This window comes from Gracilinanus agilis, chromosome 4, assembly GCF_016433145.1.
Source record: "Gracilinanus agilis isolate LMUSP501 chromosome 4, AgileGrace, whole genome shotgun sequence".
Classification (NCBI taxonomy): domain Eukaryota; kingdom Metazoa; phylum Chordata; class Mammalia; order Didelphimorphia; family Didelphidae; genus Gracilinanus; species Gracilinanus agilis.
In genome coordinates, this window is record NC_058133.1 from 322006180 (window position 1) to 322078268 (window position 72089).

Below are 72089 nucleotides of genomic sequence, written 5' to 3' on the forward strand. Positions count from 1 at the left end.
TATTTAGGAATCTATCTTCCAAGACAAACACAGGAATTATATGAACACAACTACAAAACACTTTTTATACAATTAAAACTGCATCTAAATAATTGGAAAAACATTAATTGCTCATGGGTAGGATGATCTAACACAATAAAAAGTACAATCCTACCCAAATTAATCTACTTATTCGGTGCCATAGCTATGAAATTACCAAAAAAACCTTTTTTACAAAAATTAGAAAAAATTATAACAAAGTTTATCTAGAAGAACAAAAGATCAAGAATATCAAGGGAAATAATGAAAAAAATGTGAAGGATGGGGGTCTAGCAGTACCAGATCTTAAACTGTACTATAAAGCAGTGGTCAACAAAACAATATGGTACTGCCCAAGAGACAGAAAGGTGGATCAATGGAATAGACTAGGGGTAAATGACCTCAGCAAGCTAGTGTTTGATAAAACCAAATATCCCAGCTTTTGGGCTAAGTACTCACTATTTGACAAAAACTGGGAAAATTGGGAAAACAGTATGGGAAAAATCAGGTTTAGATCAACATCTCAACCTACACCAAGATAAATTCAAAATGGGTAAATGACATATATAAAGAGGGAGATCATAAATAAATCAGGGCAACATAGAATAGTATACTTGTCAGATCTGTGGAAAAGGAATTTAAGACGAAGCAAGAGATAGAGAACATTACAAAATGTAAAATGAATGACTTTGATTGTATCAAATTAAAAAGGCTTTATACAGACAAAAACCAATGCAACCAAAACTAGAAGGAAAGCAAGAAACTGGGAAAACAACAAGATTCTCTGACAAAGGTTTAATTTCCCAAATATATAAGGAACTAAGTCAAATTTACAAGAAATCAAGCCATTCCCCAATTGATTTTTTTAAAATGAATATATGTATTCATTTTATATATATCATATATTTACATCAAATATATGTCAGAGAAATAAGTATATATAAAAGAAATAAGCAAGACATAGTGTATGTATACACTATGTCTTGCTTATTTCTTTTTATCAGTTCTTCCTTTGGAGTTAGCTGTAAACAATGAGGAGATTGCTTTCATTTCATTCTTGAAATTTCATTTAGGTCTTTCCATGTTTTTAAAACATTAACCTGCTAGTCTTTTCTTATGTCACACAATCCTGGTCACAATTTGTTTAGCCATTCCTCAATTGATGGTTATCCCCTCAATTTCCAGGTCTTTGCCACCAAAAAGAGGACTGCTATGAATATTTTAGAACATAGAGATCCTTTTCCTTTTTTCCCCCTTATCACCTTTTTGAAAGAACTTTATTGATACTCTTTTCCCCAAAATCTATCATTATCTCCTAACCCACTGCCTCTCCTTTGTAGCAAAGCAAAGTCAATAACAACACATTTTGTAACAAAGCAAAATAAATATCAGCCAGGTCTGAGAATGCATCTCTTATTCTGTGTACCTAATTAATCACCTCTCTGGCAAGAGGTGCGTGGTGTGCTTCATCTTTTATCTTTATAGTTATGCTTAGTCATTGCTTTTGTCTGAGTTCTGAGGTCTTTCAGAATTGCTTCCCCTCTTATTATTTTAGTCATCACATAGATTCTTCTTTTGACTCTGCTCATTTCATTCAACATCAGTTCAGTCATTTCTTTCCACAAATGTATAACACTTAAAACACTATATAAATGCTAGCTATGATGATGATGATGTTCTGAATCTACATATTTCTCATTTCTGCTGACACAAAATATTCCATTATATTCATATGCTACAATTTGTTCTGCCATGCCCCTAAAGGTTGGGTACTCACTTTGTTACTATTTCTTTGTTACAACAAAAATATGCTACTATAAATGATCATGTTAATATAGGTTCTTCTCTGTGCTTATCTTCCTAGGTCATATGACTAATAGTAACACTAGGTAAAAGAGTATGTACAATTTAGCAACTTTTGGGGAGTCTAGTTCCAAATGTTTTCTAGAATGATTTAAACAATCCAAATGTCTATTAATAATTCATTCGAATACATAATCTAATACTTATTCGAATTCATATCGAATACTTACAATTCTCCCAAAGTTTTTCCTACTATTTACTTCATCTTTCACTCATCTGTCAAATTGATCTAAAGTACAAACCTGACCATGCCACCCCCATTCAATAAACCTCTCTATTACTCCTACCCCATTCCCTGTATTCTCTAAGTATTTATGTTCAAGTGATATTGACTACCTTGCTGTTCTTCCCACAAAAAAAGTCCATCTCATATTTTCATTGGCTGGCACCCATTCCTTCAACACACTCCATCCTCACCTGTTTGTTTCCTGGATTTCTTAAAATCTCAGCTAAGGTGTTACCTTTTGTAAGAAACTTTTTTCCATCTCTCTTAATTCAGGTGCCTTCTCTCTGACAATTATTTCCAATTTATTTTGAACATATCTTGTTTGTACAGTGTTGCATGTGTGATATCTACCCCACTGGACTGTTAGCTCCTTGAAGTACTACCTCCCCCCCCCCTTATTTTGTATTCCCATTGCACATTGCATATAGTAGGCACCTGATAATGCTTGTTGACTTGACTGTTTTCTATTTTTGTCACCTTTGCCAGTCTTATGAGTGTGAGATAAAATTTCAGAATTGTTTCAGTTTGAATTAGTTATTTGTAGTATTTTTCATGTCGTAGTTGATAGTTTGTGTTTCTTCTTGGAAAATTGATATTTCATTTTCTTTGACCATTTATCAATTGGAGAATGATTCATATTCTTATATTTATATTAATTCTTTGTAGCTTGTATATTACTTTTTTAGCAGAGACATTTACCATTAAGATTTATCTCAATTATTTCCTTTCCAATTATAACTGCATTTATGGAGCAGCTAAGTCATTCAATGTACAGAGAGCCAGTTCTGGAGACAGAAGGTCCTAGGTTCAAATGTGGCCTCAGACAGTTCCTAACTGTATGACCCAGGGCAAGTCACTTAACCCCAGTGGCCTAGCCCTAGCCCATACTGCTCTTCTACCTTGGAACTGATGTATAGTATTCATTCTAAAACAAAAAATAAGGTGTTGTTTTTTTTAACTGTTTATATTACTTGTGTAAAAGCTTTTTAATTTTATGAAATCAAAACTGTTCATTTCCTTTGTTCAGATAAGAATTTTTCCCCAGGCCATAGTTGTGAAAGATCTCTATCACATTCCCTTCTCTTCTAATTTCTCAAAATGTTATCAGATTTTAAAGGAATTAGCATGGAACATTGGAGAGAGAGCTGACCTGGATTTATGTTCTGCCTCTGATGAATATTGGCTTTATGATCCTGGTCAAGTCATTTAACCTCTCAGTGTCCTAGGCAACTCGCCAAGACTAGTAAGTTGCAGAAAAAGTACTGATCTAGAGTAGAGTGAGTGTCCTCATCTGAGAATTCACTATGCTATGACAATTTAATTCATGGGTTGAGTCAAAATCTTATTAGTTTATGTAGCATACATTTTTGAATGCATTTCATTGGATAAAAGCTACTTTTATTTTTTTCTAATCATCTTTTTCTCTAATTTTTTGACTGATGCTAGATAATTTTTTAAAAGGAAAATTGGTTTGTAATATGTAAGTGGCTTAGAGATGGAGTTATTTTCCTCCCCAAGAAACCTAGTGCTTCCAAAGATGTATCTTGAATATGACAATTTTTAAAAATGAAAATCCATTGATCCATTGATCAACCTTTATCAAAGTACTTTCTATGTGCCTAGAGCCATGCTAAATAGAGGGGAAACAAAAAAAAGAGGCTAAATATATTCCCTGCCCTCAAGGAATTTACATTCTAATGGATTACAGCACAGTAATGAATTACAGAATTAGGGGACTGGTCATGGCAGAGGTGCCTCCAGATTACATCAAACTGTAAAAAAGTGCTGTTGAGTTCCGAGATATTAGAGAAGACACAGTCCTTGGTTTCAAAAGGTTTACATAATCAACCTTACTTTGGTCTCATTATTCATTCCTTGGTTTGGGATAACCTAGAAGTAGGGCATTTATATAACAACAAATCTTGAGGAGTAAGGGAAGCAGGGAAAACACATGTCTTTCTTGCTCTGCCTCTGAATCCTCAGTGTTTCTTCTCTAAAAGAGATTCTAAATAAAAGGGTTCTTAATCTTTTATGTGTAGTAGATCCCTTGGAGTCTGTGAATCCTATAAAGCTCTTCCCAGAATAATGTTTCTAAATTTCCAAAATAAAATGTATAGGATTACAAAAGAAAGCAATTATACTGAAATATAGTTATCAGAATACATATTAAATTAATAACAAGTCAACAGATTTTAGGTTAAGAATTACTGCTGTAAATAAACCCTAGGGTACCTTTTTACATGGCCCAACTTTTCCTATATCACTGACTTGAGGTCTTTCTTTCACTCTTTTCCTCCCTCTCTTTCCATTTTCTCTCTACTCTCCCACCCTGGGGCTTCCCACCTTGCTTTATGGCAATGATGTGGAATGGGTTGTGTCTCTGGTTCTATGTTGGAACTTCCAGTTTAGTTGTGGGTCCAGTAAAACTGTTTAGGTGAAACAAGGCTAAAGTTCACAAATTCTGCTGATCAGCCAAGTGGGTCAGGACAGCCTGCGAGAGTTAAGCAATCAGAGTTACCTAACACAAACTATATGTACCTGAAATACATTCTATGAAAGATGACCAATGAGTGGTCTCTTTAGGTATTTTCTCAAAGGCTTCTCAGTTTCCTCATTGGTAAAATGTTCTAGTAAGGCTCCACATTGTGACGTGGGGAATGGGACAGAACACTGCTGGAAAGTGTAGTTTTTCCAGCTGCAGTGAAAGAGTAAAGGATCAAGATTGGAGGTGGCTTCGGCCTTGTGAATTTTATCTCCTGTGATCCTTAGTTTCTTCTTCCACCTGGAAAAAAAATCCCCTATTACAAATCTGGAGTTACCTTGGCATTAGAAGAGATTGAGAAAGGCAAAGAGCATCAGGATCAGGGAATGAGCTTCAAAGTTGGAAAGGGAGATGGAGAGATATATCAGTCCCTCTCATACATCCACTGAATTTGCTAAGCTTTTCTGACTCTGAAGCCAATTTAAGAGATCCTTCACCTATAATGTAATGTGATGGTGATGAATCACACATGGCTGGAAAGGGAGCCTCCCCCTACCACGTAGTTTCTGATATCCATGATGTCGGATTGGATGACTCTATGGAGGGTGGGGGAGGAGAGGGAAGGAAGGGTCCCTGCTACACTGATTATTAGTTTTCACATATCTATATCTACAGATATGGTTATTCATATATCTATATCTAGTCCCAGTGTCTCCAAATGGATTGCAAGTTCTTTAAGGGCAGAGACCATGTAATATCCCTCTTTGCTCTTCCATAAAATATATTGAATTAAATGGGGTTAGTACTCAGTACTAATTGATAGTAAATAACTATCAATAGAAATGTGAAGAAGTTCTAACCTGTAGAGCAGTGATTCCCAAACTTTTTTGGCCTACCGCCCCGTCTCCAGAAAAAATATTACTTAGTGCCCCCTGGAAATTATGAAACTATTTATTGAACTCAGAATAGAATGTAATACAGAAAGTATGGCCATCACTGTCCCCCTGGATTGCTGCAGCACCCACAAGGGGGAGGTGGTGCCCACTTTGGGAATCACTGCTGTAGAGCAATACATCCTACACATGCTTGCTAATTGGGGATATAAAAAATTAAGTAGAAACTAACTCAGGAATAAAATGAAGGAGATAAGTAGGATCTATATATGTATATGTGGTGCTACTCAAATATACAGATGAAAGGGTTTCAAGGATCGGTTTGATCTATCTCATCTTGCCAGCCTATTTCCAGTGCTTGAAAGTAGTTGAAAGGATGTAGATCAGCAGCCTAAGTGGGATGGGGTAAGGTTGGGGAGAGAAGGAGGAGGAGCAAGCAGCTTCTAGGTCCCCGAGGTTGGGCAATCTCTCTTCCAGGCTCCTAAAGAGTTATCAGGCTAGAATTATATCTGTCATCTCTAAAATATCTCTAGTCTAGGAATATTGGTCTAGATTTTGAACAAAGTGGCTTCCTTATTGATGTCAAAGGATGAGGAGAGTCCTTCCTTTATACCCACAGACTTAACTGTTTACCCCTCAAAGTTTGCAACACAAAGAGCTATCACAATAATAAATAGGGAGAAAATCATTTATCCAAGTGAAAAAGTAAGTAGAAGTTGGGTAAATATAAAAAAATTAAAATTGACCAAAGACAATAGTAAATTAATTCTCTGTCTGGGAACAAGATAAAACTCAGTTCAAACCAAGAGTGAGGGAGAATGATCTCATAATGCAGAGGTCCACTCTAAAAATAGAAGGCTAGGTTCCCCTTACATGTCTGCTGCTCTGGAGCTCCAGTCTGCCATTTAAAAGTTAATAACATCCTTATCCTCACCCTTCTCTCTGTCTAAATCTGTATGTTTCTCTGTCTTTGTATGTCTCTGCCTTCCTTTCTCAAAATATCTCTACAACTAACTGAAATAAGTTCCTTTGCAGCATTGGTTTCAGCATTTTCTCAGTCAATTAGAAATCATTTTCCCCCTCTGAGTTCATTGTGTTATACCTCCCTATCTTGCTTAGGTGGCAATGTGTGGTTATAAACAAAGTGGAAGGCAAAGAATCAAAATAAGGGGTCCATTCTGCCTAGAGTCCTAATAACTTCCCTGAGGAAAAATCTTTCAAAAGAATATAAAAATCATATCAGAGTCACATCACAGCAGTGAGATAGGACTAGTGAGTAGGAATAAGGAAGTTCATCTTAATTGTATAAAAATTGAGTCTCTCTTTATGTGAATCCCCTAAGGTCAGGTGTATAATTATCACCTTGCTGAGCCAATAGATGTGTCATGAAAGTGAGCCAGAAATAAAATCTCCAAGAAGACAATAATAACCTGCTTTTAAAATCACATAATTCTAGCCAGGAATAGTGATATACTACTGTAATCCTTGCTACAGCAGAGTCTGAGGCTAGTGAATCAAGTTAATTAGAGAATTCTGAGCTGTAGCATGGCTAAAGCCAATTGGGCCTCAGCACTAAGTTCATTACCAATATGGTGAGTTCTGAGGAATGAAGGACAACGATGCTGACTAAGGAGAGGTGAGCTGGCCCAGGTCAGAAAAAAATGCAGCAAGTTAAGGCTTTTGTGCCAATCAGCAGTATGATTGGGTCTAAATGTACTTTAATGGCTAATGTACTTCCAGCCTGGGAAAAATAAGGAGACCTTATCTTAAAAAAAAAAAAATTGAATTTGAGAGCTGGAATACTTAAAAATCATTGAGTCCAGGAAACGGAGACCCAGAGTAAGGCTACATTATGTGCCTTAGGTCCCATAGGTAGTCTCTAGAAGAGCCAGGGTTAGAACATCCTAGTACTCATTTTTACTACATCACACTTTGTTTATTTTTCAGTGGTTTTAAAATATTCAGATTCAACATAATATACCAAATGCTATATCATACTTCTCCCAGTGCCAAAGGGACTATTCTTATTGTTAAAGCTTTTAGTACAGCCTATATGGCCTCCTGATAGGCTAGAGCAATGATTCCCAAAGTGGGCGCCACCTCCCCCTGGTGGGTGCTGCAGTGATCCAGGGAGGCGGTGATGGCCACACTTTTTTTGTATTACATTCTATTCTGAGTTCAATAAATAGTTTCATAATTTCCAGGGGGCGCTAAGTAATATTTTTTTCTGGAAAGGAGGAAGTAGGCCAAAAAAGTTTGGGAACCACTGGGCTAGAGGAACTAGACAACTTAAGTGGAACACTTTGGGCATTTACAATTTATCCGAAATAACTCTGCATTGAGACAGAATTCGATTTTTATTGTTACAAGGAGTATAGTGGGTGGAAGTTGCAAAGCAGAAAGTTTATGCTTTACTTCAAGAAAAAAATTTCCCATGGTTTAGGACTATCTAAAAGAGTAATTGACTTTCTTGAAAGAGAGTAAGTATAGAAGGACTCTTTCAAAATCCTAGAAATAGAAGCCATGCCTCTAGGAACTCAAAATATCAGTGCAAGCATGAATTGGATAAGAGACCCCCAAGGAGAGTATTAAATTTAAAAGAAAGTGACTTTTAGTAAAGATATTATCGATTTTATGCAGAAGCTACAGTATAATATATTCAAGGCTGTTGTAATGAAATTATAAAACAAAACATAAAGGCAAGTTCATAAATTTTCTATCATAATCCTTAGATGGAATAAAATATCCATAGAATCAGATGAGCTCTTACTACTCTATTTCCCTTAATCTTCAGTCAGGAGACTCAGTTCTTTAGGAAAAAGCATTTACTCAACATAGCAAGAACAGTGGTCACGAAACATTTCCCCAATCTCTTTCCCTACAAATATAACTAGAATAACTTTTTTTGGAAAAACACAGTGCTTCCATGAGATGGGCAGCTTAGCAGGGCTTATTCCTTATAGAATCTGGTGTTTTGACTGGACAAATCATTTCACTGCTGAGTTGTATAAAACAGGTCACTTAGTGGCTGTGTTGGCTCCTTATCCTTAACTACTGCTCAACTGGACAACTCAGGTTGTTCTTTTGCTGGCTGGTGCTAAGCTGTCTGCTCTGCCTCCCAATAGTAGGTTGCTTGGTCATTGGGCACTTCTCCAGTTGTGCCACCTCTGTTCAGTACATTAGTCTTCTATACTTCTTGCTCTCACTCTTTGACAGAAGCTGTAGGCTTTTCTTTTAAAAGCAGCTAGGTGGTACAGCGGATAGGATGAGGAGCCCGAAATCAAGAAGATCTGACTTCATATCCAGCCTCAGTGACTCATTAGCTGTAAAACCCCGGGAAAGGCACCTCTTTGCCTCAATTTCCTCAGTTATAAAATAGAGATAATACCAGCACCCACTTCTCAGGGTTGTTGTGAGGATCTAATGAAATTATATTTGTAAAGTACTTAGCAGAATGCCTGGCACATAGAGGTACCATGTAAATGCTTTTTCCTTTCTCCTTTTCTACCTTTTGCCACTAAATCACCTGGATGGTATTGTGTTCTCTTAAGCTGGAATGTTATAGGGCTTTTTCAGCTAGGGCACTTAGTGTAGGATTGTTAGAAACCTCTTCCTTTTGCCTGTCTCAGGGCCCCAGCTCCATTTGTCACCATTGGGTAGGTGGTCTCTGCAGTTTCAGTATCTCTGTACTTTTGCCCTCTAGATCTTTGCTGAAGCCTCATCAGGGCACCCTCTCACATTTCTATCACTATCACTTCTCACTGATCTCTTACTCCAACAGAACATTTTCTTATAACAAACATATATTTAAGCATAATAAGCCAATGCTTTGAACATGATAGTCACTTTCCAAAATGGTATCCCCTGTCTCATACTGTGCTACAGTCGAACTTGACATTCATCCTAAGGAATACACAATTTATAGGTTTAGACCTATAGTTATGAAACAGTCACAGAATCTAAGGGTTGGAAAGATCTCAGAGCACATGTAGTCTATTGCATAGTTAAACGAGAATCTCCTGTGGCAATATCTCTAAAAGCAGAGGAGGGTTTGACCTTTTCCTTGAAAAATTCAAGTGAAAAATGAACTTACTATCTTCTAAGAAGATCAGTTCCACTTTTAGGTAGTCCTAAGCCATAGGAAGTTTTGCCCCCTGAAATAAAGCACAGACTTTTTTGCTTTGTAATGTCTACCCAGTATACTCCATATAATAATAGAAATCTAACTCTTTCTCGACACAGTGAAATTTCAGATAAATTGCAGATGCCCAAAGTATTTCACTTAAGTTGTCTAGTTCCTCCATCTTATCAGAAGGGCATAGGCTATATTAAAAGCTTTGGCATTGGGGGAGGAAGTATGATATAGCTTATATCTTTTGGGTCAATGATATATTCTCCTGTGCTCTTCACTTATTAAATGCCTAGAACCCAGTCTAGAAAACCCAGACCTCAATTCTGTGCACCATTGAGAATTCCTAGTGGTAAATAGTATATTTATAAAAACTACAATACCTAAAAGTCATACTACCCTTGCGAGGTTAGGGTAACCATCTATGTTTGCTTATTCCTCTTCAGATTAGCACAGTGATTTCTCTGCAAAGTGGACTATTTCTTGAATTGAACTGAACTAGAGTCATTATAGTATATGCTTCATTCTTTAGAGAGAAAAACCATCTTGTCCCATGTCTTTGGAAGCTCATTGATACACAAATCTAGCCAGAGGTGGCTTCTACTCTATAAAAAACTGGTATTCATATCTTTTGTTTTAATGTTACTTTAATTTCTCAATGTTCTTTCCTCCTACCCCAAAATCCATCACCTTTACAAAGAATAAAAAAAGGAAATGGAGAAAATAATTTAGAAAAATTAACCATGTTAACTGAGCCAATAGTTTCCCCGTCTCTACAAAGAAGAGAGGATCATTTTTATGCTTTAATTTTAGATTTGAAGGAATAGAGGATCAGTAGAGGTGGCTTACTGCTATTATATATATATATGCATATATATATATATTACTAATATATACTGCTATTAATCGGTATTGCAAAGTCATGACTAAAACTCGTCTTCTATCCTTTTTGCCCATTGTACCAAACTGCCTCCAGAAGAACCACCTGAGATCATAGCATCATGGATTTAGAGCTCCTAAGGAACTTAAAAGTTAATGAGTACAATCTCTTTGTTTTGCAAATGAGAAAGCTGAGCCTCAGAGAGGTTAAGTGAATTGTCTATGGTCACATTGCCAATGAGTGTCTGAAGTGGGATTCAAACCTGGATCCCCATGACTTGAAGCCTAACCTAATGACTTAAAGACATATCAGTACGTCACATGTGCCTGGGATTAAGAAAAACTGAACTCGCCTCACTGGATAGTTTGGAAGAACACTCTCTACAAACTTGAAAATGCAGTATAAATGAATTATTATTTTTTAACCAGAGGTAGATACTTGCTTTTCACAATTATTACTTCTGAAGTAAAAAGGGCTTTTTTAGAAGGTTGAAGGAGAACAAAGATAATTAGAGTTGTTTTTTTAAAAACCCTTACCTTCTGTCTTAGAATCAATACAGCGTTTTGGTTCCAAGGCAGAAGAGGGATAAGGGCTAGGCAATGGGGTTTAAGTGGCTTGCTCAGGGTCAAACAGCTAGGAAGTGTGTGAGGTCAGATTTGAACCCAGGACCTCCCCTCTCTGAGCCTGGCTCTCAATCCACTGAGCCTCCAGTAAAGTTTTAAGAGTGAGAAAAGACTTAGTAGAGACTTGACTCATTTGCTCCAAGTTCTTACAGTCTGTGGAATCTACCTCCAAGCAGGAGTGAGCTGGAGACAGCACATACTGACTGATGAGGGCTGAAATGTTAAAATTTCAATATGAGTATTTCCAGGATGGAAATTCTTAAATGCTTCAATTTGCGGACTTCCTAGACATTAGAGAGGGATGTTAATTATGGAAATTAAAGTTCTGTATGTGGTTTTGTTTTTTTCCTGGAGAATAAAGCAGTTAAATACATTTACCAGCATGACCCTGGTAAAGTCTTGCAATGATGAACAACCTATGAATGTCCCATTCTTTTGTCTTATTTGAGGCTTATCTTGAACAAAAAGGTAATCCAGAGAACTCTTGTCAGGGCTTCTCTTTGATCTCTTGAAATAAGCCAATAATGATTATGAAATAGGGCACTATGTAACCCACAGCTGTGGGGAGGAGAAGATCACAATGTCTTACTCCAGAGACAAAACAGATGGATCACTAAGGTAACAAGTAGAGAGGCCAGGATACAACTGGTCCTGATTATGAATCAAACTAAGTGTGTGGCCTTGGCCAGCTTGTTCCATTTCTTAGTATCTATTTCTCCATCTGAAGAGGAAAAATAAGCACTCATTCCATTGTTGTAATTTTATGAGGTAACAAATGAGACAACATGTAAGAATGTACCATGACAAAGTTAAAAGGGCTATCAATAGTATATGTAATCAAAATAGCATTTGTCTCTAAGTCATTTTGTCTCATCTTTTTTTTTTTTTTTTTTAATAACTCTTACCTTCCTCCTTAGAATCAATGCTATGTATTGATTCCAAGGCAGAAGAGCAATAAGAGCTAGGCAATGGAGGTCAAGTGACTTGCCCAGGGCCACACAGCTAGGAAGTGTCTGAGGCCAGATTTGAACCTAGGACCTCCCATCTCTAGGCCTGGCTGTCAATCCACTGAGCCACCCAGAGGCTCCCTGTCTCATATTTTTAATGGAGATCATTCAAGTTAGAGGAAGGAGGGAAGGCATTCAGGAAAGTGCTGTTGGGGGGCTTGGGGGAATAAATCTACTCACAAAAGAGAGTAACCATCTCACAGGATCACTGAATACTCCAACTCATCCTGGTAAGCCACTTAATGAACATTCGAAGCTCAAATCAGCTCTTGCAATATGAGTTTAACAGGATTTGTCCTTAAACAGAGAAAGGAGTATCTATATGCATATCCCCAAACTGAGTATTTTTGGCATCGGCACCATTGCCAATATTGTCATCCTTTCATCCACCCATTTCACTCAAATCCCACCTCGAGACAAAAAAATTACTTTCTTGGTGGAGTGAACACATCGATACTTACAACCTTTGATGCAGGAATCATCTCGTAAATCTAAAAACATTGTTTTTTTGATAGGGAAAAGGGGAAAAAAAAGCCAAGATAGGAAGTCTGAGAGCAAAGGCTGAACCTGTTAAATCTCTTTAAAGAGGTTTTCTGCTACCAAGTTGCAAGAAATAGTAATTCAAGATAGGTTTAGTGGTACCTACACTGAGCAGATTAATCCCTGAATTTAACAGGAAACCTTCTCCCCAGTCTGTTCAAAGTCTGCTTCTGCCACTTAACCACCTACATGACCTTAAGTAAGTCACCTCACCTCTGTGAACACCAATTTCCCCAACTTTAAAATGAGGAGGTTGAGTTAGAATACCAGTGATTCCCAAAGTGGGCGCTACCGCCCCCTGGTGGGTGCTGCAGCGATCCAGGGAAGCGGTGATGATGGCCACACTTTTTTTGTATTACCTTCTATTCTGAGTTCAATAAATAGTTTCAAAATTTCCAGGGGGCGCTAAGTAATATTTTTTCTGGAAAGGGGGCGGTAGGCCAAAAAAGTTTGGGAACCACTGAGTTAGATGATATCTAAGTTTTCTTCTACCTCTAAATCTATAATCCTATGATGACCATGAATCAAAGTGAGTTTATGGCCCTTTCCAATGAAATACAAATCATCTTTCTCTCACCCTCATAAATTAATCTATTATTTCTAGTTATAGCAGGGATTCTTGACTCAGGGTCTGGAACTTGTTTTATTTTTAACTTATTTATTTATTTTTTTAGAATTTTTTTTCCATGGTTCCATGACTTATGTTCTTTCCCTCTCCCCAAACCATCCCCCTCCAGCCTTCACACAATTCCACTGGATTTTACATGTATCATTGATCAAGACCTATTTACCATATTACTGAATCGTTGCACTAGCCCGAACTTGTTTTTAAAAACAAGTTGATAATTTCATTTTGGTTTAATTAATTTCCTTTAAAATCTTATGTATTTCAATGATCTAAGACAATTCCAAAGGACTCATGATAGAAAACACTACATACCTCCAGAGAAAGAACTGAACTCTGGATTGCAGATTGAAGCACATTGTTTTTCTTGCTTTTTCTGCAACATGAGATAATATGGAAATATGTTTTTCATGACTTCATATATATAATGGGTATCATATTGCTTGCCTTCTCACTTGATGGGGGCAGGGATGGAGAGAGGGAGAAAATTTAAAACTAAAAAATTGTTTAAATGAATATTAAAGATGAATAAATAAAAATCCTCTAATTTAAAAAACATTTTTCTAAGAAGAGATTCATAGATGTCACCAGTCTGACAAAGAGATCCATGACACACAAAAAGGTTAAAAACCTCTGTTGTAAACCTAGTGATTTCTATCCTCTTCCTTTGATGATGAAATGCATTTTATATATTTTTTAGCATTTTAAAATAAAAATATTATTCCGTATGCTTCTTACAGATTTAGAGATGGAAGGTGCCTTAAAGGCTACAATTAGAACCCCTTTCTTTTATAGATGATTGAACTAAACCCCAGAGAAATTGTCACATGGCTAGAAGCACACAACTAATAAGCATCTGAAGCAGGATTTGAACCTAGGTTTTTATAGTTTTCTATTCACCTCTCTTTGTACTATACCATTTTGCCTCTTACTGTTTTGAGAACTTAGCACTATTATTATATTACATATGTACATATAATATATTAACACTTATTCCTTAGCACAATTCTCTAGAAAATAAATATCAATTTTTTGTTCTATACGATCAAGAAGGATCTTTCCCAGTCTTTAGTGATGGGGATTGCCACACCAAGACTGTGTAGTTATAACACCAAATATTGATGGAGGGAAAAGAGCATTGGGTCTGGGAGTAAGAAAACCTGGGTTCTGGTCTCTAATTCATGACGTTATTTCTGTGACCTTTGGTAAGTCTTTCCAATTCTAAAAATCTCTTCTAGGAAGGAATTAATGAATATATACTATTGTAGGTGGATTTGACTTTATATTTCACAATTATTTTGTCAACTTTTTTCCTTCAAATCTAAATTTTGTTAAAAATGTCTTTTCTTTCATGATCATTGAACGTATATGTGTGTGTGTGTGTGTATATATATGTATATATATATTCACATACCCTTCTCCCCCACTTTTTTTTACTTGCCCAGAAATTTTCTTTTGGGATGGGATAGATCAGAGAGAACTATTTTCCTGTGCAGGAATGTACTGATGCTGCCTTAGTACTAAGCTCCCAGACTCAAGATACGGATAATGGATATTTACATTCCAAGACACTTGTGGAAGAGTAAAGGACTTTTATATAGTACCTCAGAGCTCAAATTTTAGGTTTGTGTGCAGATTGAGGTGTATCTTGCATAAGTAGTTGTTTAATGATGCTTGTATTGTAGTCATTATGTATATTGTTTTCCTGATTCTGATTACTTCACTGCTTTGGTTTGTATGTCTTCCTGTTCTTCTCTGATTTCCTCATGGTCATTATTTATCATGGCACAGTGATATTCCATTACATTCACAGAGCACAATTTCTGTAATCTTTGGGTACCTGGGGGTGCTGAATTAATGGGATTTCAGATTTGGAGTTAGCAGAGACTTCAGAAACTATTTAATTTACCTTCATATAACAGGTCAGGGAACATATGCTCACAGATGTAAAGTAACTTTCCCAAGGTCACATAGGTAGTAAGTGTTTGAGTTGGAATTTGAAGCCAAATTATTTTTTATTTTATTTTTAAACTTTTTTAATAGAATGGGGGAGGGCAGAAAGGACAGGGAAGAATTCGTTTTTCAAAAATCACTCCTCACCCCAACATCACAGATTTTTATTTTATTTTTTTACTTTTTAGGTTTTTCTTAAGCCAGATTTTTCTGGTTCCAAAATCTAGTACTTAAACTAATGTAAAGCAAAATGAATCTTTCTTAAAGCTATAAACTGATATGCAGAAAGTATGGTTAAAATAGTTCACATCCTCTTGTAGTTTAGTTAGTAGAATATTTTTTGTTATGTAGCTTTGCTCTATTTAGGTACCCCTTGTATCGTGATTTCAAATTTCCCATCCTGCTGTCCACAGTAACTTGTCCATGGTCCTCTAGCTAGTTGGTGCAGGACACTGATGTAGAACTCTGGTTGTTTGATTACTGATTGTTCTTTCTTTTAAAAATATTTTATTATTTCCAAATTACAGGGAAACAAAATTTTTTTTAACATTTTATATTTAAAACTGTGGGTTCTAACTTCTCTCCCTTCTCTCCTCTCCATGGGAAGGCAAACAATTTGATATAGACTATACATGGACAGTATATTAACCACGTTGCAAAAAAATGCAAACCCCAAAAAATGATAATAAAGAAAGTTTTTTTTAAAGTATGCTTCAATTTGCATTTGGACTTCATCAGTTCTTTCTCTGGAGGAGGATAGAATTTCTCATGATATGTCTTTCAGAATTGTCTTGGATCATTCAGAAAATAGATGTCATTCACAGATGATTATTGTATAATTGCTGTTTTTGTATATAAAGATTACTTGACTCTGCTCACTTCACTTTACATCACTTCATGTAAGTCTTTCCAGGGTTTTCTGAAAGTATACTTTTTTTTAAAGCCTTACCTTCCATCTTGGAGTCAATACTGTATATTGGTTCCAAGGCAGAAGAGTGGTAAGGGTTAGGCAATGGGGGTTAAGTGATTTGCCCAGGGTCACACAGCTAGGAAGTGTCTGAGACCAGATTTGAACCTAGGACCTCCCATCTCTAGGCTCTCAATCCTCTGAGATACCCAGCTGCCCCCCTGAAAGTATCCTGCTTGTCTTTTCTCATAGTGCAATAGTATTCCATCAGTCAAATGCCACAACTCGAGCAGTCATTCCTCAATCAATGGGCGTTCCCTGTATTCCCAATTTTTTGCCACAACAAAAAGAGCTGCTCTAAACCTGTAGGTCATTTTTGTTTTTCTTTTATCTATTTGGTGCAAAAATCTAGTAGTGATATTGCTGGGTGGAAGGGTATGTACTGTCTTATAGCTCTTTGGGCATAGTTCCAAAATTTGAAATTTGGAATGGAACATTACCCTCTAGAATGGTTGTATTAGTTCACAACTCCACCCAGCAGTGAATAAGTATCTGTTTTTCCACATTCTTTCCAACATTTGTTGCTTTTTTTTTCTGTCATGTTAGCCAATCTTATAGGTGTGAGATAGTACCTCAGAATTATTTTAATTTGTATTTCTCTAATCAGTAGTGATTTAAAGCATTTTTTCATATGTTTATGGATAACTTTGATTTCTTCATCTGAAAACTGCCTGCTCATATACTTTGACCACTTATCAATTGGAGAATGATTAGAATTCTATAAATTTGACTTAGTTCTCTATGTATTTGCAAAATTAGGTCTTTATTAGAGAAAGTTTCTATAAAATTTTTTCCCCTGGCATCTAGCTTTCCTTCTAATCTTGGTTGCATAGGTATTGTTTGTGCAAAAACCTTTTAATTTGATAATATAATTTGATTACATCTTGTAATGCTCTCTATATCTTGTTTGTTCTAAAGTTCTTCCCTTATTCATAAATTTAACTGGTAAACTATTCCATATATGATAACATCCTTTGTGTCTAAATCATATACCCATTTTGATTTTGTCTTGATGTACAATGTATAATGTTAGTCTATACTTAGTTTAAGTCAAGCTGCTTTCCAGTTTTTCCAGGAATTTAAAAAATTAAATAATGATTTTTAGTCTCTAAATCTTGGATCTTTGGGTTTGTCAAACATTAGATTAATATGGTCAATTACTACTGTGTTTTCTCCTTAATCTAGTCCACTGATCCACTACTCTATTTCTTAGCCAGTGGTAAGTGCTCTTTCTAATATACTTTGCCACCCCATGGAAACCCTATGCCATGGAAATGTGGAAAGATAGGAAACCCTAAGGACATGGAAAGAAACTGGAAAAACTCTTGTTAGGATACAATTGGATTCACTTGTATCCTCCATTCTCATACTTTCAGAGAAAAAGTAGGATTTAACTTCTTTAGTCCTGAGTTTCTTCTGCAAAATGAGGGAGATAGACTAGAAGACTTCAAAGTATCCTTTCCCTCTAACTCCATGATTCCCATTGACTGAGTACTTTTGTCTAGTTCCTTTTTGGCTGTCCTAATTATTGGATGCACTTACATGTTTATTTAGTTTGATTATTAAGATGGTCATATAGATATCACTCCTCCAAACTCGCCCAGTGTTTACAGCAAAGAAGTAGGAGTTAGAAGTTTTGAAATATAATTTCAGGTCAATTTGTATGAAGGTTTTTGTCAAGTGATAGCACTGTATTTCAGTTCAATCAAGCTTTTCTCTGCAACTTCATTTCTTTCTCTGTTCTTTCTTACTCTCTCTCAGAAAAAAAAGATGCTTGCAGAGAGTTAAAAATGTAAGGATACTAGAATGGGAATAAGGGACATCCTAACTTTCTAGCCTTGAAAAGGGCTAGAATTACCATCATTTCAACAACTGATATGGCTTTACAATTGGCAACAGACAATTTTGAATACTTATTCCAATTGATGAATTTTGTTTTTATATCACATTCATTTCTGAATATATAGTTCTTTACCTTCCCTACTGACTGAGCCATCCCTTATAACAAAGAATTTTTAAAAGAGAGCACCTTCTTCATACATATATATAAGACTAAATAATATGCTTACCATATCTAATAATACATAAATAGTTCCCTACTTCTGCCATGAAATAAAGAACAGATATTTTCTTAACTCTTCCCCAAGGACAAGCTTAGTCATTATAATTACATAGTGTTCAATTTCATTTCATTGCTCTTTCTGTTTACACTATATTAGTTATGTACATTGATTTCCTGATAATGATTACTTCATTCTACATAAGTTTCCATATGTCTTCCCATGCTTCTCTTATTTCTTCCTATTTAGAATGTTACGGTACAGTAATATTTTGTTATATTCATGGCCTACAATTTGTTTAGACATTCTCTAGTCTTTGGGTACCTACTCCCCTCCCCTCCTCAGTTCTTTGATACTATAAAAAGGTGGAATGCACTCCATCCTCACCCCTGCCTAATAGAATACTGTTATGAAAAAGTTGGGTAATCTTGGCAGGTCTCAGGCAATTTGGGTAGTGAGAATGGATAAAAGGGATATAGGTGATTTGGAAGGGAAATGAAGGGGATAGCTGAGTGTAGGGAAGGGATGAATGAGGTGGTATATAGGAAGGTAAGGGAATGACAGAGAGTATACAGGAGGGCAGCTTAAACAGGTTTATTCACAGAGGCTAAATACAGAGGATATTGGGGAGATAGGCTGAGGTTCTTCAATCAGGGAAGGTATCTCTAAGGTACCGATAGGAGTTGGGCCAGTCAGAAATGTTTTATATCTGGCTGGAGGACTTCACTTGTTAATTTCTAAGTCCCTTGAGGGATGAGCAAAAGGGCTCCTCACTGCCAGTGAAACTGATGGCTGCAGGAAATCTCAGATAGGTACTTCCTGCCAAGATGGATGCTTGCAGTTCCCTCAAGAAATAAAAAGAAAATAATTCCTTCCCTCTTTAGCCCTTGCCTTAATCTTTGATACAATGATTCCCCAGAGACTTGTATAGGTAACAAAGGGGATTTATTAAAGTCAGGAATAACCAGAGGGAAAGAGGTTTTAGGTTTTCTAACTGCTGCTAGGGAGAAAGCTGGTGTTGGGGGACGGGTCTCAGGAGAAGGTTAGACTGAGAGAGTCTGGCTCTCCCAGTTAGGAAGGTTTGACTGCCTTTGAAGTAAAGTATTTATCAAATCACTAAATTAGGGGTAACTAGTTTTAGGATGCCCCACTTGCCTACAGAATCTAAACCCACAATGTCCAATCACCAAGCCACCCTTCTTCCCAGGGCCCAAAGGGAAATTCAGGGAGATAGCAGGGGTGTAATGGAGAAATCAGGGAGAGGTCCAGAGAAATCAGATAAGTCCAAATTTCCCAAGACAAAATAAGCACAGGCCAATGCTGAAGCCAAAAGGCCAAAGCCAAGCCAAAAGGCTGAAGCCAAGCTGAAAGGCCAAAGCCAACTGGCTAAGCCCAAGCCCAAAAAGCAGAAGCCCCCAGGCAAAGTGAGAACCAGAAGGCAAAAGCCATGTCAGTTGGACTTCAGCCCTATTTATAGCCTCAGGCTCCAACTGACTTTCTGAAGATTCTAAAACCTCCAATTGCCTTTTTGTGACAGTTTGAAATTGCAGAAGGAAAAGGCTTCTGCTGGCAATCTTGCATTATAATATCTAGTTTCCTTCGAAGAAAGCATTGCTCAGCTCCTACCTGCTATGTGAATTGTTTCCTGACTTTTCCAGTTATTAATATTCTTTATCTATTGAAATTAATTTGTACAACTTCACATGTACTTGTTGAGGCAACTGGTGGCAAAGTGGATAGAATTGTAAGGAAGACTTGATTTCAAATAAAGCTTTAGACACATTACTTGTGAGATTCTAAGTAAATCTCTTAACTTTTGGTAAAATGTTCTACATTCTACAATCTATACTTTAGGCAAAGTAGATTTATTAGTCATTCTTTGATGCTATCCTGAACTCTCAAGCTAAATAAATTAGTTAACTGAATCCATATCTTCCCCACCTCCCATTACTCTATGCCTGGCATGTACTTATTCCTCATTAATTATTGAAATTCTCTAGAGCCCAGATTAAGTACCAACTCCTTCATGAAGCCTTCCCTCATCTACCCACCTACTTACCTCTCCTCATCACATTTTAAAAAGAACATTATCTGACTTTCTCCTTTGCTTCTATCACATTCTTCCTTCTTTCACATTTATTTATGTACATGCTGACAACCTTGTTTTATGAAACCCTCAAACATTCCTGGATCACCCAAGACAGGATTAATAGGTTTGTCCCAGACTGAATAATAAACCTTCAAGTACTCATTGATCATCTTAAATAGGATTAGTGCATATAATATAATCTTAAGTACTCTTTTTGTCTTCTTATTTTCTCTTATTGTGTCTAGACTGCTCCCAGATATTCTAGCTTCTGGCCACATCTTCTTTCCCTAGCTTCTAGATAAGCTAGTCAGTTGTCCTTTTTGTTTACTCCCTTAAGTATACATAAGATCCTGAGTTCTCCAGTTCAGTGAAAATTCCTATTATTGCTGTCTTTGTGACCTAATTTTTGGTCACAATCTGTTGTTAGTCTTGATATGATAGCCATGAAAACATTAAGAAATGGAAAGAGAACTTAATACAGTGAAAGAAAAGGCAAAATTAATACAATAATGAATATCAACATTAACTAACATCAAATCCTTTGCATTTCAGTGATCCATCTGCAATGTACACAAATTTCTTCTTGGATATCAGATGTCCTGTATGATTGTTTGATTTTTAAAAACATCTTCTCTTGGACTTCTAGCAATAGGTTGCTTCTCTAGATTTGCTTCTTTGTTTCCAAGTCACCTATAGAGATTCCTTAGATGTTCCTACTAAAATTGTTTACAAAGCAGATCACAATATAAATTACTATAACTTTTCAAATTTTGCTTCTTTAATAACTTGTTGAGGTGATTAAAACAAACTTTCAAATCCTTGTGGTTCTGACTTTATTAGGAATAGGATTATAAGGAACTCATGATTCAGTTTAAAGTTCAGAAATTTGGGGGGTTTTATATGTCTATTAGAATCATTTACATTTGACATGCAGGATTATTGAACCTGTTGCTTCTCAAAACTTTCCATTCCAAATTAATTCCAGTTCCTTTAGGAGGATCAGATAGTATTAGAGATTTAATCCTTTATGTAAATATATAAATAACACTTTTACTACATAAATTTCTCTACCCTTGGGTTCAATGATTATACAAATGAATTGACTTATAATAAATAGCTGACTATACTCCAATTGAAACAAAAACTTAAGGTGGGGTACAGATACACTTAAGTAATTCCCAATATTGTATACATAGAATAGTGTATATCAAATGGATTACCAGTAGTAAAACACATTCAGCTATTAACCACATTCAAATAAATAGATATTATACTTGTCTATGTAAGTATTAACAGGCAGATGATAAGTTCAAGTATTAATTCACTTTAGTTGTTTGAGATAAGGAATAACTTACACATTTAGATTCAAAAGAGTAATAGTTAACATATAAGTATTGTGCTCATATCTTCCATTGATCACTAGTTCTGATAACAGAAATTTGCTACAAAAGAAAAAAGCAGGGACAGATTTATAACAGCATCACAACTGGTCCTTTTAGACATAAGTCTGATTCATCACATGTCTATCAGCATCCTTAACTTTGAATTCAGGTAATAGTCACAGTTGTCAATCAATTGTTCAGTAACAATTCTGCCTCATAGCTAAGCTCAGGAATAGTCAGATGGGAAACACTCCTTTTCAAAAGGAAGTAGTCCAAGGAAAACCTACCTTCAGGTGTGCTTAATGTCCCTTTGGCTTTTCCCAGTTAAAGGCTTCTACCTATCACAATTCAGGATCATACTCTGATAGATTGGGGCTGAGTACTGGTGGATTACTGGCCTAATGTTCCATCACACAACTATATCTGAATTCAAAACTTAAAATAATATTAGTTGCAGTCGTAAACACTTTTATCTTGAATATCAAGTTTGCTAACCATAGTTTAGGGCTGAAATGCAATTAATTTTAATATTGTGGAGCTGCAATTAAACAATAAAAGTTTACCAGGGATCCTACACATATAAGAGATTTTGCTCGATTCTCTTCTCTTCTTCTAAAATTATAAATTCATTCTGTCACAAAAATGAATCATAAGAATTCATTTCTATATTATAAACAGACTTGTACATTGTTAGTAATTTAATTTTATTGTTTAGAAATTCTATTATTCAAGCAAGTTCTTTTCACAAGACTGATGAACTTGTGAACAAAGATGATTTCAAGAAGTGTAACAAGCTTACAAATAAAGGGAATTGTGCAAGATTTTTCCTTTTAGCTTTCTTTTTTCCCTTTAGAATATTTTCCATGGTTATATGATTTATGACCCCCCTCCACAGCTGACAAGCAATTCTACTGGGTTATTCATGTATCATTGTTCAATACCTATTTCCATGTTATTCATATTTGCAGTAGTGATCTTTCAACATCAAAACCCTAATCATATCCTCATTGAACCACATGATCAATCATATGTTTTTCTTCTGCATTTCTGCTCCCACATTCTGTCTCTGCATATGTATAGCATTCTTTTCTGTAAGTTCCTCTGAATTGTGTTGGGTCATTGCATTTCTGCTAGTAGAAAAGTCTATTACATTCGATTTTAGAGATTATCAGTCTCTGTATAATGTTCTGGTTCTGCTCCTTTTGCTCTATATCAATTCCTGGAGGTCTTTCCAGTTCACATGGAATTTCTCCAGTTCATCATTCCTACTATGATGCACAATAGTATTCCATCACCATCAGATACCACAATTTGTTAAGCCATTCCCCAATCGATGGGCACCACCCCATTTTTCGCCACTACAAAGAGTGCAGCTAAAAATATTTTTGTACAAGTATTTTTCCTTATTATCTCTTTGGAGTACAAACTCAGCAGTGATTTGGCAGTGATTTGGCTGGATCAAAGGGCAGGTAATCTTTTAAAGCCCTTTGGGCATAATTCCAAATTGCCCACCAAAATGGTTAGACCAATTCACAACTCCACCAGCAGCATATTAGTGTTCCAATTTTGCCACATCCCCTCCAACTTTTATCACTTTCCTTTGCTGTCATGTCTGCTAGGTGTAAGGTGGAACCTCAGAGTTGTTTTGATTTGCATTTCTCTAATCAGGAGGGACTTAGAACATTTTTCTTGTGCTTATTGATAGTTTTGATTTCTTCATGTGAAAACTGCATATTCATGTCCCTTTACCATTTGTCAATTGGGGAATGGCTTGATTTTTTGTAAATTTGACTTAGTTCCTTATATATTTGTCAGAGAATTTTGTTATAAAATGTTTTCCCTGTTTGTTGTTTTCCTTCTAATCTTGGTTGCATTGGTTTTGTTTGTATGAAACTTTTTTAATTTGATATAATCAAAGTCATTCATTTCACATTTTTAATGTTCTCTATCTCTTGGTTGGTCTTAAATTACATTGTTTTCCACAGATCTGACAGGTATGCTATTCTTTGTTCACCTAACTTATTTATGATTTCAGTTTTTATATTTAAGTCATTTACCCATTTTGAATTTATCTTGGGTGTAAGATGTTGACTTAAACCTGATTTTTCCCATATTGTTTTCCAATTTTCCTAGCAGTTTTTGTCAAATAGTGAGTTCTTGTTCCAAAAACTGGGATCTTTGGTTTTATCAAACACAAGCTTGCTGAGGTCATTTATTCATGGTCTATTCCATGGATCCACCCTTCTGTCTCTTAGCCAGTACCATATTGTTTTGATGACCACTGCTTTATACTACATTTTAAGATCTGGTACTTCTAGGCCCCAATCTTTCACATTTTTTTCATTATTTTCCTTGATATTCTTGATCTTTTGTTCTTCCAGATGAACCTTGTTATAATTTTTTCTAATTCTATAAAAAAGTTTTTTGGTAGTTTGATAGGTATGGCACTAAACAAGTACATTAATTTGGGTGGAATTGTAATTTTTGTGTTAGCTCATCCTACCCATGACTAATTAATGTTTTCCCAATTATTTAGATCTAGCTCTAATTGTGTGGAAAGTGTTTTGTAGTTGTATTCGTTTAAGTCCTGTGTTTGTCTTGGTAGATAGATTCCTAAATATTTTATATTGTCTAGAATGATTTTAAATGGAGTTACTCTTTCTAACTCCTGCTGCTGAATTTTGTTGGATGCTGATGATTTATGTGTGTTTATCTTGTACCCTGCAACTTTGCTAAAGTTCTTAATTAGTTCTATTAGCCTTTTAATTGATTTTCTATAATTCTTTAAGTAGACCATCATATCATCTGCAAAGAGTGATAGTTTAGTTTCCTCATTGTCTACTTTAATCCCTTCAATTTCTTTATCTTCTCTAATTGCTACTGCTATTGTCTCTAGTACAATATTAAATAATAGAGGTGAAATTGGGCATCTTTGCTTCACTCCTGATCTTCTTGGGAAGGCTTCTAACTTATTCCCATTGTAGATGATACTTCCTGATGGTTTTAAATATATACTGTTTGTAATTTTGAGGAAGAGTCCTTCTATTCCTATGCTTTCCAATGTTTTCAATAGGAATGGGTGCTTTATTTTGTCAAAGGCTTTTTCTGCATCTATTAAGATAATCATGTGATTTCTGTTGCTTTGATTATTGATATGGTCAAATATGTAAAATAGTTTTCCTTATATGAAACCATCCTTACATTCCTGGTATAAATCACATCTGGTCATAGTGGATAATCCTTGTGATAACTTGCTATATTCTTTTTGCTAGTACTTTATTTAAGATTTTTCCATTTATGTTCATTAAGAAGATTGGTCTGTAGTTTTCTTTCTCTGTTTTTGGACTGTCTGGTTTTGGAATCAATACCATCTTTGTGTCAAAAAAAATTTGGCAAGATTCCTTCTTTGCTTATTTTGTCAAATAATTTGTATAATATTAGGATTAGTTGTTTTTTAAATGTTTGATAGAATTAACTTGTGAATCCATCTGGCCCTGAGGATTTTTTCTTAGTGAGTTCTTTGATGACTTGTTCAATTTCATTTTCCAAGATGGGATTATTTCAGTATTCTATTTCCTCTTTTGTTAATCTAGGCCAATGATAGGCAAACTACTGCCAATGGGCCAGATTTGGCCCCCTGAAATATTCTATCCAGTCACATGGCATTATTCCTAATCTGATGAATACAATGAGTAGGATACAATACAATGAAACTTCAAAAGAGTTGCCTTAGAAACAAACTGACAGATGAGCATTTCCTTTCCTTTGGCCTCCTCTTTGAAAAGTTTGCCCATCACTGATCTAGGCAATTTATACTTTTGTAAATATTCACCCATTTCACCTAGATTTTCATGTTTATTGCCATATAATTGGGCAAAATAATTCCTAATAATTACCTTAATTTCCTCTTTATTAGAGGTGAGATCTCCCTTTTTTTTTAATCTTTGATACTGTTAATCTACTTCTCATTTCTTTTTTATTATATTAACCAGTACTTTATCTTTTTTCAAAGTACCAGCCCCTAGTCTTATTTATTAGTTCAATAGTTCTTTTACTTTCAATTTTCTTAATTTTTCCTTTAATTTTTAGGATTTCCAATTTCATTTTTGTCTGGTGATTTAAAATTTCTTCTTTTTCTAGTTTTTTTAAGTTATAAGCCCAATCCATTCATGTCCTCTCTCTCAATTTTGTTGCTATAGGCATTCGGAGATATAAAATTTCCCCTGAGTACTGCTTTGGCTGTATCCCATAGGTTTTGATATATTATCTCCTCATTGTTATTTGCTTTAATGAAGTCCATAATCATTTCTATGATTTCTTTTTTGACCCACCAGTTTTGAAGAATTAGATTAGTTTCCAATTAATTTTAAATTTGTCTTTCCATGGGCCCTTGTCCATTGTAATTTTTATCACTTTATGATCTGAAAAAGTTGCATTTATTATTTCTTCCATTCTGCATTTGTTTGCAATATTTCTGTGCCCCAGTACATGGTCAATCTTTGTATATGTACCATGTACTGCTGAGAAGAAGGTATATTCCTTTTTATCCCTGTTCAGTTTTCTCCAGATATCTATTAACTCTAATTTTTCTAGTATTTCATTCACTTCCCTTACTTCTTTCTTATTTATTTTTTTGTTTTGATTTCTTTAGTTCTGAAAGGGGAAGGTTAAGAACCCCCACTAGTGTGGTCTTACTAGTTCCTCCTTGAGTTGCTTTAATTTTTCCTTTAGAAATCTAGATGCCATACCATTTAGTGCATAAGTGTTTAGTAATAATATTGTTTCACTGTTTATAGTACCCTTTAGCAAAATGTAATTTCCTTCCTTATCTCTTTTAATCAGATCATTTTCTACTTTAACTTTGTCTGGTATCATGATTTTTACTCCTGCTTTTTGTACTTTAGATGAAGCATAATAAATTCTGCTCTGGCCTTTTACCTTTAATCTGTGTGTTACCCTGCCTCAAATGTGTTTCTTGTAACAACATATGGTAGGATTCTGGTTTTTAATACACTCTGCTATCTTCTTCTGTTTTATGGATGAGTTGATCCCATTCACATTCAGCATTATGATAACTGTGTATTGTTCTCCATCATATTATCCCCTTTAGATCCTGCTTTATTCCCTTTAACTCTGTTCCTCTTCATCAATATTTTGCTTTTTGTCACCCCCCATCAATTCCCCCTCTCTTCAATGACTTCCCCCTTCCTTTGTCTCATTTCCCTTCTACTTCTCAATAGGATGATAGAATTCTATACCCTGCTGAGTATACTTGTTTTTCCTTTTTGAGTCAGTTATAATGAGAGTCAAGTTTAAGCATTGCCTGTCACCACCCTTATCCTCCCATTTCTGTAATGATTTTTCATACCTCTTTATGTCATATAATTTATCCAATTCTTTTTCTCCCTTGCCTTTTCTCTCAGTGCAACCCTCTCTTTCACCCCTTGTTTTTTTACATATCATTAATATGCATATATAATATATACATATTATTTCATGTCATCACATTGATATGCATATCATATCATATTATCATATACATCATATCATCATAATCAGTTTTCTTCTCTACCCTATTTCTGAGTAAATTCCTTCTATCTTCTCTACTACTAAGAGTAATTTTTGAGAATTATAGCAATCCTTTTTCCATGTAGACACATAAACATTTTGACCTTAATGAATTCCTTAAATTTTCTCTTTCTTATTGTTACAATTAAAAATAATAAAGGCTAGGGGGCAGCTGGGTAGCTCAGTGGATTGAGAGCCAGGCCTAGAGACAGGAGGTCCTAGGTTCAAATCTGGCCTCAAACACTTCCCAGCTGTATGACCCTGGGCAAGTCACTTGACCCCCATTGCCCACCCTTACCACTCTTCCACCAAGGAACCAATACACAGAAGTTAAGGGTTTAAAAAAAATTAAAAAAAATAATAAAGGCTGCTATAAATATAGAAATTAGTATTTTAATTAAAGCCATGCCAGGTATGGGTTGGCTTGTACCACTATTTGTCCAGGCAGGACCTCAGGGTCTGGATGTTGGCTTGGCCATAGGTTCCTGAACCTCAGTCAACAGATGTGGGGTGTGGGAGTGTGGCTTTCCCTTGGCTTGCTCTTCCCTCCTTGCTACAGCTTCTTGCTGGCTCTGTTCTCCTCTCACCCCAGTGACCCAGATATTCTTTGCCTATCTTTTGGGTTTTTCTTTTCTTGAAAGTTGTTTTACTCTGCCTCCTTGTTGGTTCTTTCACTCCTGTATTCATTTTGTGGTGATATTTTAATCATGTTCAGAGAGTATTCTCATGGTGGCACAGAGCTGCTCTGGATTACTCTGCCATCTTCTAAAGCCAAATCTGAACTAAGATCTTGCTAACTCCAAGTCCTTTGCTCTGTCCATTGTACCATCTAGCTGCCACTAAATAGTCAATTCAAACAGATTATAGATGATGGAGAACTATCAAAAAGCAGAGAAAAAGGGGGCAGCTGGGTAGCTCAGTGGATTGAGAGCCAGGCCTAGAGACGGGAGGTCCTAGGTTCAAATCCGGCCTCAGACACTTCCCAGCTGTGTGACCCTGGGCAAGTCACTTGACCCCCATTGCCTACCCTTACCACTCTTCCACCTATAAGTCAATATACAGAAGTTAAGGGTTTAAAAATTAAAAAAAAGCAGAGAAAAAATGGAAAATTTTATTTAGTTGCATAACAGTAATAGAAGATGTTTACATAGTGCTTTATTGCTTCTAAAATACTTTACAAATATTAGCTAATTTGTCCTCAATAAAATCATGGGAGGTCAGTAGTACAATTATTATTATTCCAATTTTACAGATCCAATTCATGTCAACCAAGATCATTTAAAGTATTTGCTATGTGGCACTATGCTAATTAAGCACTAAGAATATAAAATGAGAAATAATACAGCCTCCATTCTCAAAGAGATTATTACTAAGGGGGAGAAGCAATGAAGGGTGATGAAGGGGAAAGGTATGTATACAAATAAGTATGATAGAAGTTATAATGTAATAGAAGCAAAGAAGAGAGCCAAAGTTTTTTTTAAATGTGAGGAAGGAGTTAGGTGGATGCACAGAGAAAGGAAGACTTCATGAAGGAGTTGGAACTTGTTTGTTGAAATTTAGAGAATTTCAATTAATAATGAGGTATGAGTTTGTGCAGAGCAAAAAGTAGTACAAAATGGGGGTGGAGATGACTTCAGTTAATTATTTTATACAACTGGAAGAATTTGGAGATAATATTAAAAATGACAAGTACATTTCTATCAGTTAAAATATCGATTGCAGAATGAAGAGCCATATGAAAAGTAGATTGATTGTGTTCAGGATGGAAATTCCAAATGGACAAAGATTTTAACTATGGATAGCACACTTTTTATTTTGTTTGACTTTCTGAGTCAGGCTAGTCATTTCTTTATGCTCTTATAACAAAGAGATCACCCATGACCTACAAATCAGTCAGGTCTGAATCTCAAAATTAAGTCCAGTAAGCCTCCATTGCAATTCATCCCAGGCCCAGAGCAGTTCATAAAGGATATAAAATAAGGCAAGAGTCTTCCAGGGTACCCAAGTGTTTTTAATTCTTCTGGAGGTTATTTGAGAGCTTGAGGAAGGAGCCTCAGTTCAATTGTTGATTGAATTCCTCAGCAGGATAAATGTGAAAATTATTTTCTCATACTCTCCTCTTTTTCTTTTCTTTGTCTAGTCTGTTAAATTCAAAATTAAAAAAAAATCTATCTTAAATAGTTAAAATTAAAAGTTTTTGTGATTAAAAAGTATAATCTTCCATTTTCCAGAAAATTCACTATTACCAAACTTCTGTTTTCCTGGTATCAAAGAAATGAGTTGCCACTGAACCTACTCTGACTTGTTTATTATAAGATGTATTAAAATAAAAACAACACTGTAACTGATTTTTTTTAAACCCTTGTACTTCGGTGTATTGTCTCATAGGTGGAAGATTGGTAAGGGTGGGCAATGGGGGTCAAGTGACTTTCCCAGGGTCACACAGCTGGGAAGTGTCTGAGGCTGGGTTTGAACCTAGGACCTCCCGTCTCTAGGCCTTACTCTCACTCCACTGAGCTACCCAGCTGCCCCCTACTGTAACTGATTTTTAAAAATTTATCTTTTTTTTCACATTGCCTACATTTTCACCTGTATGCTTCCTTTTTTCCTCTCTCCCCTCCCAGAGCGTCATACCATATAATAATTTACTTTTATTTATTTATTTATTTATTGATTGATTGATTGATTGATTGATTTAGCCACTCAGTCATTTATCTATTTATTTGTTTGTTTGTTTATTCATTCATTCATTGATTTGTTTGTTTGTTTGTTTTTAAAAACCCTTACCTCTGGTGTTGGAGTCAATACTATAGAGTCAATACAAAGGAGTGGTAAGGGCTAGGCAATGAGGGTTAAGTGACTTGCCCAGGGTCACACAGCTAGGAAGTGTCTGAGGCCAGATTTGAACCTAGGACCTCCCATCTCTAGGCCTGGCTCACAATCCACTGAGCCACCCAGATGCCCCCCATAGTTTACTTTTAAAGAGTAATTTTGTTTCTAAAAAATGAGTTTTTTTATATTGAATATTTCCCAAAATAGCCATTTAATCTCTATGTTTAAAAAACAACCCCCGCCAAAAAACAGTATTAAGTGACCAGGCAAATGGGAGAGGAAAAGACTAGTTTGTTTTTGGAATCAAGTTACTATTGGAGCAAGAGTTGTCAGATTGGAGAGTCTTCCCCATTTTCATTGTTCCTCGTTGGACATTTTGCATTTCTAAAAGACTAATGGTAAAATACTTTCTGTCTGGATAAGTTTTCTGTACTGAGATAGAACAGTGATCCTTGTACAATTTCATACTCCATGTAGTGCCATACATGTTAGTTAGGTGCTCATGAAGCATGAATTCATTCATTGAATGAATGATTATCACTATCCAAAGGAGGGGAACTTGAGGAGCTCTAAGGTCCTTTCTGACTCTCAAGATGTAATCTCTAATTTTCTCCTGTAAAAGAGAAGTTGGCATAGATGGCCTATCATCATGACACAATAAGATTATCTTTCCTGCCTGTCTCTTCCACCTATATTTCTTGACCTTTTTCCTACCTCACAACATATATAGACACAATTGGCATTGGGATTTCTTTTGCAAGAGAAAACAGCTGTGTTCACTTGTTACATCATTGTAGAAACCTAATCTGACCAGCTGTTGGGCTTTGGCTGTGAACTTGAACCTGGGAAAGGAAGTAGTAGGTAAACAGTCATGTGGCAAAGATAAATATGGAGCACAACTCAATTTTTCTGAGTCCAAAGCCTTTACTAAATTGAATTGTTGAATTATACAGTCTCATCTGAGTGTAGGGAATGTGTCTGTTGAAATATAATGTTTTTATAGATACTAAAGTTGTCACTCCTGGGGTTACATGTGTGGCCAGGCAGGTAGAAGGTCCCCCAAGAAGGAGGAATGGGCTGAGATATTTAAGTTCCACCCCCAAAGAGTTAAAGTCCTCTTCTGGGTTTCTGGATTGTCTTTTCTCTGTGTATTTATCTAATTGTCCTGTCCAGTTGATGGGTTTTCTTTCTTATAGGCTTAGGAGAAGGGAGAGGATCCAATCCAGAAGGGCTTAGTCAACCAAATTATGCCCAATTTGCAAATACTCAGTACTCAAATTGATCTGTGATCTCATCAAATTGAATTTGCTTCCAGTGATACCCTCTGATGTGATACAATTATGTCTATCCATATTTCTTCCACATTTTTTTTGGTGTGGGAGTGGATTACACCTAAGGTGCTAGGTACATACCTCAATTTCTCTTGATATCACTAGGATGCCAAATAAAGGATGTCCATCAGTTTTCCCTCACTCTGACCAGTGTCCAGCCTATCTTATTTTTCATTCATGTATTTCTTTGGTAATATACTTTATGCCACATTATAAGTCATTGTTTACAAGGTGATGCAGTGGTTCACTCCCACAAGAGATCTTTCTGTTGCCTTTTGGTAATCCTCTATTTCATTCTTTAGAGATTATTTTATTCCATGACTCAGCATCCCAAACCCTGAGACATAATCACTCCTCCCCAAGAAGATATCATTGGCATCAACATTCAACAAGGAATCAACAATAACCAGGCTCAGAATACTCAGATATGAATTATTGTCAAGGAGATTTCAATAAGTACTGTCCTTAGCCATTGAGAGAAACAACCTAAGACCTTATACCTACTTAATTAATCCATGGCATTATGAGACATTACTTTGTGGAGATGTTCCTTCTGATTTAGGAAACATAATCATAATATTTTGTATATAATTAAAGCCCTAAACAATGGCCTCGTTTCTTAAATCTCATCAAATGGACCACATTTTCCCAGAATATAACCATCTGTAGTGCAAGGATTCTAAACTACTTTTTAATCATAGATTCTTTTGGCAGTCTGATGAAGCTTATGGTACCCTTCTCAGAATAATATTTTTAAATTCATAAATTAAAAACACATATAATTATCAAGGAAACCATTTATGTTGAAATAGTTCAAAAATACTTTAAAACAAGCTCATGAGTCCTAGATTAAGAACTTCTGCTTTATATCCTCCCTTCCAGTTGACATTCCTGACTCTCAGATGGGCACCAATATATTTCATTTTCATCTAAATCATCTTTTGAGTTATCAGCCAGCTCTTAGAGCCTATCTGTAACTCATCCTTCTTTTTTGGACACAACAGATTGATTCAATTTTTCTTTTCAGCCTCCTCCTTCAGGAGTTGGACAAACTCTCGGAAGGGATGAAGGTGTTGTTGATGTGTTATCTTTTTAGGTTTCTGGCTACATTCTGAGACTATTTTGTAGAGTGGCAAGTTACCAGATATTTCAGTTACTTGGCATGAAATGGCTTTCTCTCCCTCCATTGTATTGTCTGTTCTTTTTCTACCAAGATCACATAATAGAACTCATCACCTTTCTGGAATTCTTGAAGGAAAACTAAAGCATAATAGAATCACATGTTCCCATAAGAATCTTCTGAACTGAGACCATAACTAAATGATACACTTCTTGTAGCTTGTCTTTCAACTGAAAGACATCCTGATTGTGAGTCTCTGCATTTCTCTCATTTATTGAAATCCATAGGACCAATTAATAGATAAGTTATGTGTTCATTCCATTGAGCCTTCCACTTAGGCCTCAGGGTTGGTAGCATTTCAGAAGGGTACAGTTAAAATACTCAAACGGTGGATCTTTCAGGTGGTAAGGTACAATTCCAGATTCATGGGTTCTTGCCAAAATCAACATCTTCTTAAAAGTGCACATATCTTGGAGAAGAAGAAGGAGTCAATTGAGGAAAAAATTCTTTGTATCAAATACTTCTGATTAAAGTCTGATACCCCAAGATACATGGGCATCTTACACAAATTATATGACCTAAAACCAATGCCTGATAGGTAAGTAATGTAGGAAAATATGGGGTCACCAGGGATATTAAAAATCAACTATGGGGTTTGTGGGAATACTCTCTGGGATGTAAGAGAGACTAAAACTGATCACTGAAGTCTTGTACAGCTACACCACTCCCAAATGGAAAATAACAGTCAACTGTCACTCTGGCCAGAGGCCTTGAATTAACTGACAAGGTAACAAGGTGAAATTGGGTTTTAATTAGAAACAACTAAAAGGAGGGATAGGAATGACTACTCTAAAATCTTAACACCTAATAACAAAACCCAAAGGGACAGGGAAGGACTTATTCACTACACTAATTTAAGCTATCTAACTAACAGGGCCCAAGGAGCTATACTGGAGTCTCTGGGTTTCTGCCTCAAACCTGGAACCTGCCAGGCTTGAGTACAGCTGGGGCTTTTGTGGCTTTGGGATTTCTCACTGCAATCCACTGATGATGTCTGGATGCCAGGAGCTATAGTTGTCTCAGGAACCAAGCAGTAAGGGGTTTGCTTGAAGCACTGTCCTCTTTTCTTGGCTCTGTAGATCTTGTTCTTTCCTTAAATGCCACACCACACAGGATCCAGGGGAAAACAGGATGCAAGGTGTCCTTTGCTCTGAGGTCTCCCAGGCTGGCAACAGTTTTTGCCTACCACTAATGGAGTCCACACACAGAACACAGATAGACTTCCTCCTCCTTCATTCCAACCTGGAATTCCCAGCTCCAGCTCCTTCCTGCTAGGTACTTCCTAATCAATATATAATCAATATCTAATAACCAGCTAATCTAATCTTACTCACAACAGTAAGCAATCAAGAGTTAACAAGTAGTTCTCAAAAGAATTATAAGCTATTTACAACCATATGAAAGAGTGCTCTAAATTGTTAAAAACGAGAAAATTCACATCAAAACAACCCTCAATCTTTACATCAGAGCCAAAAAGATGATAGAGAAGATAAAAGATTATCAGAGTCAATGTTGGTTTTGCGGAGGGAAATGAGAACATTAATAATGTACTCTTGGTAGAGTTGTTAATTAATACCATAATTCTGGAAAGCAATTTGGAATTATGTGAATAAAGGGACTAGACTATTTATATTCTTTGACCCACACAGTTCACAATTTTGCATTTATTCCAAGGACCAAAAAAAAAAAAAAAAAAAAGCCACACACGTACCAGAATACTTATTGTAGCAAAGAACTAGAAACAAGGTATATGCTGTTCAGCTGAATGTTTTTGGACCTGAATGTAGTGGCATATTACATTTATTTAGAAACAATGAATATGAAGAATTCAAAGAAGTATAGTATGACATAAGAACCCAAGCAGAGTGAAATATCAGAACCAGTAATACAGAGGGGCAGCTGGGTAGCTCAGTGGATTGAGAGCCAGGCCTAGGTTCAAATCCGGCCTCAGACACTTCCCAGCTGTGTGATCCTGGGCAAGTCACTTGACCCCCATTGCCTACCCTTACCACTCTTCCACCTATAAGTCAATACACAGAAGTTAAGGGTTTAAAATAAAAAAAAAAGGAAAAAAAAAGAAAGAACCAGTAATACAATATTCACAATGTAAATGTAAATGGAAAGAAAAACAAAATGACTAGAATTGAGTGACCAACTTTGTTCATAGAAAGCGAAAGGAAAAGGTTCTCTTCCTAGTTCTTTGCAGAGATGGGAGACTTTGAGTGTGAAACACTGCATACAATGTCAGTGCTTTTTTGATATGTAAATTTGCCAGACTGCTTTCCCATCCTCCTTTTTTTTTGTTCTATTTTTTTATATGGGATTACTATTTGCAAGAGAAGAGGGATTCCCTAGGAAAATATAGGTGGTATAAAAGCAAAAAATAGCAATCAAATTGATTTTTAAAGAAAATCTATGCACACAAACCCCAACAATGTTTTTCTTGTATCTGTACTGTCTGTATATCCAGCAGAATATAGGAACATTTTCTTTTGAATGCACTAAGCGGAAGCCTCATTTGATCTTTCATCACATATATCTTTCTTGGCTGGTAGCTGTTCCATAGAGTCATTAGGGTCCTCTCTTGATTCAAGTGTCAATGCTTTCACCACAGGCAGCTGATGGCATGGTGGATAGAGTCCTGGGCTTGGAATCAGAAGACCTGATTTCAAATGAGATCTCAGACACTTACCAAGATATGTGACCCTTAGAAAGTCACTTAACCTCTGTCTTCCTTAGTTTCTTCATTTGTAAAATGGGGGTAATAATAGCATCTACCTCACAAAATTGTCATGAAGATAAAACGAGGTAATATTTTGTTAAACATGCTTAGCATAGTGCCTAGAAAAGAGTAGGTATTATATAAATACCAATTCTCTTCCCTTTTCTTCATTAAGATAGAATGAAATGACCAGAAAAGCAGCAAATGCTTCATAGCACTATATGAGGGACCAGTTGTAATCTGGCATAGGACTCAAATATAAAGCTTCACCTTTTGAAATTATTTCAATAATGTTCCTTAACTCATTGTTGCCCTTGTTGAAGTCAATGTAAAATGCTTTCCGCTGTGGCTGAATAGACCAATATGAGTGTGGAAGGTTTAACAGAAGTTGAGCACAAATAGCTCATGAATATTTGGAGTGAAGATGTTTCTAAATTTGCATATCTCACATTTTTTTTGAGCTATCGCAATTCTGTTTTGCTCATAAAGCACATTGCCTTTTTTAACGTGGACATGCCATGCTGGACAGTTCTGTACTAGTGCCTCTCATGTCTCACAACTGATGCCAAAGTTCTTCAGCAAGACCTTAAGCGTGTCTGTCCTTGTATTGCTTCTTCTGACCTCTGTGTGAGCATTTGCATTGTGGGAATTCTCTGTTAAATAGTCTTTTAGGCAAACGTGTCTGGTACTCTGGTTATGTGGCCAGCCCATCAAAGTTGTTCTTTCTGTAGTAGGGTTTGAATGCTTGGCAGTTCAACTTGTGAAAGGACCTCAACAATGTATTCTCTGAAGAGAAAAGCTTTAGTCCCAGGGAGCCATATCCTTCCTTTATGCCCAGTATCACAGCAATCATTTCCTATAGCTCTGTGCTTCATACAGCTGCTCCTATTGTTAGCTATTCAAAAACTACTGAGGCAGAGAAGTTCAATCCAGCAATTATTTTTGGTACTAAGCCTATCTTGGTTGCCTTTTGGAAAATGTATTCCAAAATTTCATAATTTTAGTAGAAACTTTCAGGTCTTATGTGATCCTAATGTAGTTCTTCTATATCTGAACCACTTTTTTTTCCCTGGATGCTTGAAGGATTTTTTCTGTAGTTCTGAATTTTGGCTATGACATTCCTGAGACCTTCTCTTTTAAGGATTCTTTTGTGAGATGATCACTGGAGTTTTTCTGTCTTTATTTTGCTTCAGGTTCTAATATATCAAGGTATTTTTCACTTATAATTTCTTAAAATATGTTGGGGGGTTTTTAGCCATGATTTTTGGGAAGTCCAATAATTCTTAAATTATATATTCTTAATCCTTTTTCCAGGTCAACTCTTTAAAAAATATCAGATATCTTATAGCTTCTATATTTTTTTAGTCTTTTGATTGTATTTTTCTTGTTGTCTCATGGAGTCATTGATTCTTGCTTGGTCTATTCTGGTTTTCAGGGAGTCTATTTCTTAGGTAAAGTATAATTAGATTTTTCTCCCCCAGACTCTAAATCCCAGCTTCCCATGTTCCTTCTCCCATTATGTGCTATAGAGGATATAAGTTTTGTGTAGCTCCCCCCTCACGCACTCTTTTCCCCTAATTGAAGCAAGGAAAGCAGGCTTTATGAGAGCCAGGAGAATCTAAACACGTGGGTTTACTTTTTGTTAGATAATTAGGATTGAACTTTTACTTCTCTTAGTTTATTTTCTTTCTACTTCAAGTGATTATTAATAAACTTTATAAAATATAATACTTCAAGTTATTGGATATTAATTTAAATCTTACATTGTGGCAACCAGAAGTCTGGAGTTTAGAACCCTTGCTCCTTTTCTAAGTTGGTAGAGCAATTTTTTTAATAGACAAAAAGACAGATTAGTTCTAAAAGCCTCTGCTGCCCTCATTGCTCCTCCTCTCCCACCCACCACTGCCACCACTACTGCTGCCATTGCCTCTGCCGCTGCCTCCCAGGTTTGTCCAAACACTGTCTGAGGGTCCTTGCCAAGTCTGCTGCCAGGAACCTGCTGCTACGAGTCAGACACTGTGTCTCTTGAATACACTAGCTGGGGGTCCTTGCAAGCCACTTTCTGAACAGTTGGTAAAGTACTCACTAATTGCTGCCTTGGAAGCCTGGGAGTTTTTCTTAGGCAACAATTAGCTTCCTTTTACCTGGGGGCAAGCTTCCACTCTCTTAAATCCCTGCCCACATAGCCGGGTAGAGCAATCAAGCGAGCAGCAGTCTCCTGCCCACTTGACAGTAGAAGCAAGCAGCTCCCTGGTATTTTTACCCTGGGAGGAGGGAAAGAAGGCTATTCTTCCAAACCTCTTATCTTTACTCAGTACATACTAGGGTAGTGCTGCCTACAGACAGGAAGTAGAGATTGCAAACATGGCCCAGTTTCCTGCCTATCTCAAACAGCTCTCATTTCCAGAAAGTCTTACCAAACTCGCGCAGTTTACAGCTTTAGAATGTCTTCCTTTGCTGCTGTTTCTGGGTGTACTGATTGAATGCCTTGCTGTTAGTTTAAGTAATCTCAAGATTCAGAGGGGAGATTCACCTCTCTATACCCTCTTGCCATTTTGGCCTGACCAGTCTCTGCAACACATCCAATATGGGGTTTGTATACACCATGCCCAGGGCAGGTATGGGGAACCCCAGAAGTGCGACCAAAGGAATCTAGATGGATGATGATACTGGGGAGGGGAAGGAACCTTGAAAGAGTCTGGAGGTGATTTTTCGACTCCATTTGCCTTATCAATGTTAACTGTTTTAGTTTGTTCCCCTCCAAATAGTGAAGAAGTCTCTGTAACACAGTTATCAGAATTGGAGAAAAGGACTCTTGAATTCAATGCCTGTATCCTGTCACATATATTGTATTTTCTGATTGTTTTCTGATTTAATTTTGTTTTTTAAGTTCACATATTGATCTAATCTATAATATTCTGTTATACTATGCCATTTTCAGCTACTGTGTTTTGGCTATTTAGCTATATATTCTGTTACATTGTCTTTATTTGTACCTCCCCTATGACTGGACTGGAGAAAATACCATTATAAAAGTCCATAAACAACTTGGACAAACCCTTTTCCATGGCAAAACCATAGGTCCTTATGGATACTGGGTTTTTCACCTGATCCATCAAGGTCACATGTTGCCTTAATAACTTTTTGCACCTTTTTGCCTTTGTTAATTGTCACATAGATGATGAATGTACTCCATCAAACTGGTTACAACCTATATACAATCTTTGGAGAATTTAATGAGCTAAAAATCTCAATTGATTTTAAGGAGTCTTCAGAAGTGATTTTTCAGGCTATCTAGGGGTTACCTCTGACTGATCATTTGCCTGCCTTTGAGTTATTTGTAATAAGAAGTAAGGGTCCATTTAGTAGTTGAAGTGAAGTGCTATAGCACTATAGTATTCCTCACCTCTACATTTATAATAATGTAATGGATAAGACATATAAAGACATGCCTTTTATGGCTATAAAACTCTCATAAGGTAGGTTTTCCTAGAGGGAGTGATAACCCCTGGATGGCTACTGAGAGAGAGCATTTCCCATGGAGCCTAGTTTTCTTCTATGTTTTTACTCCCATACTTCTTTCTCTGGATGTGGATAGAGTTCTTTCTCATAAGTGTCTCAGAATTGCCCTGAATCATTGCATTGCTGATAGTAGAGAAGTTCATTACATTTGATTGTGCCACTGACCTCATCTTCTTGACATAAGGTCAAGAAGGAATACTCCAAGATATTTGTTGTTCTTTTTTTTTTTTTTTTTTTACTCTCTCAAATAATACTCTGAGAGCAGATTTTCACCAAATAGTTCCTTTTTGAGTCCCCACACATATCCAGCTATATGTAACCTCTGACTATTTAATAATTCAGGACTAAAATCATGGAATCTTAATAGCTTGTTTCCTAAGTGCCTTTGGAAGGAATTACAAAAAGAAAACAACACCTAAAATTTCCATAGTTGCAAGTCCTCTCAGAAAAGTTTGGGGGTAAGGTAGGGAGAGTTGTGCAGAGAAAGGAAAAGAGAATGGAGAAGTTTGTTTGCATTTGAGGACTTTAATTTTACTCCATTTAAGATCAAGTCCTTATGCTTATTTTCTTCTTTCCTTTTCCTCTTCCTTAATCTGAATGGGGAAGGAGGGGAACAAGGATGAGCAGGAATTTCAGGAAAAGAGCAATACCTATTTTTTCACTTCAAACCCTCTAAAGTAAATAGTGAAATCTTTGAAGGAACAAGTTTCAACGAATTATTCACTTCAGGTAGATAAAGTGTTATTTTGCTTTTTTTGTTTTTTAATTCAGATTTATTGACCTAAGAGCAAATTAAAAAGTGGAAGAAAATGAGAGTCGTCTTGCTTCATTGACCTCCAATGTAGCTGGTCAAAATGAGTTTTATATACAATTTGACTAAAAGTAATACTTTTTAAAAAAATCCTCATCTTCCATCTTAGACTCAATCCTATGTATTGGTTCTAAGGCAGAAGAGTGGTAAGGGCTAGGCAATGGGGGTCAAGTCACTTTCCCAGGATCACACAGCTAGGAAGTGTTTGAGGCCAGATTTGAAACTTCTGTCTCTGGACCTGGCTCTCAATTCATTGAGCCACCCAGCTGCCCCCTAAAAGTAAAACAGTTTTTATAAATTTTGAAATCTCTTAAATTTAGTAAAATAATAAAATCCTTTGGGGGAAGGAGGACATAAGACAGGGGATAATCACTTTAGATAAAGCTCCTCCAACCACCTTGCTCCTTCACCAAGATTTCATGAACAGCCCTCAAAAAAGGAGTAGGCCAATGCAAAGAGCCTGCTCTTCGTTTAGGGGGTCTCTGGAGGTGGGATGGCGTGATGAAATGAAATGAAAATGAGCCAGAGTGCAAGTGAAATTGCTGAGGCTGATCTTTCTCTTGCCATCTGCTGATTTTTATTTTTATACCCTTTTTTCTTTATGATCTCATACAGGTTTTGATTTTCCCATACATCAAAAATCACACATTAACTTTTGAAATATCATATGATTGGTGTTTACTAATTATCCTACTGTGATTAAACAAAGAATCAAGCTTGTCAAAAATCATTCATTACAGTATGGCTTAGTTGGAACTTTATTATTTTCAGCCATCCATAAGGTACAAGAACATCATTTCCTAACTAAGCATAATGGTTGATTATATTTTAACTAATTAAATCATTTATATTCCTACTTTATGCTATACAGACCTATCTTTAATCAAGAAGATAGTTATGGTTGTTGATTATATCAAACAAGATACAATAATATCAGTTTGATCCAAATATTGTTTCAATTATATTCTTTCATTTTTCTACAGGGTCAATAAGAATGCAGTTCTGGAAGGGTGATTCTGTGTTAATTTGTCATTCCCCTGTTCTCCCAGTAACTCACTGTTTCCTTGATCAGTGGGAGTTTAGGAGCAAGTCCAGGCCAGGTACATTCTTGCTTGGGACTTTAGAAACTTGCATTAACTCACTAACTGCTGGTTTTTGTGGGGATAATTCTAGAGGAAGTTTCTGTATTATGGGAGTTTATTTAGGGGTTTATTTTGGGATAGTATATAGTCTGTGACTATGGTTGTTCTTGCCATGAACCTGTATTGTTTTTCTGTGTTTCCCTGGTGCTGAATAGGGATACTGATTGAAATAGTTTCAATACAAGTGAATGCTAGTGAAAAAAGAGTCACATAGGGGAAATTGAGTGAGAAATATCCATCCTTCTGACACCTGCTTTGTGGGTTCCAGAACTCATGTGGAGCTGTGCGAATGCCATGAACTTTGATGGCCTCCTGCAGGCCAAAAGTACCCACAAGCTTTGTACCCTGGCTGAGCTCATCCTCTTTTCTTCCAACATTTAAATCAAAATAGGAAATGGTGATTCTAACTTTACTTGCTAATTCTGAGTTTAAAAAAATAGTACAGTAAGAAGGACTCTTTGGAGTCAAAGGACCAGAATTCAAATCCTGCATCTGATATTTTATTACTTGTATGATCCTGGAAAAGTATACTGCTGAGGTAAGTGAACTTTCCCACAACATTCAAATTTTCTCCATTTACTGTGATTAGTGGTTCCACCTATAAATGACATAATCCAGCTGAGTGGAGGATCTCTGTTTTCTTGGTGTTGACTATTAGGCCAAAATTAGCACAAGAGGCAGAGAATCAGTTCTTACATTACTGCATCTCAGTCTCAGAAGAAGTCTTTCTTTCTTTCTTTCTTCTCTCTTATTTCATGTCAGTTGCTCCTTCTAGTCAAAGAACTTGCCCAGTCTCCTCATCTGTGCAATGAAAGTCGTAGAATAGATGACTTCTGAGGTCCCTTCCACTCCAAAATTTATGACCCTGTGAAGGTTTCCTTGAATCTTAGTCACCTAATGGGTCTCCATTCCCAAATGACTTACTATCTACTCTGTATATAACTTGTATGTATATCATTGTTTATATGTTGTCCCCCTTCTAGAATGTGAGTTCCTTAAAGGCAGAAACTGTTTTTCCCCTCTTTTCTTTGTATCTTCAGCTCTATGTATGGCATCTATATTGAGTGTGGTGTCTGTCTTGAGCATGGTGGCTTAGTAAATATTAAAATATTGTCATATTTTAATAAATATAATTTAGTAATTATATAAATTACTTAATAAGTAAAAAAAAAATACTATTGACCGAGGATGCCAGCAGGACTGAAATTATTCAGTATGAGACTGCTAACCCAGTGAAGGGAGGAGCCTAGTATTCACCTTGGATGGCCTTCATGGAAAGGAACATAATCAAGCTTTAACCTTTTGATGTGGGAATTTTCTCCTGGAGGGCAAAAGTAATTGGCTGGGTACACGCTGTCCCTTTTTGGCCTATATATGACATAGCAAATGTATGATATAAAAAAGAAAAGCAAAATAAGTCATGTTCTAGGTGTAAAATTCAAGTTATGATCTCTGAAGACAAGGCTCATGCCTTAATTATCTTCAGGATCCTAGCCCAGAACTTCTCATACAGCATGAATTTCAAATACATGGCTATTGACTAATGAATAAGTGATCTTCAAGGAATATTGTAAAAATCATTTTTAAAAAATTCCAACAGAATTAATGTCTTTAATTTCAAAAACAAATGCTTGCTATTTGATATTTATAGGAAAAATTCCAAAAGAAATTCCTCAAAGGGTGATTTTATGTGTCAAAAATGGGAAATAGTTTTGCGCAAAGAGGAAACTGTATACAGAGGCAAAATTAAGGTAGACCAAAAGAATTTTATCTTCTGGGAATTTATAAACTAATTGAGAAAATAAGGCATGTATACAAATGCATCCAATGAATCAGGACCTTCAAAAGTCTGTTTAGGGAACTTTCCAGAAAACTCAGCAAGAAGCAAAGGGTAGCAGCTACCGCTGCCTGAGATCTGGACCTGAGACCTCATTCCCTCTCCCTCTCCCCCCATCTACTCTTTCTTCTACTTGCTCCCCAAATATCTCAACTGACTCCTGGGCAGTCCCCTTTTGCCCCACCCCAAAAGTGGGCATTTTGACATGCAGTGGACTGCAACTGTTGTTCCCTGGCTATAGAAAATGGTGAAGGAAACAGCTTATTATGATGTTTTGGGAGCAAAACCTCATGCTTCCCAGGAAGAACTAAAAAAGGCATATAGAAAACTAGTCTTGAACTATCACCCAGATAAGAATCCAAATGAAGGAGAAAAGTTCAAACAGATTTCTCAAGATTATGAAGTGCTTTCTGATGCAAAGAAGAGAAACTTATATGACAAAGGTGGAGAACAAGCCATAAAAGAGGGTGGTTCTGGTGTTGGCTTTGGTTCTCCAATGGATATCTTTGATATGTTTTTTTGGAGGAGGTGGAAGAATGCAAAGGGAACACAGAGGTAAAAATGTTCATCAGTTGTTGGTGACCTTAGAAGATCTATATAATGGTGCAACAAGAAAACTGGCTTTGCAAATGAATGTAATTTGTGATAAATGTGAAGGACTGGTGGTAAGAAAGGAGCTATAGAATGCTATCCCAATTGTAGAGGTACTGGAATGCAAATAAGAATTCATCAGATAGGACCTGGAATGGTTCAGCAAATTCAATCAGTTTGCGTGGAATGCCAAGGGCATGGGGGAACAAATCAGCCCTAAAGATAGATGTAAAAGCTATAATGGAAGGAAAATCGGAGAGAAAAAACTTCTGGAGGTTCATATTGACAAGGGCATGAAAGATGGTCAGAAGATTCCATGGTGAAGGTGACCAGGAACCAGGACTTGAGCCAGGAGATACTATCAATGTTTTGGATCAGAAGGACAATCTTATATTTACAAATTGGGGTGAGGACCTTTTCATGGGTTGAAGCATTATGGGGTTTTCAGAAACCAATATCAACTCTTGATAGTAGAACTATAGTCATTACTTCTCATCCTGGTCAGATTGTCAAACATGGAGATATCAAATGGGTACTGAATGAAGGCATGCCTATTTATCACCAACTTTATGAGAAAGGAATTCCAATAACTGAATTTAAAATAAACTTCCCAGAGAATGGCTTTCTTTCATCAGATAAACTGTCTTTATTGGAAAAGTTACTGCCTGAAAGAAAGGAAGTAGAGGAGACTAAAGAAATGGATCAGGTAGATCTGGTGGACTTTGACCCATCTCAAGAAAGAAGGTGCCATTACAATGAGGAATCTTTATGAGGATGATGAGCATCATCCCAGAGGTGGTGTTCAGTGTCAAACCTCTTAATGGGGGTGAGGGGAGTCAGTGAATACTCTTCATTGTAATGCTGACTTTTGTATGCAATAGTGAGAGTGAAGGACTACATACAACCATCTTAAGACACTATTGGCTATTTTTTTTGTTTTAATATTCAACTATAGTTGTGTTTTAAAAAGTTAATAAAATTAGTAATATAAAATGCTGACTTTGTAATTTATGATGTTCAGTGTGCAAGATAATTTAACATCATTAATTATTTCCTTATGTTAAAGAAGCCTCAGAGTATTTTTTTCCATGACTTGTACTTTTTTGTTTCAATGTGTATGATATGCAGTGGCTTAGACTGAGGATTGATTCTTGGTTGACTAAATGTACACATGCATTTATAATTGTTAAGCTCTGAAATTAAAATTTTGTACTGAAGAAAATCTGTTTAAATTTATTACGTCCAATCCTAAGGGGCAGAAGTCAAAGGAGTAATTTTCTTTCATTGACTTATGGTCCCTCATGGAAATCTCCTAGAAAACTCTATATAGTAAAGCTTAAGTTAAGCCTGGTTCATAGTGAGTTTTCCCCAAATGTCAGTAACAAATCAAACATCCTAGAGCCAGATTAAACCATTTTGTCAAAACCTAATCTTAAATTTTCTGTGTAAATATTTACAATATAAAATAGGACTTCATTTATTGCTTTATTGATTGTCTAGGTTTAAGAAAGTGATAAAGAGAATGTTAACAATGTAGATTAAATTTAAGTGTATCCTGTCATTATGGAAAGCTGGTTGTTAAGCATTTATTGGCACTTCACTGGGTAACAGGGTCTCCAATTCCTGCAAAGGCACTCAATGTACAATATGACTACAAATGATAGAATGGCATTTTTTCCCCAACCACAGAGATTGGTATATATAAGGTATGGAAGCCTTTAAAGAACACATGAACAAATGTAAAGATGTAAAACTTGGACACCCCATTAAACTTCCGCCTAAAGGCAAAGACACTTGGAGGTCTCCTAACCAACATAACCCATTGATCTTTTACCTGTACTGTCTGAGCAACTCAGAGCATAACAATATCATAGAAGACTGATAATGTCACAGGATCATGATTTGGAGTTGAATAGAACCTTAGAGATTATCTGGTCTCACTCTTTCATTTTACAGATGAGAAAACCAAAGTCCAGAATGGACTTTCTAAGGTAACAAGAAAGAGGCAGATCAAGGACTTAAACTCGGGTCCCATGACTCCAAATTAAGAACTCCCAATTAAGTTCCCTTTCCACTGTAGTACAGCTGCCTCCCTTCAGGTGACATTCCCATGTTGTGATTTTAGTCCTCTAGCTATTATTATTCTATTATTATTATTATTATTATTCTCAAAGATTATTTTCTTCTCTTTCCTAGGAGTTTACTATTTAGGAGGCCAATGCCAAAATGACTAAACTAAGGAATTCTTGATTTCTTAGAAACTTTCATTTTTTAAAATGAGTTTTTATTGATATTATCTATTTCTTCCATCATCATAGTTATCCCAAATTTCCCTCTCTTTCCCAAAGATCCATCCCATATTAAAAATAGTGTTTTTTTGGAGAGAAAAAAAAGTTAACACAATTTATCAATATATTGAAAAAAATTAGAAAACATGTACGAAATCTGAAAACATTGTAATACCTATGACCCTCCTACTTGTATGAAGGGGTAGATTGGGAAGGTCTCCTCATATGTCCTCATTTGATTCCCATTTGATCTTTATACTTTTGATTTTCCAGTAGGTCATTCTTTCCATCGACATTGTTGTAGTTGTGTATATTGTTTTCTTTGGCTTTGCTTACTTCATTCTGCATTAGTGCATATAAATTTTTCCACATTTCTCTGAATTCATCATATGCAATATGTCTTCTAGCATGGTAATATTCCATTATATTTATGAACCACAATTTGTTTCACCATTCCCCAATTGATGGACATCTACTTTGTTTCCAATTCTTAGCTATCACAAAAAGAGCTGCTATAAATATTTTGGAGTTCTTAGGAACTATTTTCTTATCAATACTTCTTTGGGATATAAGCCCAGTAATGGAACCAATGGCTCAAAATGTATGGATATTTTAATCACTTTATTTGCATAATTCCAAATTGCTTTACAAGATGATTGTATAATTTCACAGCTCTACTAACAATATATTAATGTGCCTAACTTTCCACAACCCCTCCAACATTGGTTTATGTATTAGATTATATTTGTCTCATAAAAGGATTATGACAAGGAAATTCCATTCCAAATAAGTATAAAATGCAAAAATATTTGAGGATCAACCTGCTAAAGCACACAAAAAGCTTGTATATCTTTAATTACAAAACACTTCATAAAGAAATAAAAAGTTTAAATAGCTACAGGAATATTCAGTGCTCATGGTTAGGCCATACTATTATAATAAAAATGACAATACTATGAAAGTAAACTTATAACTTTAATGGTATGCCAATATTTTGCCAAATAGAATACTTTATAAAACTTAAAAACAATTAATTGGAAAATAAAAGCTCTAGAATATCAAGGGAAATGGGGAAAAGAAATAAGGATGAAGGTAGTAAAATAGAACTTCTAGACCTCAAACTGTGATAAAGCAGCAGTCATCTAAACCATCTAGTATTGATTAAAAAATAGAAAGATCAATGGAAGAGATTATATAAGAGAGACTTAGCAATAGGGCAATGCCACAAGCCAGAGTTTGATAAATTAGAAAACATAAATCATCTAGGAAAAATCTCTTTAAACTGGGAGAACATTGTACACAGAAACTAAAACACTGTGGCACAATCAAATGTAACAGATTTCTCTATTAGTAGCAATATAATGATCCAGGACAATACCTAGGAACTTATGAGAAAGAATGCTATCCACGTCCAGAGAAAGAACTGTGGGAGTAGAAACACAGAAGAAAAACATATGATCGATGGTTTGATGGGGATATGATTGGGGTTTTGGCATTAAAAGATCCCTGTATTGCAAATATGAATAATATAGAAATAGGTTTTGAATGATGATTGATACATGTATAACCCAATAGAATTGCTTGCCAGCTCTGGGAGGGGGGAGATAAGAGGGGTGGGAAAAATCATGAATTATGTAACTATGGAAAAATATTCCAAATAAATAAATAAAAAGAAAAATCTCTTTTTTGACAAAAAAATGACAACAATCAATGTTGGTAAGGAATTGTTTTTTCAGTTTTGAGTAATTTGTGTGGTATGAACATATGTTCTTGAAAAGTTTAATAGAATTCTACTGTGAATCCATCAAGAACAGGAGTCTTCCTCTCCCCCATACACACTTTGGTAGTTCCTTTATAGCTAGATCTATTTCCTTTTCTGAGGTTGAGTTAAGATCTCAACCCAGTCTTATGATAGTTTGGGTATTTTATATTTTTGAAGATATTTGGTTATTTCTTTTATGTTGTCATTTTGTTAGCCTAAAATTGTGTATAATATGTTTTAATTATTCTTTTTTATTTCTTCTGTTGATGTTGTGAGTTCATTTTGTTCATCTACTATTTTATTGATTTGATTGTCTAGCTTCTTTTAAATCAAATTTGTTAGGGTCACCTTTTCCTCATTATAGTCTTTGATTTGACCTGGGCACATCATATACTTTCCTTTGTCCCTTTGCTCCCATCCATCTTTCATTCACTTTCCCACTTTGTGATGTAGTCTCACAAAAAACATTGATTCATCTGTAGGAAGGATGTCACCAGGTTCTGTCCATAATGCCCCCATAAAGTACTTCACTGTTAGCTCCATTTGATCATCACCTTTACCCCATTTCCTTCTGTACATTCAGAAAGAAGTGCTTTATTTGTCTCTCTGCTATTACTTTTGTTGCTCTTACTTGTTTGTTCCATTCATTCACCCCTTGCACATTTTTGTTGTCTGAAATGCTTGAGAACCAATAATTTCTCCAGGTCTGGTTTTATTTCTTTTCTTTTTTTCTTTTTACCAACTCATTTTACCAACTTATTGTTATTTTTCCATTTGCATGTAGAAACAATTTTTTAACAATTGGTTTTTGATATTTTGCAATCCAAATGCTCTCCCTTCCTCCTTCCCTCCATTCCCTTCTCTCTTTCCTTCTCCTCAGGTGGCAAACAATTTGATAAATGTTATTCCAGGGTTATCATGCAATACGAATTTCCTTTTTCCTCGTGTTGCGAAAGAAGACATATGTTGCACATGTAAGAAAAACCACTGAAGGAAATAAAAGGCAAGAAATGTCAAAGTTTAGTCTGCATTCATTCTCAGTCAGTTCATTCTATGACTATAGATAGCACTTTTCATCATCATCAGTCCTTTGGGATTGTTTTGGGCCCTTGCATTGCTGGTAATAGTTTATTATTTACAGTTGATCATTGTGCAATATTTCCATTACTGCATACAATGTTCTCCTGGTTCTACTCACTGCACTTTGCATCAGTTCATGCAAGTCTTTCTAAATCTTTCTGAAATTATTCCATTTGGCATTTCTTATGGAGCAATAGCATTCCATTACAATCATGTCACACAACTTGTTCAACCATTCTTCAATTGATAGATATTCTTTTGGTTTCCATTTTTTTTTGCCTACACAAAGAGAGCTGTTATATTTTTGTATATTTTGTATACTTTTCCCTATTTTGTACACTCTTTTGTACATTTTTCTCTTTGAGATATAATATTGCTAGTAGTGATATTGCTGGGTCAAAGGATTTGCACAATTTTTTAGCCTTTTGGGCTCCAGATTGACCTCTAGAATGTTTGATTCAGTTTATATCTCCACCAACAGTATATTAGTGTTCCAGTTTTTCCACATCCTTTCCAGCATTTATCATTTTCCTTTTTTGTAATATTAACCAATCTGATAGGTGTAAGGTGGTATCTCAGAGTTGTTCTAATTTACATTTCTCTATTCATGAGTTATTTAGAGTGTTTTTTTTAAATGTGACTATAAATGTGTTTTTGTTTCTTTATTTGAGAATTGTCTTTCCCATGCTTTGACCATTTATCAATTGGGGAATGACTTATATTTTTATAAATTTGACTCAGTTCTCTATATATTTGAGAAATGAGGCCTTTGTCAGTTGCCCTTTGAATCTTGGTTGCATTTATTTTGTTTGTTCAAAAACTTGTTAATTTAATGTAATCAAAATTATTCATTTTACTTCTTGTAATCCTCTCCATGTTGTTTGGTCAAAAATTCTTCCCTTATCCATAGGTCTTATAAGCAAACTATTCTGTGTTCCCCTAATTTGTTTGTGGTATCACCTTTTTTTTTTCAAGTTCATGTATCGATTTTGATTTTATCTTGGTATACAGTATGAGAAATTTGTCTATACCTACTTTCTATTTGTTTATGCCTACTGTTTTTTATTTTTCCCAGCAATTTTTGTCCAAATAGTGAGTTCTTTCCCCCAAAGTATCTCTTTCCCCTTGTATCTTTGGGTTTATCAAATGCTAAGTGATTATGTTCATTTATTACTATATATTGATTATCTAGTCCATTCCATTGATCTGCTACTCTATTTCTTAGCCAGTGCCAGATTGTTTTGATGATCACTATTTCATAACAGAGTGTGAGATCTACTACAGCTCAACCTCCATCCTTCATATTTTTTTCATTAAGTCCCTTTGTATTCTAATCGTTTTGTTCTTCCCGATGAATATTGTTTTGTTTTTTCTAGCTATATGAAATAATTTTTTAGAATTTTGATTGGTATGGCACTGAATAAGTAATTGAACTTTGGCAAAATTGCCATTTTTATTATATAGGCTTGGCCTACCCATGAGCAATTAATATTTTCCAGTTGTTTAGATCCAACTTTACTTGTGAGTAAAGTATTTTGTAATTGTTTATATAGCTCTTGAGCTTGTTTTGGTAGGTACATTCCCAGATATTTTATATTGTCTTCAGTTATTTTAAATGGAATTTCTCTTCCCATCTCTAGCTGTTGGACTTTGTTGGTGATATATAGAAATGGTGATGATTCATGAGTGTTCATTTTATATTCTGCAACTTTGCTAAAAGTTGTTAATTGCTTCCATTAGTTTTTCAGTTGATTCTCTGGGATTCTCTAAGTGTACTATCATATCATCTCCAAAGAATGTTGCCTTTGCTTCCTCACTGCCTATTTTAATTCCTTTAATTCCTTTTTCTTCTCTTATTGCTATAGCAGTGGTTCCCAAACTTTTTTGGCCTACCATCCCCTTTCCAGAAAAAATATTACTTAGCCCCCTGGAAATGAATTTTTTAAAAATTTTAATAGCAATTGATAGGAAAGATAAATGCATCTGTGGCCATCACAGCCTCCCTGGATCGCTGCAGCACCCACCGGGGGTGGTAACGCCCACTTTTGGAATCACTGTGCTATAGGAATCATTTCCAGTACAATACTGAATAACAGTATTCATAATGGGCATCTTTGCTTCACCCCAATCTTAATAAGAAGGCTTCCTGCTCAATTCCATTATAGATTGGGCTTTTTTCCTAAGAATATTCCAAATGCTTCTTATTAATGAATGTCTATCTTTTTTCATTTATAATTAAACTCAGATTTTTTGAGTCCTAGTTCTCTTCAAAACACACTATTCCATTCCCTTCTGAATTTTCTGGAGGGTACAAAACAGTCTTATATAATTCAAATTGCCTTTTGTAAGATTTAAATTAATATCAACAACTCCAAGTATTATTTTTATAAAGTTTATTAATAATCACTTGAAGGTAGAAGAAGTAAAAAATAGAAGTATAAAACCTACTTATCTAACTAAAGTAAGACCACGTGTATAAATTTTCTTGCCTGGCTCAAAGCCAGCTTCAGCAGCCCCATTAAAGGAAAGAGAGAGAGGTGGGTCATACCAAAACTTTACCCTACATATGTACACACACAGTGTTCGCACTCAGCATGAGCACACAAATGGGATGCTGGGTAAGAGAGTCCTGGGGAGCAAATTCTATCCATACAATCCCCACCCCCCCTGTGATTCCACTGGGAGGCGAGCATGTTGGAATCTCCCAGATTTACATGCTTAGTCTTCCCAATGAAGCATTTCACATAAGCAGCTTATGACATAGGGTCTGGCACACCAAAAGCAGAACCTAAAGAGAATGAAGAACCTCCAGAAGAAAGACTAATTTGGGGTTCCAATTAGAAGACTGCTGGTTCCCTCAAATCTATGAAACTAGTTCCAAGGATCAAAGATACTTTACTGAGAAAAATGTATCCCAGGATATGAGAAAGAAATGAGTCTTCTATGGAGCCAAAAAAGCTGCCAAGATTGGAAGGAGAAGGATAGAAGTCCAGTTTGGCCCTGAGAAGGCAGAAATCTTCCTGTGGTTTGGAGGAAAATAAGACTTTTTCTAATTGGGATCATTATGGATCTGTGATCATAAAAGCCCCATATCTCCCTCTTCTGGCCTCTTGATAAACTGGTGGTTTGTATGAAAGAGAGGAACAAGCAGATGTCAATTTGGAGAGACCTCTTAGGTGTCTGAAGAGGTTGGTGGCTTGGGCCCCAGGATTTCTGGCTGATGTGCTATGAGCTGGTCTTAGGAGGTGGATGAGTTTCTTGCAGTGCCTGGCAGAGGAAGGTCAGGGACTACCACTACTACTGTGAGGAGGGAGTGGACTGGCCGAAGAGAGTGAAACTAATTTCTCACTGGTGTCCAAGGACTCCAACACCTGATGGATAGTGGGCTTATGACTCCTCTACAGCCTGAGCCACTCATTTAGCAAGGTTCCAGGGAAAAAGTCTCCTCCAAAGCCAGGGCAGGAATCTCCAGAACCAATCTCTCCAAATGCCAGGAAAGGAATGGTAGAAGGCCATGCTCTCCAGCCCATGTTGGTCTCTTTTATACCCCATTTCCCACATCATTTCCTGTCTTTCCCCCTTCTTCACACAAACTAATTGCAGTCTTTCAGTTTGCTTAGTCCTACCCAGAGCTGGGCAGTCCCCTTTGGAAGTGAAAGTTTTTGACTTGTGAACTCTTTTAAGTTAAAGGATGCTGATTGATTTTATTAAAATAGACAGAGAGATAATTCTATCTTCACACTTTCCTTTGTACTTGAATGTATTTCTTATGATCATTTACAGATTTTGTTTGTGAATTGATTAGAATTTAGTCTCTGTGTGTCTTGGAGTTTGTAGCCTTGGGCTTCTTCTGGAGATGAAATATGAATATTTTCAATTGCTATTTAATAGTCCATGCTCAGGAATTCTGGACAGCTTTCTTGGATTGTTTTTATATCATTTATATAATTTCTTTTTGGTTTGTCATGTTCTTCTGAGAAACCTTAACTCTTAGATTGTCTCTACATATCTTGTTCTTGAGATCAGTATATTTTGCCTATAAAAAGAACATTTATTTCAATGTTGTTATTTTTTTGTTCCTCTTCTAGCTTAAGCTTTACTCTGTGTATTTGTATTCCTGATACATTGTTCTCACTTTTGTTTTTTTGTTGAAACTTGCTATAACATATTTAAAATTTTCTATTCTGCCCATTATTTTTGCTGTGTAGACCATACATTCTGTTTTCATGATTTTAATTTCTCTTCTAGCAATAATATGTTGTGATTCCATGTTCTTCTCAAATACCACAAAGTCCTCTGCGCCATCAAATATTGGATCAGTTTCCTCTGTTTTGCAGTGTTTATTCATAGATATTTGAACTTATTTACTAGGTCTGGGGTGGGGGGCTATTTCCTTCTGCTATTAATGTTTTCCCTATTGATTTATCTGCTTATATTCAATGTTTTTGAGCTCCTGTTGATATTTTTGCTGATTTCAGTCTTTTCCCCCCTCTTATTTTCCCCTAATACTCATTTTCTGACTTAAGAAAGTATGGGAGAAAATGTTAATAATGTAGATTAAACTGAAAATTGCTCCTTCATACATTTCCTGCCTAGAGATCTGGTTGTCAAACATTTACCAGCATATCTCTGAATGAAATGTGAGGAGAATGGAGGTAAAGGTTAGAAGCACAGTGTGACTTTGCCTGGCTCAGTGATGGTGAACCTATGGCACAGGTGCCAACGATGGCATGCAGAGAGCTCTCTGTGGGCACATGGCCATCCTCCCTGGCCCCTGATCCCTCTCCCTCTTCCCCTCACCAGAGTATGTTACTAGAAAGGCAGAGGGACTTGGGCAGAGCTGCTCCCCTCCCACTCTCCCCCAAGGCTGATGACATTTTTTCACAACTGGAGGGAAGTGGGTTGCCTGGGCCACTTCCCTCCCCCTCTCTATATTTGCTGAGAACATTCATCATTTTACCCGTCCTCTTCCCAGTAGCCTGATGGGAGCACTCTCTCCCTTCTCTGTGTGGGGCAGGGTGGACCCAGTACTCAGTGAGAGGGAGGGGCATGGAACCTGGTCTAGGGGGTGGGGTAGAGGTGGGGCCTGGCACTCCATCTCTAAAAGGTTCACCATCACTGGCCTATCTTGTAGTTAATTTCAATTGCCTGTTCAATAGTTCATCTCAAATAATTATCTAGTAGTTAATCACCATCTTTTAAAAATTATAAAATAGTTTTCACTCTTTGGAGTTCAGCACAACATAAAAATAATCAAGGCTTCCTTTTATTCCTCATGTTGGTGTTAAGGTGATCTTCATTTTTTTAAAAGCTATGCTGATAATTTGCTAGAAAAAGGCAGATGGTGTGCCTATTGTCCAAGAACCAACCTGGCCAAATTTAGTGGCTCATTCCCAGGTTGGTTGCAAGTTGACAAATATTTTTGGCTGTAGATACTCTAGAAGAATATATACAAAGTTGTAGAGGGATTTTGATCTGTGCCTTTGGAGGGAATACTTTCACCAATGAAATTATATTTTCTTTAAGCTTATATTATAACCTATCTACAAAATATAGTCATCTTTCATGTATTTATTTTTTTAGAATATTTTCCCATATTTACATGATTAATTTTCTTTTCCTCCCCTGTTCCCTTCCCACTCCCAGAGCCAACAAGCAATTCCACTGGGTTGTACAAATGTTGTCACTTGATACCTATTTCCATATTATTCATTTTTTGCTCTAGAGTGATATAGTCATCTTTCAGAGGGAAAATATGTTATGTTTAGGGGAGTCTACCTTGAAAGAAATTCAGCATATGAACTTCTGAACTTATAAAATATTTACTTTTATATCTCAAGTATCCATGACTTTATCACGATGGACCCTTTCCCCACTTATGTAGTTCTCAATTCTTCTAATGCCTTAGTCAGCGATTTAATGAGTTGTGGTGGACCCCTTCCTCCCCAATTGATTGTATCCAATCTTTAAGCCTCCCTCAACTTATCCTAAGTTAATTCTCAGGGAACAAACAGTTTTTCATTAGGTCTATATTCGAAGACTTTCCAGCTTGATGGAACCCGCCAAGAGTTTGTGCTCTATTGGCATAGCTTTTAAGACCCTAGCATCACTTCTATAGCATATATCATATTGTGATTTGTGATAGATAGGTAGATAGATAGATAGATAAATAAATAGAAAGACAGATGGATGGATAGAACATTCATCTAAGTATTTACTATGTACCAGGCATCATGGTAGATCTAGGTATACAAATGCAATAATAAATTAATAATAGCTAACATTTATATAGAGTTTACTATGTGCCAGACATTATATAAAGTCCTTTACAATTATTATCTTGTTTGATTCTCATAATGACACTGGAAGGTAAATGCTATTATCCTCATTTTACAGATGAAGAAAATGAGGCAAATAGAGGTTAAATAATTTTCCCAGGGTCATAAATTAGTAATCTATTTGAGGCCAAATTTGATCTCAGGCTTACCTGACTCCAGGCCTAGTGCTTTACCCATCATGCCACCTAGTTACTACTATTTTGTACACTGTAATGGAAGTGGAAATAAAGCTAAAAGGGACTTTAGAGGGCACCCAATATAACTTTTACTTTATAGCTGAAGAAATTGAGTGTGAGGGACCTCAGTAGCTTATTCAAGGTTGTACAGGGAATAAGTAGTTCAAATCTAGGTCCTTTTATTCCAAAACCAGTCTTTAATCTATAACACCACATAATAGGTATCCCTTTCACATTTTGACTTTCCCTATCATGGTTTCCTAGCATGGGTCAACATAAGAAATTAAATGGAATTTTCTGGAAGCTTTGCAGAAGCCACAGACAACATGTGAAGACCAATAGATAGCCCAGAAAAAATTTAAAAACTCATAAATGCATAAAATATATGTATGGTATCCTGCAATATCAATATATTTATCTTTTAATGCCATAAATATACACAATTTCTTTTTTTAAAGCTAAAATAATCAAGTTTGCAAAAACAAAATGCAAAGGCCAGCAGATGACATATAAAGGCTAGAAATGTAGAGCTTTCTTAACATTGACTTATATATAAACCTATGACCAAGTACTTATTTCAAATTTTACAATAAGGTACTCTAAACACCCTTTAAAAGAAAAAGAAAAAAATCAGATTTCTCTGGTACCAAGGGAGGACCAAAAAAGTTTTACTTGGGTTTTCAAGACTCTGGGATGCAATGTGGCAGAGATACATACATATATAAATATATAAAACCTTTATTTTCTATCTTGGAATCCATACTATCAATTCCAAGGCAGAAGAGTGGTAAGGGCTAGGCAACTCGTGTAAAGTGACTTTGTCCAGAGTCACACAGATAGGAAGTGTCTGCAGCTAGATTTAAACACAGGACCTCCCATCTCTAGGCCTGATGTTCTATCCACTAACCCATCTAGCTACCCCAACAGTATTTCTTAATGAATTCAATAAAAGAATGTCTTTAAATCATGAACCCTCTAATTACTGGTTTCTAAATTACCAGTGATTTGATTAGGAAGCCTTGGGTAAATGTATAATGAAAGAAATTCTCTGGAGACTATATTTATTAAACTTAATTTATTAAATGGCCACTTCAGATTTCTAATTAGCTAGTGGACTCCATAGTCTGAACAGAACCCAGAGAACTTGAGTGGGGCAGAAGGTGGGAGGCCCAAGAGAGAGCAAGCAACTAAGCAGCTAGGCTGGGTGATAAAAAGGGAGAGAGTTCCTGTAGCACAAGCCAATATATATCCCTTCTGAGGTCATCATCTAGTCCTTCCCTTAGACATCTTTAATTGAGAAACAGACATTTTGGAAGTAGCTTCAGAGACCACAACTGCTCCCTCAGAACTTCATCCCAGGAAAAGGTGAGTCAGGAGGACACCAAGCTATCCTTTCCTCCTCACTATGTGGTTGGACCACTATGGTGGATGGAACTGACCAATATTATCTGAGAGAGTTCTTCTTTACAAATAAATAGGTAACATGTCTCCACTCTCCCTGTAAGAAAATCCAGCCCAGTGATAGGCCTTTACTCCCTGTTATCCTTAACAAAGACAAGAGATTCTAGACAAAAGAAGAGAGGACACAACTCACTTTCATAGCCTTGGAGAGAGACTATTTGAGTTTTAACACATCAAAAGGTTTTTGGAGGCCAAAAGGGAAACAATTTTTTCAAAAAATATTGCAAATCAATATTAATTTTATCTTTTTTAAACCCTTACCATCCATCTTAGAATCAATTCTATGTATTGGTTCTAAGGCAGAAGAGTGGCAAGGGCTAGGCCATGGGGCTACGGGACTTGCCCAGGGTCACACAGTTAGGAAGAGTCTGAGGTCATATCTGAATGCAGGACCTCTCATCTCTGGGTCTGGCTGTCCATCCACTGAGCCATCTAGCCACCTCTCCCAATATTAATTTTTCACAAGTGCTTGGAAATACTTTTAAGTGGAAATCAACAGATTAGGATAATAAAGCATCTCTGAAAGTCAATTCATAAAAATTCCCAGGGATTGACTAGAGAGTAACTAAGACAGCAAATGGCCTTGGGATTTCAAGTGATTATTAATAAACTCTATGGAAAATGAGAACCAAGAGTTATTAATTTTAATCTAACAACTTTCAATTATTTGAAGGACTTCCATATAGAAAGAGGCCATCTGTTATTCTTTGCACTTGAGGAAAGAACTAAGTGCAATGGGTAGAAGCTACAAATGGGTAAATTTAGGATAAATATAAGGAAGAAAAATCCATCTGTATCAAGGTAGAGTGGACTGCCTTCGGAGGCAGGGCATTCACCTTCTTAAGGTTTTTGAGCAAAAGCTAGATGGCCACTTCTCAGGTATGGGGATTCTTGTTCACGTATGGGTCAAGCCAGATGTCTATTGTGGTTCTCATCCAACTCTAAAGTTCTGTGGCAGAATAATAAACTGAAGCTCATCTTTGATGCCTTGATCTGGAAGTAAAATTTTGAAATGAATTTTTATTTCTTTGCCTCCAGTCCCTCCTGTCTTTGCCCTTTCCTCCTATCTCCATAGACCTCCCTTCCTTTCCTTCCTTTATCTGCCATCAGGCTCTCAGGAATGGATATGATTCCAGTAATTTAAACCTTTTAAATTCTACACATATTGGTATTCTGCACTATTCTCTAGAGAAGCAGTCATTATTGTTAAAGTGTGCCACCAAGAGCTGTAACTCAGGTACTACAACTTACCATTTTAATTTTATAGCACATTCTATCATCATTTTCATCCTTGTCCCTCTGTTTATGGTGTCCTCAGTATGATTCTGATCTACTCCCGTCGTCCTGGCAGCCCCCCTTTTCCTTGTTTCCTTGACCAATTTCCTGGGAGGCTCACTAATCAAGATTGCCCTCAGGAGAAAATGTCAAAAATAGACAAACGACAAGTCTGTCTTTGGTATCTTTTGCTAGAGGTAAATTTTAGAATTAGAAGGATTTTTATTCTGTGCCCCTTCACTCCATTCTTTCAATTCTTCTCTCAGAAATGACTATGATAGGGTCAGCCAGTCATTTAAAATGTAAAGATTTAAATCATTGCTATACTTCTCTGGAACATATGTAATAGAGAATGAATGAAAGACTTGTCTTTAAAGGAATTCACAGCAGAGTATGTGTATTCTTTGGAATGTAAGTTCCTTGAGGGTAAGGATTTTTCATTCTTTATATTTATGTCCCCAGTGTCTGGCAGAGTAACCGGCATAGGAACTTAATACTTATAGATGGGCTAACTGATTGATTTGGGGGAGAGGTCAGCAAGGAAAGGAGAATAGGTTTCCGTGCAACAATAGACCAGTAGGTGGCAATCTATTCATCTAGTCTGAGGCCATCCTTACTTTCTTTCCTGCCTAAAAGGAAATCTCTTGCTCCTCTTCCCATATCCTCTTCAGCTTTCTAACTCCACTTAAAAGGGGGGGTGGAGGGAGGAAATTTCATTAGTAACACATCATTATTGATCTATTTTCAATATGAAAATTTACTAAAACGGCCAGGCATTCTGCTGCTTTTTTCCTCTCTTTTTTCCCCGTCCCTTTTTTTTTGGCCTTCCTGACTTCCTTGCCTTTCTCCTCTTTGTCTTCTCTTCTGAAGAGGCTAGAAATTGATCATCTGATCAATAGGCATTTATTAAGTATTTTCTACACAACAAGCACTGGATGAAGTTTTTAGCCAACAAAGTAAAAACCAGAAACATTTCTTGTCCTCAAAGATGGTATATTCTAATAGGGGAGACAAATTGTACATAAATGGATATAAATGAGATGCACAGTGCTTCACAGCTACTTTAAAGGGGAATATAAGGGAGGACCTGGAAAAATCTGCAGAAGTTGGTGTTTGTGTTGAGTCTTGTAAGAAGGCACAGGTTTTAAGAGGCTGATAATGAGGAAGGAGGGACTTCTAGGCAAGGAGGAGAGGCAGTGACAGAAAACTAATTAGGAAGGAAGAGAAGAGGGTTTTCTGTGTGAGGAATTCATGAGTAGCTCAATATGAATGGATCATAAAAAGTTTGGAAAGGGGCAAAGTGGATAACTTTAAAATGTCAGAGGAGTTTATTTTTGATCATAGAGGTAATAGGGAGCCATTAGATTTTACTGATTGTAAGAGGAAAGAGGATGTCCTATGGTCAGATTGACTCTCGAGGGAAGTCAGCATGGCAGATATGCTTTAGATCAGTAATGGGCAAACTATGGCCTGTGGGCCAGATGTGACCCCCTGAAATGTTCTATCCTGCTGTGTGACATTATTCCTAATCTGGCGAATACAATGAGTAGGATACAATACAATGAAACTTCGAAAGAGTTGCCTTAGAAATAGACTGACAGATGAGTATTTCCTTTCCTTTGGCCCCCTTTTTAAAAAGTTTGCCCATCACTGCTTTAGATAGATAACTGAATTGAGGGAGACAAAGCAGGAAGACAAATTTGAAGACAATTGCAAAAGTGCAGGGAAGAGGTGATGGGAGCCTGAGCTAGGCTGGTAGCTGTGTGAGTGGAGAGAAGGGGACTAATATTAGAAATATGAGAGGGAAAGCATCAAGATTTGGCAATGGTTTGCATATGTCTTATGAATTAAAGTAAGTATTCAAGTGTTACTCTGAATGTGTGTATCTGAGTGATCAGAAGAGCCGTGGTACCTTCCACAATTATAGGGAAGCTTAGGAGATCTGTGCATTTGGGTAGAAAAATAATGAGTTCTGATTTAGATATGTTAAGTTTAAGACATTTTTGAGATAATGATCAACCCAACAATGGTACAGAGAGGCCAAAAGGGATGAGGACCAAGAAAAGTCATTAGGCAGTGATTTTAGGTGAATGACAAGGTTGGAAGCTAAGTCGCAAAGAGTTTAGAAAGAATGGGAAGATGGAGGCACACAAGAGAACTTTTTCAAGGAATTTGGCTTAGAAAGTGAGAAGAGATATAAGTTGCTATCTAACAAAGAAGGTAGAAGCTAACAAAAAAGCACAAGCTTTTTTTAAGAATTATTTTTCCTTTGTCTATTTTTTGTTCCATTTTTAGTTATTTTACTTGTACTTCCCTCCTCATAATTATTATTGGTGTTGAAATAGGCCCTTCCTAGCATGAAGGCAGGCATAAGCCTATGGCAATTTTGTAAAATTTGTTTTTTGAATTTGTACAATTAAGTGTTCTGAGGTGAACTTAAGTTGATAGTCCATGTAGTTATTAAATGTCTGGGTCATCACAAAAGATTGTGAGTATTGAATAAAATATATGAATACTATATTTCAAGTTTGAGGTATAAGTCTGATAGAAACAATTTAATTTGACATTAGTTTAAAATACAAACATTTTTAGTTTTGAGGAAGAAATATCAAATTTGAAATAGATTCTCCATGTTCTAAGATATCTTTCTATCCCAAGATAGTCTGAGGAATTAGAAGGGGAGAAAAAAGTAACAATATATTAAAAATCAGTTTATTATTAATATTCAGAATAGTCACTAATGCTAATAACACAATCTTTAACTAGAAATGACCTAATTCAATTTTCAGCCACATTTCTTTGACAGAATCTCCTCTTTGAGGATCAACATATTAAACTATTCTGAATAAAGGAAATCACTTCACTTAAGCGCTCATAGGTCAGTAGTTTCAGGAGTTGAATAAGACAATGATCTTAATTAATGCTAGGATCTTAATTTTGTACCATGGGAAGATAGGCGGCACAGTAGATAGTGTGTTGGCCTTGAAGACAGAAAGACCTGAGTTCAAATATGGATTAATATGCATAATAGCTGTGTGACCCTGTGCAAGTCACTTAACCTGTTTGCCTTAGTTCCTCTTCTGTAAAATGAATTTGAAAAGGAAATGTCAAATGATCCCAATATCTTTGCAAAGAAAATCCCAAATGGGTTCATGTAGAGTTGAAAACAACTGAACAACAAATTTTGTATTAGCTAATCTGTAGCAGGATATATTATTCTAGTTGGTTCAAAAATGTGGAATCGTCTTTAATGCACTGAGTATAGTAAAAGTTAAGATGAAGAATATTTGAGATAGAACAATATTTTAAGAGACATAAAGGAATGAATTATTGCAGTGAATTGGGATGTAGAAACCTAGCTGTGGGTAAAAACAAAACAGAGCAATCAAACCTACTTGAATCTTTAGTTAGCTCTTTATTTTCTAATAGTTCAAAGGCTCTATAGACTAACAAAGCTATCTAGGATCAAGATGGTCTAATTTAAATGGTTAGAACTTAAAAGTAATGTTTTGCAAGTCCTCTCACAACAGTTTGATTCCTTTAGCCATAGCTACTATCATAGCACAAATTCTGACTGTACATAATGATTCTTCTAAAATATATTTATTTAAATAAAATTTTATTGATGTCTTTTGTTTTTTACATCACCATATTTTTTTTTCAGTAGCATTCCTCTTCTCCTTCCTGGAGAACAACATCATAGCAAATAGTATTTTTTAGAGGCTGAAATGAAAAAGAAAAAGAAGAGGGAAAAATCAGCATAACTGATCAGTATATGAAAAAGTCTGAAAATTTGTGCAATGTGCAACACCGGTGAACATCTTATCTCTGCAAAAGGTATGGGGCGGTGTCTTCTTATATTTCTTTTTTCTAACTATGCTTATTTTTTGTAATTTTGCAACGGTTGGTCTTGATTTTTTCTATGTTTATTCTTTCCATTTTCATTGTTATAGACTTTGTGTATATTATTTTCTTGCTTTTGCTTACTTCATTCTGCATCAGTTCATTTAGTTCTTTCCATATTTCTTTGTTTTAATCACACTTGTCATTTCTTATAGCCCAGCAACATTCTATTCCATTCCTATATTATAATTTGTTTAGCCATTCCCCAATTGATGGGCAAAGACTTTGTTTCTAATTCTTTGCTATCATAAAATGGTGCTGCTTTAAATGTTTTGGTATATATTGGAACTTTCTTCTTCTTAATGTCTTCTTTATGGTATAAGTAATTTTAATTGCATAATTCCAAATTATGTTTTCCAAAATGGTTATATTGATATCGTTCCACCAACAAAGCACTAGTATGCCTCTCTTCCCACAACCTTCCCACATATTTTGTCATCTTTTCCAACTTGAAGGATATGAGACAAAACCTCAGATTGTCTTGGTTTGTAGATCTCTAATTTTTCTATAAAGAAATGCTTATTCATATTTTTTTACCATTTATCTTTAAGGGAATGATAGTTATGTATATGTGTGCATATATGTGTGGACATCGTTTATATATTGTTTGTATATCATTGATGCCAATTTAAGATATTTATTATATCTCTCATCTAGAAAGTGAACTTACCATTATTGGTTTTATATATATGTGTGTGTGTGTGTGTGTGTGTGTGTATAGTTTTTTGAATGGAAATTGAAAGATTGCTTTGTTCCCCAGGAGTTTCTTAGTCTGTTAGATAGTCTTACTACATTAATGAGGTGAAGAGAATTCCCATATGATTGCCAAGTGCAGAAATGATGTGGAGTTCTCCCAGATAGTCCTGGAGCTTATTAATTTAGGTTTTTGTAATAAGAACAGTGATTTTTTCTAATTGTATCAATCAATGGTCTCTTTCTAGATCTTTATGTACATTCCAAACTCAGCCTGAAGTATTAGCTTTATCATGAAAGTATCCAATTCAATTTTTAAAAACTCTTTCCATTTGTCTTAGAATCAAGACTAAATATCAATTCTAAGGCAGAATTGAAGTAAAGGCTAAACAATTAGGGTTAAGTGACTTGCCCAGGATCATACAGCTAGGAGGTATCTAAGGCTGAAATTAAATCCAATTCAGTTTTTTTCCTCAGCAGAAAAGATTCTTAGGTGTTGGTCAGGTCAGTGGGTTATTGTCAGTGAGGCTGCTTTTATCTTAGAGGAAAGAAGGAATTGGGAAGTCACAGTTTGTTAAAGAAAAATCATTAAAAAAATTTGTAATCTAGCATTTACAACTTTCTGTCTTTTCTACCTCTTTTGTATTGGGAGATTTCCCTGTAATGAACTGGTTAGAGGCATAATGAACCAAAGAGAGATGAAGACACTTCTGGCACAGGCCTTAGGATTGTATTTAGTCCATGTAAGCCCTAAATCTTGGGGAGCCCTGGGCCAAGGATTATATATTTGTGCTATTTCCCTAAGTATCTCAGATATTAAATGTTTATAAAAAATTGATGCAAAGATTCTTCCCCCCCCCCCCAGTTGACAGTAGCACTTCCTATTCTAGTTTGCTGATTTTGCTTTTCAATATCATGTACTCAAAATGGTCTATTTTATCTTTTATGATCACTGTTATCTTTTGTTTTGGTCTGGAATTCCATTCCTTCTCCTGAATAACAGCTGTAAAAGATGCTTCCTTCTAATCTATTTTATAACAACCCTTTCATCTTATAGATGAGAAAACTGAGGACCAAAAAAGTTGTATGACTTGTGGTAAGTAGTTAAAGAAAAAAAGGAAAGAAACCAGCATTTATTAAATGCTAGCTATGAGTTAGGTACCGTGTTAAGTGCTAGAGATAATGAATATAAACAAAAAGGCAGGCTTTGCCCTCAAGAAACTTACATATTAATAGGAGAATATCATGTATAAAAGGGGGATGAAAAGGATGGGGTGATGAAGTTACCCAGTATGTGTATAATTTTGCATAATTTTGAAGTCTGGAAGCAATATTTAATAACAATAATAATATTATTATATGTGATAATATAACAATAAAGGGTGCCAATGAAAGATAGTTTTTCTCTCTTTTCCAATAGATGCAATTTAGTAGTAGTCTTGTTAGAAACAATGTTGTGAACTTTTTTGTCTAATTCAGAGGAGGTGCTTTCATTGTGGGAATTTCAGGCTAGAAAACAGGGGAAGAAACTCTGGGCCAAGTAGCAGAGTAGTTATTTTTAAACAAGTGGAACCTTGAAGAGGTGGTTCTCCCACTCCCCACCACCAAAAAAAGACAAAAATCATGGCATGAAGGCAGCCTCCAATTTTGCTTTTTAAGGTTGGAATATGGGAAGGCTAGAGTTGCTGCCATGGTCAATAGGATACACCACCATATATCCCCTACCTTGCTTCCCTAGGCTTCCTTTAGGTTGACTAGTAACCTACATTGTCTAAAAGTCTGATTGATGAAAAATGATTACCAAAGGGAAATCTTTGGATATCTATCTAAAAAGTAGTTTTTAGTCTTAAAATCATGTTAATGTAGGAAAGTATAAACATTGGTAACAGGTATACTGTTATTGTGAATATAATTCCTGGCCATATATAAGCATATGTTGGATTTATACAGGATGTAGAGGTGAAATCAGCCTTTATAGAGCTAAGAAAAATCAGTACAGTAGTTCCCCCTTATCTGTGGTTGTTTCTTCTGTAGTTTCAGTTACCCTCAGTCATTCCAGGAAAGAGATGGAGGCAGGAAGGGGGCTGCCTCTAGGGGAGGAAAAGGGCTAACACATAGTTCATGCCCTGGAAGTGGCTTCTCTGCCTACCAGTTCTTCTGCTTTCACTTATCCTAAGAATAAAGGGAGCTACTGTAAAGTACTGTATAATAATGAATAATGTACTTTATTATTACTGTATTTAATGTTGGTAATATCTTACTATGTGTTCAATTTAGTAATTAAAATTTATTATATGTATGTATATACAAGAAAATCATATGACATACAGGACCAGCAGATGTTTGCTTCTACTGGCAATTTTACCATCCATGATAGTAACATATCCCTGGCAGATATGGGGCCTTACTGTATCTCAAAAGAAGTTAGATAGATAGTGGGATCTAGTTTTTTTCCAACTAACTGCAATTATCCTGGAAGCATTGCCTTGGAACTTTTACTGGAAAAGCAAAATCATAATTAATTATGTATTGACTCAAGATTTTATCTTGGGGTAACTACTATCCTAGGGGTTTTCACTGAAACAGCTGCAGAGAATTTGTAAATTGATTAACTAAGAGATAAAAGTAATAATTTGTTGATCTGAATCTTAATAAATAAATAATTCACTTTAAGCTCTGGAGAAAGGGGAACAACATATACAGAACTAAATATAAAGCGTATATAAATTAATTTCAAGAGAGAACAAATGGTAATAACTGGGCAGGATCTTTAAAGATCTTTTGTAGGAGTTATCACTAATGATTGGGTTGTAAAGGAAGATAGTCTCTGTCAGGCAAGCTGTTCATCTATTGTTATTAACATTTTACAAGTAAAAAAAATGGCACTGTAAGAGTAAATCACTTGCCTGTGGTCAGCTAGCTACTAAGCATCAGAATGTGGATTTGAGTACAATCTATCACTCTTTATGGTACAAATCATTATAAAACAAATACTCCAAGCTTGAAGTCATGGCATATGTAAATGACTTTGCATTAGATTACATTTATACAACATTTTGAAGTTCCTTCAACATTTTGTGAAGTTTCCTGGCAACAGCCCTGTGAGATGGATAATTATTCCCATGTAGGGAGTGAGTAGGTGATTCAGCAAATTGAGAGCCAGGCTAGAGATGAGAGGTTCTGCATCCAAATCTGGCCTCAGATACTTTCTAGTTGTGTGATCCTGGGCAAGTCACTTAACCCCTATTGCCTAGCCCTTACTGCTCTTCTGTCTTAGAATTAATACATAGCATTGATTTTAAGACAGAAAGTAAAGATTATATATATATATATATATATATATATATATATATATGTTATACACACACATATACACATATAATCCCCATGAGGAAACTGAGTCTCGGAGAGGTTCATAATTTGCCCAGGGCAGTGATGGTGAAGCTTTTAGAGACAGTGCCCAAACAGCAAACTTCATGCCACATGGGAACTCCTCCACCTTATCCTAGACAGGGGGTGGGGTTGGGGGGGACAGGGGAGGAAGTGCTCCCATTGGGCTGTTGGGTAGAGGGGTAGGTCATATTAGAAAAATCCTCAGCCACGTGTGGAGAAAGGAAAAGACTGCTACATATCTCCAGAATATTTTTAAGATTATTCACTTGAATAATATATAACGTGTGCCATAGGATTGCCAACATAGGCTTAACATAGCTACTTTCAGAGCTGTGATTTATTTTTTTTATGTCTTTATTTTATCTTAATAACAAATTTCCACATTAGTTTCTCAAAAGTTATATTATTCATGTTGTCTCCCTCCTTTCTTCCCTCCCTCCCCTCTCCCAGAGTTGACAAGCAATTTAATCTTGGTTATATATGCATTATCACACAAAGCATATTTCCATATTATTCATTTTTAAGTGAATAAACTTAAAAATGAAAATAAATTATATATCCAAATAAATAAGTGATAAATCATATGTTTTCATCGGTATTTATACTCCAACAGTTCTTTCTCTGGAGATATGTAGCAGTCTTTTTCATAAGTCCCTCAGAATTGTCCCAGATCAATTATATTGCTGTTAGTAGCAAAGTCTATCACATTTGATTGTTCCACAATATTTCAGTTACAGTGTATAATGTTCTTGCTTATTTCACTCTGCATCAGTTCATATAGGTTTTTCCAATTCTCTCTGAAATCATTTTGTTCATCAGTCCTGATAGCACAAACATTTATTATTTTCCTTTACTGTCATATTGGCTAATCTGATAGTTGTAAGGTGGTACCTCAGAGTTGTTTTCATTTGCATTTCTCTAATTAAGAAGGATTTAGGACATTTTTTCACATGATCATTGAAAGCTTTGATTTCTTCATCTAAAAACTGCCTATTCATATCATTTGATCATTTATCAATTGGGGAAAGACTTGGATCCTTATAAATTTGACTTATTTATACATTTCAGAAATCAGACCTTTATAGAGAAATGTGTTATAAAACTTTCTCTCCCAATTTGTTGTTTCCCTTCTCATCTTGGTTGCATTGGTTTTGCTTATACAACCCCTTTTTAATTTTATATAATAAAAAATTATTCATTTTATATCTTATAATGTTCTCTATCTCTTGTTTGGTCATAAATTCTTCCCTTCTCCATACATCTGACCAGAGCAGTGATTTAAATCAAATTTTCTGACTAGAAGACTAATCTTCCTCCCATTACACAATGAATTCGTGGAAGTATTTATTGTGTCCTGCTTACCAATTCTGGAAGAAATAACAATATGGATGAAAAGTATACTAGAATATGTAAAGCTGCCTAAACTAGATTTGAATATATGTGCTCAAGGTTCATTGATGAGGTGGTACCTATAAAGATCAGGATAAAAATGTTCAGCTCCACAATTCTGCCTCTGGTCAATTGTGAAAGACATACACATAACATAAAATATGAAAAGCAGAGGTAGTGGTCACCCAATGTCTCTAAGGGACTTCATAACAAAGGTTTCTGCAGTCATGGTTGGCAGATGTGTATTGAAGTTTATCATATGAAAGTGTGCTTGCTGATGCTTCCAACTTTATCCCTCAATTGAATCTGCCTTCTCTAAGTTACCTGTCCTCTATGTGACATTTAACATTATTGGTTGCCTTCTCCTTTTGGAAGGGTTCAATTATTGCCATAGTACAGATGATTTCCAGACTTTGATGCTCTCCTTAGCTACAGACCTGTATCACTAACTCTTTGATATTTTGAATTGTGTGTCCTCTAGATATCTCAAACTCAACATGATGAAAATAGAGATCATCTTTTTTCTCAGATCCTCATTCCTCTGAACTTTCCTATTACTTTAAAAGGTATGCAAACCTTCCTAGGAACCTAGCCTGTAGCCTTGGTGTCATCCTCAAGTCCTCACTTGCACTCATCCCACATATCTGATCCACTGTCAAATCTTGTCCTTTTACCTTCACAATACAATTGCCTCCAAACTGTTTTCTCTGCCTCAAGTGTCTCCTCACTCTAATCTCTCTGTGGTCAGGTGCCAAGAATAAGGATGACAGAGTACCTTGGCCATGTCACTTGCTTGCTTAATGGTTCTTCTAATGGTTCCCTGTTACTTCTAGGATCAAATATAAATATCTTTTTAGCATTTAGGTCTCTTTATAACCTGTTCCCTTCCTACATTTCAAGTCTTTTAGACTTGAATATACTTTACTGCTCTTTACTCAGTATCAGTCATCTATACTGGACTACTTACTCTTCTTTGAACATGGCTCTCCATTTTTCATACTGTGCCTTTGTGTCTTTGTCCTTCATGTCTGACCTAACCTATTAGTTTTTCTGGCTTATTTCAAGACAATTCAAATACTACCTTCTTCCCAATTCCACACCCATTCCCAAATTGTTAGTTCCTTCCCTTCATAAATTACTGTTCATATAGACAAGTCAAGAAACATTTATTAAATTCCTACTAAATGGCAGGTACTTAGTTAAGTGCTGGGGATGCAAAGAAAGGCCAGAAAGATTACCGTTTTCAAAGAACTTACAATTTAAAAGGGAAATGATATGCAAACAACTATATGCAAACAAGGTATATATTTATTGTTTTTCAGACATTCTCTTTCTGACCCTGTGGGGCTTTCTTGGCAAAAATGCTAGAGTGGTTTGCCATTTCCTTCTCTAGTAGATTAAGGCAAACAGAGCTTATACAACTTGTTCAGCATCACACAGGTAGCAAGGAATCTGACATCATATTAGAACTCAGGTCTTCCTGACTCCAAACTTGGCACTTTATCCATTGATCCACTTAGCTGCATCCTAAGACAAAGACATATATATATAAATATATATATGTACATATATATTTATATCCTGGGATATATGGAGGAAGTCATTGTATCTATTAGTTATTTACATATATCTCATTAAAATATAAGCTCCTTGAAGCAAGGGACTGTTTTTGCCTTTGCATCTTCAAGGGTCTGGAACATGATATGAGTTAAATTATTAATAACCTACTGACTGAGAGAACAATGATGATAGAGTGCCTTAATATAGATTGGATCCTAAAGACTCATAAGTATCAGATTGGAAGGTTGAGGGCTTAGTAGGATAAGAATATTTGCAGGAAAATAGAAGTATATAGCTTGGTATTGTTAATTTTGGTGTTTTATAGATCTGCACTTGCATTAGATAACAGATAGTATGTTAATATGAAAAGCATGAAATATAAAATATATCACCAAGATGGATGGACCAGCAAGATAGATCACTAGATATTTTTTTTAATACTAACAATCTCTTAAACCTCTCAAAAATAAGAATTATACACAAGAGATAAAGCAATTTAAGCTGTTTCCATCTAGGATGCTGAGCATCCTAAAGAAGTCTGATGAACTAGCACCATATCCCTTAACACTTAATTTGTTTAATCAGTTCCCTACTACTCACCATACTCCAGGTATTTAGGCTGCACAGGCCAACCTATGCTATGTAGCAGAACTTAACTATTTTCTCCCCTCCCCTATTATTTCCAGTGTCTTGGAAATCTGAATGGCAGAAATTTATTCAATCTGCAACAGTAGGATAGCAAAAAAGAACAAGGGTGGGGCAGTGCTCTGTGCATCAACACAACTCAGCCAGAGAACTGAGGAACATAAAGAACTGGGGCAGGACAGGGGTGTAGGTACTCAACTAATACTGAGGGAAGGAGTCTAGTATTTACCTAGGGCTAGTAGATAGAACTCTATCCCCAGGAGGCAAAGACTAAGGCTAGTGAACCATGAATTGCCCAGTGTGGGAGAAGGCTGAGAGAGTTTTGAGATACAGCCTCTAGGAAAAGTGTTATCAAGTGATTGGGAGTCAAAAAGTCAGTAAGAGGGTAAGTAAGCTGAAATTACTAAAGGAGGAAAACTTGGCTAAAGAACTTGAGCACAGGCAGACAACCAACAGTGAAGATAGTGGTAGTAGAAGATAATATGGCCTCCAGATTAAACATAGAGTTCAGGTAACTGAATAAATATTGTAAGAGAAAGGAAAGTGAATCAACAACTGATTTAAAGATTATAGGTCTCCCAGAAGAACATAAATAAAAGAAACCTAAACACAATGTATGAAATCATACAAGAAAACTGCCCAAAGGTATCTAAACACAGAAAACAAAGTGCCAATTGAAAAAATCTATAGGTCACATTTAGGAAAAAAAAATTCAAAGCTATAAACTCCTTCACACATAGTGGTTATATTTAGCAATTTTATTGATAAACAATAAATTTTGCAAGTGACCAGGAAAAAGACCTTTAAATTTAAAGAAAGGAAGTCAAATAACATAAGATTTTTTTTTTTTACCCACTAGACTCCTCAAGAGGGAATGGAATAATGTATTCTAAAACGGAAAGGAAATCAAAAGGTAGCCTAAAGTGACCTCTGCAAATCTGAGACTAACCATTAATACCAAAAGATGGATATTCAGTAAGAAAGAATCATTTGAAACATTCCTAGAAAGAAAACCGGACCTGAAGAAATTGTTTGCTTTTCAAACACTCGGGGCAACAGAGATATAAGAAGAAAAAACAAATACAGCAACTAAGGCAGCAACAAAATAACAGAGAGACTAATAAGAAATCTCTTTCTAAACACAGTGACTGGGTTGAAAACATAAATAAACAGAAGTGATGGTGAAAAAACAGGCCTGAAACATTATGGAATAGCTGGGATTTGGAGGAAACAAGATATTCACTATATATCATGTATGTACCTAGCTATTTACATGTTATCTTCTCTAGTAGATGATTTTTGTGCGATTAAATTACAAAAAGAGGGGAAAGAAGGAAGAAAATAGAGGAAGGATGTGTGATATACCTATAATTAAGTCAAAGGCTGAAAATGAAGCAAAAATAATTCCAGTAGACTCTCAGGAAGAAGAGAACCTACAGGAGAACGAGCAAAGAGGCAATGGCAAGGATTGAAATGGAGGGAGGAGAGAAGAAACAGGGAAATCTTGTTTCAGTGGTGTTGGTGGGGTAGATACCACTAATGAATGTTCCCAAGGGAGAAAAGAGATCTAGAAAAGGAGATTAGAACCTTAAAATGAGTATAACTTACAGGGATTTGGTGCTTAGAGAGCGCATTTACCCTGCCTTAGAAGAATTAGAGGAATTATCTTCAAAATTTAAAAGATCTCAACTAAAAGAAGACAAATCAAATCTTAAAAAGAAAATATATCTAGTTGTAAAGGAAACTACTAAAAAGAGAAAAATCCTTTTAAGTCCTGAAATACATACAAGAGAATTATTTAAATAATGTTTACTATCCATTTGTATAATCCTAAAAGGGAAGCATAAGCAAACTATAGATTAATATCATTAATGAATATCAATTCAACATTTTTATTTTTTAATTAAAAATATTAAAAAAACTCTTACCTTCCATCTTTGAATCAATACTATGTTTGGTTCCAAGGCAGAAGAGTGGTAAGGGTTAGGCAATGAGGGTTAAGTCATATAGGGTCAGGGTCCCACAGCTAGGGAAGTGTCTGAGGTCAGATTTAATTAAAAAAATTTAAAATAAATCCTGTCATAAAAGATAGACTCTTCATTTAATAAATCATTCAAGAAATCATTCATTATGACCAAGTTGGATTTATTTCATGGATGCAAGCATGGTTCAGTATTAGGAAAACAATCAACATGATTAATCATTAATAACAAAAATATAAAAACCCACCAGATTATCTCAACAGATGCAGGAAAAGCCTTTGAAAAAGCACAACACTAATTTATGCTAAAACTATGAAATATGCTATAATTGTAATATGATAGGATTTAATTAAAAACTAAAGCATGCATCATATGCAATAGGGATATCTTCTAACACTATCTTATCTGACTTTGGCTTCAAATAGGAAGAAATCTTAAAAGTCATTTAGGTCAATTCCCTTGTTTTATAGATGAGGAAACTGAGGTCCATATAGTTTGTGAATGGCAGAACTCTCAGACTTCAGTTTCTAGGAGTCATCCTAGTTCCTAGTTTCTTCCTTTCAGTCCCTATCTCCCCCTCTTTCTTTGCCTTTAGCTCTAATATTTCCTTTTATATTAGTCTGCTACAACAGATTTGCCATACATTGGTAAAGCCCTAATTTCTTAGGACTGTATTATTTTGGCTTAACTTTTGGACATTCCATAGCCTCATCTAAAAGAAGGTGTTGAGACAAGATTTGTTAAATTCTTTAAAACGTTAATTCCTTCAGACTTCTAGAGTGCTAACATTCATGTAAGATTTTTGAGAAGAAAATCTTAGTATTTGGCTAAACTAAATCCTGAAAAGAGAGGTGGAAAAATCAGTCCTTCT

At 35.8% G+C, this 72089-nt stretch overlaps 1 pseudogene; it reads left to right on the forward strand.

Annotated features, from left to right (window-relative positions):
- Positions 1 to 39387: 39387 nt before the first annotated feature.
- Positions 39388 to 44094, forward strand: LOC123245527 (annotated as a pseudogene).
- Positions 44095 to 72089: the final 27995 nt, after the last annotated feature.